Genomic DNA, 72,089 nt, shown 5'->3' with positions numbered 1-72,089 from the left:
TCCACCAGGATACTTACTAAATTCCTGTCCCTTAACTCTCCTTCTGGACGGGAGCCTCTGTTGAAAGCTGCCTTCAGTCCACCATCTTGTCTCACAGAATATGTTTCAAACTTCCAAAAATTGATAATGTAAAAGCCTAACACAAATGGGCAAACGTTTTGGACAGACACATCATAAAAGAATATGTGAATGGTCAGTAAACACATGAAAAATATGGTAAGTACATAAGGGAAATGCAAATTAAAATTACAAAGGAGTACAACTGTATAGCCATTGGAATAGCTAAAATTAAAACCACCAAAACAATGGAATTGACCACACATTGCTAATAGGAAGTAAAAAAGTACAACCATTTTTGAAAACTGGTAATTTATCCTAAAGTTAAACAAACACACAACCTGTGCCCTAGAAATCCTACACCTAGGTATTTACCCCTAAATGAAAACATGTCCACACAAAGTTGTGTAATGAAATATCCACAGCAACTTAACTCAAAATCATAAAACATTGGAATCAATCCAAATGTATTTCAACAAAAGCATAGGTAAGTGAACTGTGGTATATACATACAATGAAATACTACTGAGCAATGCAATGGAATAAACTACAAATGTATGCAATCACATGAATAAATCTAAATAATATTATATTTATATCATGCAACACAAAAAGTTCAACAAATCTATGGGTAGAAAATCAGAATAATGGTTGATCCTGCATGAAGAAAGGTTGACTGAGAAGGAGGATGAGAAAACTTTGCAGAACAGTGTTTTGCATCTTGCTTGGAATATTAATAATATGAGCATATACATTTGTCAGAATTCATTCATTGATACATTCAAGATCCGTGGTTTTTACTTTATGGAATTATACTCCAATAAAATAAAGTAAAAAAGGAAGCCCTCAAACCCCTAATGTATGATATAAACATTTATATAATTATTCTTGTCTGTGTGCACATAAAGAAACTAGTTTGCTTGACCATGTCGGAATTTACTCTTCTGAATTGGATTTGAATGGATTTTTCTCAATGCCTTATAAATAACATCATTCACAGGAGACAGAAACCCAATGCCTTGTTAGCCAACAATCTTAACATGTCACATGTAGTTGGATTCATAAGCCCACCTTCCTGAAGAAGATGGAGGGCTTAGAAATGTGGGGCAAGTCCCCAAATCCTACATTTGGAAGCCTGGATGCTGTGGGATTATGGGAGGCAGACAGTAGAGGGTTGTATGTCTCCCTATTAATCTAAAAAATAATCTGAATTCTAAGTCAAGGCATATTAAAACCATACAAGATCTTATGCCCTCTAATTGAATAGGTGGAAAACTTGACACCCAGAGAGGTCACATATTTGCTCAAAACACCCAGCTAGTTAGTGGTAATCAGATGCTGAAGTTCAAATATCCTTATTCCCAGCACCATGTGAAGTCAGTATGGCCGGCTGCCTCTTACAGCTGTAAATACTCACCATTTTCAAAGCAATAGTGAATGGACAGGCCATTTGGGGCATTCAGTCTAAACATTGACTTTTGAGTCTTCTCAACCCCTTTAAGTCTTTCTTGAAAAGGAAGAATGAGTAACTAACTGTGCTCGCCTGAGCCCATAATCCTCTAGGGCTGGCTCATGACTGAGAAGGAATTTTATTGCAAGGTAATTGTATTTCGGTTTCTTACAGCAACTTCTCCATAGAGGTTTAAGATCCGAGAGGGGAGGGCAATGAATGCAATGCATCACTGAATTGAACCAGTATGCATTCCATAAGGAAAACACAAACATTCATTTGCCTTTAGTTTAAATGTAAAACACTGAACCTGCTCTTTTTCTTCAAATTTAAGAATCATTTATATTTTCAAGATTCAAGAAAAATTTTACACCTTAATTATAACCTCATTATGTGCATTATATTATATATTATAATTTTTTAAATCCTACAGATATTGTTTATATCCCAGATTTCCTTTGAAGACTGGGTTTGCAGCCTAATATTGTGTTTATATTTTAGCACAATCTGATTTTCCTCATAGTAGTGAAGGCCATGGGAGGGGGGGGTGTTGTGTGTGTGAAAGCAGTAGACAGCCCTGCAGAGGCCTTCTCTTGTCTTTACACCCATGCCCTGTCCTATCCCTCAGCTACTCTGGACTGTTATTGAAAGAAATGTTCCCAGTTAGAATTGCAGTTCCCAGAGCCTCTTTACTGATTCTCCTGAAAGCAGGTGTTGTGAAGAGGCTATGGGAACAGGTGGTACCTTGGCAGGGAGTGGCAAGGAGGGAATGATGATTAAGAAGCATAGGCCAGGTAGCAGTCAACAAAGCTGCTGAAAACGCAACATGGGAAGTCTAGGGGAAAAGAAAACCATGAATTCAAGTATTTAAAATGTTTCTGGAAAGCACCATTTTTGGAAAATTTCCAAGATATATTAATTGGGCAACAGCTAGTTAGCTTTTTTGGGAAATGAATTGAAGTTGAATGAGTTCCATTATACTTTATAATAAATAAACTTGTCTTTAAGGATGCTAATATTTGCCTTTCATTCTAATTGTTATTTTTTAATAAAAATGAATGCATTCACATTTTCCTTTTTTTTTCTTTTCATTGCTATGCCAAGATTTTTGATATACCACAAAATTTGGTTTCAAATTTCTGTTATAACTGCATATGAACAACCTTAAGTGCTCTGGTGCCAATCTGTTAAGAGCCTTTATTGACTTTAATGTTAACCTAGATTTCTACATGTAGAACTGGATGACATGAGGTAGGTACTCCAAAGGGCAGTCATTTGATTGATTTCATAGTGCTGCTGTGACAGTGTGGAAGCACTTTGGGGCATTTTCAGAGGCAGCATGGAGGCCAGGAGCCAGAACGAAGTGTACTGGCATAAATCCTCAATGAAAATTTATTAAGATCAGCAGCTACATGTTCTGATGGTAGCTTTTTGCTCTAAGTTAGAATTAATATGAATTACATTATTGATGTAGTAGGATCTTTTCTTTGTTGTTAAGGCAAAAGACAGTCCCTCCCCCCATACAACTTATACATCTTGCTAGTCACCAGAAATGGTATCACAATACTTACACATTCCTCTAACATATGACTAGTCTGTTCTAGTTTGGGGACCATGACTTGACTGACAGAAAAGTTTTGGATAAGGGCCAATATCAGATTGTGGTGAGTCATTTGACCTCTACTTGTGTGGCCAGTTTAAAGGTGCCAATAGTCAATTCATAATCACATCCAACAACAAAAGCAGTACCTTTCAGGTAGAGTCCCTAAGAGCTTATGGTGAAAATGGGCACAGAGGACCCTCAAGACTAGAAGATGCTTATAGACCTGGCTTATTGTACCCTCAATGAATCCCCAACAATAAAAAAAAAAAGAAGATGCTTATAGAAGGCAAGACTCTGTTAGGCCACTGATAAAAAAAGCACTCTTCGGGTGGCGCCTGTGGCTCAGTGAGTAGGGCACCGGCCCCATATGCTGAGGGTGGCGGGTTCAAACCCAGCCCCGGCCAAACTGCAACAAAAAATAGCTGGGCGTTGTGGCGGGCGCCTGTAGTCCCAGCTGCTTGGGAGGCTGAGGCAAGAGAATCGCGTAAGCCCAAGAGTTAGAGGTTGCTGTGAGCCATGTGACGCCATGGCACTCTACCCGAGGGAAGTATAGTGAGACTGTGCCTCTACAAAAAAAAAAAAAAAGGCACTCTTGTTTTGCATAGCTTTTCAAAAGTTAGTGTTTGCAAGATTTTATCCAGAGTTTCATTACCCTAGATATTCTTGAGTGCTTATTTTGAGCATTTGGGTATACTTCCCACAATGCCCTCTGCCCCCAAACAGCTGTTCTTCAAAAGAAAGAACAAGAGTTGATACTTTGATTTTCAGCCTGGATATAAAGAAAATTTAAATCGTCTTTTAAAATAAAAACACAAAAATATTCTGAATAGAGGAAATGAAGTAATTTTACTCTGGTTTGTGTGACAGAAAAAAATCAATATTGTTGTATTTTTACTGTCTTTACAGGTAAGCTATAAACTGCTTTGTAAGTAAAGTTAGTTGCTAACTCCCAGTTAAAAATATGATCTGAGGTACAAAATAAGGTCTTCTGATGTCATATTAATTGTGTCAAAAGGAAACATCACACACACACACACACCAAAAAAAAAACAAAAAAAAAAAACTGTTCTAAAGCAGTGTTTTTCAAATTCTGAGGCGAGAAACATTAGTGAGCCACTATTGCTGTTGTTATGGTCACTCAGGATTCAGGTTCTAAGATAACCCATCTAAGGTACTTGAATTTTAAATAAATATAGCAGAGTACAAGACTTTGACATCTCTTTACAGGGTTGCCCTCAAAAATATTGCAACCTGCCTTCTGATTCTAATTCTAATTCTAATTCTAATACTGGATGCAGTCTGCCAGAGAACATCTCTGTAGCTTTTCTATGTTGGGTGTCTTATTTTGTTTACCAAAGTCACCATCCCCTGCCCAGAAGTATTTGAGAGCTACTAATCTGAAGAATAAGCTGGGGCTAAATGTATTAAAATCTATCTCTCTACTCTCTACTTTTGCCCTTTATCTAAGCTAATGACTCTCTTCAAGGATCCTAGCCAATTTCTTCTGTTTCCTCCATTTGAGTTCAAGAAAAAAAAAGTGTCTACTAAGTGCTTTATTTTCAATTTTATTTTTATTTTTCTTAATTTTTAATTTTTTTTAATCATACTGTTGGCATTTTTTTTATTGTTAAATCATACCTGTGTACATTAGTGCAATCAAGGGGTACAATGTGATGGTTTCATATACAATCTGAAATATTCTCATCAAACTGTTCAACGTAGCCTTCATAGCATTTTCTTAGTTATTTTATGTACGCATTTGTATTGTGCCTTTAGTAAGTTTCGCCTGTACCCATTCTAAGATGCACTGTAGGTGTGGCCCCACCCATTACCCTCCCTCCACCGTAACCTCCCCCCCTTCGCCTTCCTAGACCCTTTCCTTATAGTGTTGTGCTATAGTTGGGTTATAGCCTTCATGTGAAAGCTATAATTTAGCTTCATAGTAGGGCTGAGTACATTGGATACTTTTTCTTCCAATCCTGAGATACTTTGCTAAGAAGAATATGTTCCAGCTCCATCAATGTAAACAGGAAAGAGGTAAAGTCTCCATCTTATTTAAGGCTGCATAATATTCCATGGTATACATGTACCACAATTTGCTGTCCATTTGTGGGTCAATGGGCACTTGGGCTTCTTCCATGACTTAGCAATTATGAATTGGGCTGCAATAAACATTCTGGTACAGATGTCTTTCTTATATTGTGATTTTTGGTCTTCTGGGTATAAAGCTAGTAAAAGAATTATAGAATCGAATGGCAGGTCTATTTTTAGGTCTCTAAGTATTCTCCAAACATTCCCACCAGCAGTGTAGAAGTGTGCCCTTTTCTCCACATCCACACCAACATCTCTGGTTTTGGGATTTTGTTATGTGGGCTACTCTTACTGGGGTTAGGTGATATCTCAAAGTAGTTTTGATTTGCATTTCTCTAATGATTGAGGATGATGATATTTTTTTCATGTGTTTGTAGATCGTGCGTCTGTCTTCTTTAGAAAAGTTTCTCTTCAAGTCCCTTGCTCACCCTGAGATGGGATCACTTGTTCTTTTGTTGCTAATACATTTGAGTTCTCTGTGGATTCTGGTTATTAGACCTTTATCAGAGGTATAACCTGCAAATATTTTCTCCCATTCTGAGGGCTGTCTGCTTGCTTTACTTAATATGTTCTTGGCTGTGCAGAGCTTTTTATTTTCATCAGGTCCCAGTAGTGTATTTTTGATACTGCTTTAATTGCCTGGGGGTCCTCCTCATACAATATTCACCCAGGACGATTTCTTCAAAAGTTTTTCCTACACTTTGTTCAAGTATTTTTATAGTTCCATGTCTTAAGCTTAAATATTTTATCCAGTGAGAGTCTATCGTAATTTATGGTGAAAGGTGTGGGTCCAGTTTCAATCTTCTACAGGTTGCCAGCCAGTTCACCTAGCACTATTTGTGAAATAGGGAATCTTTTCCCCACTGAATGTTTTTAACTGGCTTGTCAAAGATCAAATAACAGTAAGTAGCTGGATTCATCTCTTGGTTCTCTATTCTGTTCCAGACATATGCGTATCTGTTTTTGTGCCAGTACCATGCTGTTTTGATCACTATCGATTTATAGTACAGTCCCAGGTCTGGTAGCATGATTCCTCCAGCTATGTTTTTATTTCTGAGTAATGTTTTGGCTATTCAGGGTTTTTTCTGATTCCATATAAAACAAAGTATTATTTTTTCAAGATCTTTACAATATGACAATGGAGATTTAAAAGGAATTGCATTAAAATTATATATTGCTTTGGGTAGTATAAACATTTTAACAATGTTGATTCTTCCCAGCTATGAGCATGGTATGTTTTTCCATTTGTTAACATCTTCAGCTATTTCTTTTCTTAAAGTTTCATAGTTCTCTTTGTAGAGATCTTTCACGTCCTTTGTTAGGTATACTCCCAAATATTTCATCTTCTTTGGCACTACTGTGAAAGGAATAGAGTCCTTGACTATTTTGTCAGCTTGGTTATTATTGGTATATATAAAGGCTACAGATTTATGGGTGTTGATTTTGTAGCCTGAGACATTGCTGTATTCCTTGATCACTTCTAAAAGTTTTGTAGTAGAATCCCTAGTGTTTTCCAGGTATACCATCATATCATCTGCGAAGAGTGAAAGTTTGATCTCTCTGACCCTATATGGATACCCTTGATCGCCTTTTCTTCCCTAATTGCAATGGCTAAAACTTCCATTACAATGTTAAAGAGCAATGCAGACAATGGGCAACTTTGCCTGGTTCCTGATCTAAGTGGAAATGATTTCAATTTATGTCCATTCAATATGATATTGGCTGTGGGTTTGCTGTCGATGGCCTCTATTAGTTTAAGAAATGTCCCTTCTATACCAATTTTCTTGAGTGTTCTGATCATGAAGGGATGCTGGATATTATCAAAAGCTTTTTCTGCATCAATTGAAAGAATCATATGGTCCTTATTTTTTAGTTTGTTTATGTGTTGAATTACATTTATAGATTTACAAATATTGAATGAGACTTGAGACCCTGGGATAAATCCCACTTGGTCATGGTGTATAATTTTTTTGATGTGTTGTTAGATTCTGTTTGTTAGGATCTTATTGAGTATTTTAACATCAGTATTCATTAGTGATTTTGGTCTATAATTTTCTTTTCTTGTTGGGTCTTTCCCTAGTTTGGGGATCGAGGTGATGTTTGCTTTGTAGAATATGTTGGGTAATATTCCTTCTTTTTCTATATTTTGGAAGAGCTTTAGTAATATAGGTACTAGTTATTCTTTAAAGGTTTGGTAGAATTCTGATGTAAAGCCATCTGAATTTTCTTTTTAGGGAGATTTTGTATAGTTGATGCTCTTCCAGAACTTGATGTAGGCCTGTTCGACATTTCCACTTCATTCTGGCTAAGTCTTGGTAGGTGGCATACTTCCAGGTATTGGTCGATTTCTTTCATATTTTCATATTTCTGAGAGTACAGTTTCTTGTAGTATTTGTTAAGAAATTTTTGAATTTCTGAGGGGTCTGTTGTTATTTCATCATTACCATTTAAAACCTATTGAGTCTGCACATAGGATTGCAATGCCTTCTTTTTTCTGCCTTCCATTTGTCTGGAGTATAGATGACCATCCCTTCACCTTGAGTCTATATTTGTCTTTTCATGTAAGATGTGATTCTTGTATACAGCAGATATCTGGCTTGAGTTTTTGTATCCAGTCAGCCAATCTGTGCCTCTTTAGAGGACAATTTAAAACATTCACATTAATAGAGAACATTGATAAGCCTTTGGAGAGTCCGGTGGACATGTTTAATCCTTTTGCGACTGTGGAAGTTGGAATTTGATCAAAATTTTCTGGGTGGGTTTACTTTTGTGGTGGAGGATTACGCTGGTCTTTAAGGAGGATAGGTCTGAGAATATCCTGGAGAGCTGGTTTAGTTGTGGCAAATTTCTTCAACATGTGAATGTCATTGAAGTATTGAATTTCTCCATTATAAATGAAACTCATTTTAACTGGGGACAGGATCCTGGGTTGAAAGTTATTTTGTTTTAGGAGATTAAAAGTCGATGACCATCCTCTTCTAGCTTGAAAGGTTTCAGCAGAGAGATCTGCAGTTATTCTAATATTCTTACCCTTGTAGATGATGGTTTTCTTTCGTCTGGCTGCTTTCAGAATTTTCTCCTTCATATTAACTTTAGTGAAATTGATTATGATGTGTGTGGGGGATGTCTTATTTGGGTTGAGTCATGCTGGAGTTCTGAAACTGTCTGTTATCTGAAATTGAGAATCTCTTGGCATGTCTGGAAAGTTCTCCTTCATACTCTCATGGAGAAGAGACTCTTTGCCTTTGTGAAGCCACTTCTTCGCTTTCCGGGATCCCTATAAGAAGAATATTGGTTTTCTTCAAATTATCCCAGAGCTCTCTGAGAGAGTGATCTGTTTTTGCCCTCCATTTCTCTTCCTCTTTGAGAGTTTGGGAGCATTCAAAAGCTTTGTCTTCAGTGTCAGAAATCCTTTCTTCTGCTTGCTCCATTCTGTTACTGAGGGATTCTACTGTGTTTCTCAGATCTTTGAGGGCTACAACTTCTTATCTCAAAATCTTTGGTCATTTGGTCTTTGAATTCATTGAATTCTTGAGATATCTTTTGGGTTACTGCTTGGAATTCTAATAGCAAATCTTATTTGCTATTCAGATTCTGAATTCAATTTCTGACATCTCAGCTATTTGTTTATGCATGGGATCTTGTGCTGTGTCTTCCCCATTGATCCTTGGGGGAGTTGATCTACTCTGATTATTCATCTTGCCAGAGTTTTTCTATTGATTTCACCTCATGATTGTTTTTCACCATTGCCTCTGGCTGTCCTCAGAGTTTGGGAGGTCTCTCTCCAAGATTAGACTCCAGCAGGATCACTCTATTGTTTCTGAATCTTTGTAGGGAGAGACCGTGTGTAGTTCCTCTGGGGCTACCCCAGCCAGGCAGTTCTGGTTGTGGAAGCAATTCCGGAGTGTGACACACCCAGCTCTAGCAACAAGGCGGGAGGTGGTGTGCATGGTTCTGGGAGTGTCTGGTGCCCAGTGACTTTGGCACAGAGAGCCAAAGGCTCCAGCAGTCTTTGGCCAGGAGATGGGCTCTGCACAGAGGCAGGGGAAACTCTGCAGGGCACATGGCTAAGAGTCTCTGGCCAGACGAGCAGGCCGATGTGGAGGCAGAGAGGGTACAGCAGGGAGGACACAGTTTTGCATGGCTCCCACAGTTTTTGTTCAGTGTATTTGGAGGCCTGATGGGCGTGGGTTGTAGGTCGGGGGTGTTGGCGCAGCTCTAATGAAAGTCCGGGCGGCACCAAGCCCAAGAGTTTGAGGTTGCTATGAGCTATGACACCACAGCATCCTACCCAGGGCAACAGCCCGAGGCTCCAGTGTGCCAAAACTGGTCTCACTCTGCCCCTGAGGGTTAAGGCTGTAAGCCAGCTCAGTCCCTGCCTTTAGGCTGCTCAGTCACTAGGTTCCTAGCTCCTGCCCAGTCCTTGCTTTGAGATCCTGAGGGCAGAGCTTGCTGGGGCAGTTCTCTCACAATGGCTCCCTGCAGCCCACAGCTGAACACTGTTAGCTCTGTCCGGTTCAGTGGTTCAGTCTGGGGCCCTAGACAATGCCCAAAGTTCTCTGTACTCCTGCTCAAGCTCTCCCCAAGGCAGTTCAACTGAGTGCCAGGTCCAAAAACACCAAAGCAGTTCATAGGTAAGGCCTTTCCGGTTTGCAGTCTCACTGCTTCTTGTACTTACAGCTTCCGACGGGATTAGGTCGATCAAACACACGCAACCACTTGCCAGTTTTCCACTGTTTTTGTCCTCCTCTTGGGGTCCATAAGTCCGTTGCTGACTCCCTGTATCCTCAAAGGGATGATTATAAGCAGATCCCACCAGCCAGAGATGCCTGGAGTCTTATCTTCCCAGGCTCACTGTGCCCAGTTGCAGGGAAGCTGTTACTCAGCCACCATCTTGCTCCACCTTCAAGTGTTTTATTTTTAAAGCTTGATCTAACAATTACTATCTTCTCATTAAACAAATATTGACCTTAATTAAGTTTCCACATATTCTTTTGTTGAGTATTTCAACATAACAGGAAAGGTTTTTTTCCAGAAACTTGATAGGACATCTTTGGATCCATTTTTTAAGTCATAGATTAAAATATTAAATACCACTTGAACATGCACATAGACATAAATAACTCAGCTCTGTATATCTCAGGAGCTTAGCAATGAAGCTCTGGCAGTCTCTGAAAGATGGCTTTATTTGTGCTAAGTAATAATCTTTGCTTTCATTTGACTACTCCTAAAACACTGAAAAAGATGTATCTTTGGAACATAACTTTATGATTTTCAAAGACAAGAATTTGTAAACAACATATTCCTTAAAATTTTCTTTTATCTCATTGACAAATTGATATAAAGTACAATTGGATGTTTGTTACATTAAGTAATCAGTAAGTCTGATAATTTTGTATTAATCTTTTGTTTTCCTGAGAAATATTGAAGTATAAAGAAATGACAATAGGAATCTAAACCCTGGGAAGGGTTTTGTGTGCCTCATAATATGCAGAACTAAAATTATGTGGCCTGGGTCTCTAAAAAATGCAATGGATTATTTGTCAAATTTGCTATACAGAAACCAGGATGATCAATTTTGAAACTACTTATTATTCAGCGTTCACACAGCTGTGTCATTTCCTGTTGGCTACAGAGTGAGGGCTAAGTCCACACAGCAACAGTAAATCATATTAGCAGTCAGCATTAATGAGGAAAAACAAGACCAAATACTTCAACCCAGACCGCAGCAGTCTTACCACCCAGCTTAGACAACTTGCTGCAATGTCCTTGACCAGCCAAATAGGAGTGATTTTAAGAGAAAATTTTTAAAAGATTCTCTTCCAAGAAAACAAATTCTTTCCAAATAAGTTCAATCTATTCAATTTCATGAAACTTCTTTATTCAATTCCTCTTTCTCAAAAAAACAAAAATTGTCTCCTACTTTGTTGATGTTATATAAGTTAGCTGCATGGTCACTCTCTTGACTAACACCCTCTACAGAGAGACAACTGTGAAATTACCACCTGTCAGTACAGAGCAATATACAAGTTCATGCTCTTACCCTTAATCTTGCACTGAATTTCATGTTTTGAAACTATTTACTATCCATGGTCTTATTAAATTCTCAAAGACAAGGCCCATGACTCATGTCTCTATTTTCTAACATGACATCTATGAAGCCATCCTCCCTTGTTTCTTGTTATGTCAGTTATCTCCCTGCTCTGTAGATGGTGCCTAGGAGACGGGAGACCTGTATTTTCTCCTCGTTGCACTTATTCCTTTAAACACTTCTACTGAAGTCTAAAGAGAGTCAGGCAACCATGAATAAACAATTATGCCTTACAATATTCCACTGTCAGCCAAGGTCCATACATACACAACACAGTGTGGAAAGGGAGGTATCTGTGATGTGTTTCCAAAGAAGAATGCTGGGAAGTATTAGGGCATGTGATTTTCTAAACAGACCTATTGTGCAACTTAAAGGAGTCAGATGTTATCAACCTCAAATAAGGATGAGACTAAGGAAAAGAATTCAGTCAGTGTTTGCCCAAAGTCACCATGTCGTTAGTTTAGCCTGGGCTAAAACCTCCCTGATTTGCAGTATAGTGCTTCTAGAAAGGACAGAGCTATTGTTTATCAGTCTTATACCACCCCTAGATAGGGACTCTCTCTCTAGCCCTGTCTTGAGGCCTAGAATCAACCCTTTTTGTGTCAAAGGAGATGAAATTTCTATGGGTGGGGGACCCACCTAATACATAAAGGGTTAAGCACAAAGAAAATAATTTCAAAGCTCAAACCTTTTCAGGCAACTGAATATGCTTTATTAACTAAATCATATAGAAATATTTGCTATTTGTCTTTTGTTCTCTTGATCTCAGGGGTAAATGAGAGAAAGGAAAGAGTAATAGGAAGACAAAGAAAGATGAACAAGAAAAATAACAAAAGGAAGGACATGAAGGACATACAATCCCCCATGTGAGGCTTCCCATTTTCACAATGAATGTGTTTCTCAGAAGAAAAATTTTCGTTGCAGTCTAAAAATCTATTCTTTTCCAGAGCTTTAGTTACACTTGGATTTCATATTCTCCTTGAAGACCAGCAGTTTCATCATGGTTTCACAGCGAATGAGTGACAGGTGCAGAACTAGAACTGGAGTGATCACATGATCGCACTGCTACCCCACTCCGAGCCCTCTGTGAGTGACTTTCCACTTCTCTGAAAATGAAATCCAAATTTTATGGCTAATTACACAGTCCCTGCCTGATTCCTTCTGCTCTCCCACCTACATTCTCCCTCCTTCCATGGCCATGGTCATTCTGGCCTTCCTTCTGTTTCTCAAACCTGCCAAGTTCTTTGCCCCCACATAGCCTTTCCACTGTCCATCCCTTTCCTGGAGAGTCCTTCTGCTGGGCTTCCTCATGGCTGATTAGTTCTTATTACAAAAGACTCAACCTCCTTTTAGAGAGGTCCGGCCAGGCCACTGCTAATACCCCATCTCCCAGGCTTTAGCAGGCCATGCTGCTTTCTCTTCATGGAGCTCAGGACATTCATTCTTTTTTATGTACTTGCTTCCTTATTCATCGTCTTATCTCCTGTCTGGAATGTATGTTCTGTGAGAGCAGCAGGCAGGTGTGGTTTGTTTATTGCTCTATCTTAAATTCCTAGTACAATGCCTGGATTAGAGTAGGTACTTCACAAATACTTGTTAGATGAATCAAAAAATATATTAAAATCCGCCATACACAGAGCACTGAGATTCAAAAAAGCAAAAGAGAAAATTTTTACCCTAGAGGCACTTCAAACTTGGCAACTTCAGGCAGTTGGTTTTTCTATTCTATTATACATCCATTAAATTTCACTCAGCAACCAGCAGATTCCTGGAGATCCAGGTCACCTGATTTCCAAAAATAGTCATCACTATGATTCCAGATTATTTCCTGGTGAAGTGATTAGCCTTCTGACTTAGCCTGGAAATGACCCCTTTTGCCCCTTTGTCCAGCCACAATCACTGATAGTATCCCTGTTTGCTCTCAAAAGTATTCCAGCTTAAATAAACTACAGTTATCTTCTTCACTGATTAGCCAATTTATAAATGCTCATAATTCTTGCTAGTTAGAGTGGTTTAACTCTGTAAGCTACATCAATATATGTCGCCAGAGATAAGTGGAAGGTCAAGTCATATCTCTGGAAAAGGGTAACTTCATAAATTTTAAAAACATGATCAAAGACAGGATAGACACAGTTCCAAATAGTGAATCCACTAATGAAACCAGCATTTCCCAAGATATGTTCACTAGTTCTGAGAAGCGCCAATAAGATTTACATACAAAATACAACATAGGTCAAGGGCTCTTTATTATGCCAGAAACTATTATGTAAAACTTACTTGTATTTCCTCAGAGTTACTGGCATGACTCCTATGGTAAAAATGATTAAATTGAGGCTCAGAGGTTAAATAATTCATCCAAGGTCACATAGCTAGGAAATGTGAAGTTTGGGATACCAAATATACCTCTTTGTGATCTCTTCCCCCAACTACTATGCCCACTCCTTCATAAACAAGTAATCAGACAAGTAAATAATTTGATAAAAGTTTCCTGTGCTTAAGAAGGCTTAGGAAATGCTAGGTTAAATTATGTTAGGTAAGCTATTTTTCTACAGGACTTTTTAGTGTCTGTAACATATCGAAGTCTTTGGTAGATCTTTGAGGGGTGATGTGGGCAGTGTCTCCCTCACTAATTGGAACATGGTACTCTTCGTGTGAGTACTAAAGCTCTGAAGAACAAACTTTGGCAAATGCTGCTCTAGGAACCTCAGCAAAGCCAGCTACCCGCTTCTGTGGTGGGTCAACCTTCCACCTGTGTAAACATAGACCCACACATCATCTGAGTCAGGGTTCTCCTCTGGGGGGGCTCCAGTTCTCCAAAAAATAGACCATCCATGGATCTCCGGGCATCATTGGTCCATTATTTACCTCAGTACTTTTAACCATTCTTCATAGTACCTTTTCACTCCTCATACTGAACTTTCTGTTTTGTTTTTTATTTTTTCTTTTTCCCACTTCACCTTCTTCTCATTTATAAGCCCAGAAGTCTCCACAGGGGGACTTATAAGTTGATTTTGGCCAATATCCTTACTACCATTTAATAAGTGAAACCTTCTCACCATTTGGAGTATGGGACATGAAGATGAGGAAAAAGACGTCTCATGAAAAACAAAAGAACAAATGTGTGAGCTATTTCTAGTCCTCTCTAAGACTCTTGCTGGGGAAAAGAGGAGGAGGGCTGCGGGGTGGATATGGAAGAGGAGTGATGAGAGGGTAGAGGGTTATACATGTATTTTCAGCTAAGAAAATGCCTGCTGAGTCCAGCCTGGGGTGCTCTGTTCCTGGGTGGTAGAGGCTAAAGATAAATGAATTAAAGGGCAGTGTCAGAATCCCCTCCCCCACTGTCCCACTCCTTATTGCAAGGGGGTGGGACAGGCAACTGGGCTGACATGTGTTTGGGGCCCCTAGCATAATGAGGTTGAGTATCCAATGGCCTTTTTCACCTAGTTATAAGAATTTTCCACTTCTCTTTCTTCTCTCTTCCTACATCCTCTACCAGCGGTTCTAAACCTGTGGGTCGAGACCCACAGGAACTGTATTAAAGGGCCGCGGCATTAGGAAGGTTGAGAACCACTGTCGGGTCTACCCACTCCTCAAAACCTTTATGTCTCTTCCTAAATAACTGAAACTGACAGGTTTCAGAAGCCAGTCTATTACTATGACCCCGGCATGTCAGTTCTTGCATCTGGAATAAGCTAGCTTAGCTATTGTTCCATGGCCTGTATACCTGATGCAAACCTTTTTATTTTCTTTTCTTTTTAATACAAGCATTTAACTCTTCCCCAACCAATATTTACTTCCTATGTTTTACAACTATGTTTTCACTTCGATGGAAAATGGTTTTGTTTTCAGAAATGGTCGTGCAGCTCTGTAAGCCCCTACTGAAATAGTTTTAAAGGAATTGTGATTTAAATTATGCATAGGCTTCAGTTTGCCACCTCCCCCTGGACTTGTGCAGAGCCACCCCTCACCCAAGCATCTGCGGGTTCTTTCTGTTGTCCCAGAGCACTGGTCTGAAATAGATCCCGCACGGGCACCCTAGAGGGCGCACTGCTTATATGTTCCGCAAGCAACCAGACAGCACAAGCTCCCAGGTTCCATAAAAGGGGAGGAGGCAGATCAGTTTACTTCTCTCATTGAGAAAGAAGAGGATTGGAAGGCCGGGAGTATAAAGCCGCGCAGAGAGCGTGAAACAAAGCAGTCAGAAAGGATTGGACTTGGGAGGCGCGGTGTGGAGTCAGGCATAAAACTTGTTGGAGAGGAGTAACGAGCCTGTTCCTCGCGCTCTCTCCTCTGCCTCTGCACTTCACCGGGTTCCCACCAGCCTTGCTCTATTTTTATACCTGCTTTTTATAGACAGAGGAATATATATATATATATATTTTCTTCTTCTTACGAGAAAATTCCTGTTCCAAGAGAAAATAAGGCAACATCAATGAAGGAGAGAAGAGCCAGCCAGAAATTATCCAGTAAATCTATCATGGATCCTAATCAGAATGTGAAATGCAAGATAGTAGTGGTGGGGGACAGTCAATGTGGCAAAACCGCGTTGCTGCACGTCTTCGCCAAGGACTGCTTCCCCGAGGTGAGTGCGGCCGACCCGTGGGATCCCCCATCTTGACTAGGACTTCTCCCTGTTTCTCTCCTTTCACCCTGACTTTCCTCTTGAAAGGCTTCTTTCTCACAGCTTCCACTTTGCCGGGGTTAGACTGCTTGGGAAGGGAAAGTGCGCCGGGAGCGTGAGGGACTGGGGCGCGCCTGCACGTCGGGCTAGTAGCGCCTGAAACTTGTTGGTCCCGGTGTGCAGAACCCGGCTTGGGAGATTTGGGTCAGCCGGTCTCCAAGCCGGCTGTGGTGAGTGGGGGGTGGGGATCAGACAAGGGTTTCAAAAAGGTCCAGGGTTAGCTTGTGGTCTAAATACGGGTGCGTGTTTTCTTTTCTAATTGGGGAGCGGGGTGGCGATTTTGTGATGGTCTTCAGTGAGGGTCGTGCATTTTAAGATAACCTCTTTGCCCTCTTTCCTTCCTCTTCTGTCCATTTTGTTTGTCCAGAATTACGTTCCTACAGTGTTTGAAAATTACACGGCCAGTTTTGAAATCGACACACAAAGAATAGAGTTGAGCCTGTGGGACACTTCGGGTAAGAGTGGTGGGACCGCGTGGCCCTTGGGGAGGGATTCCAGCCGCTGGGGGGTGCGCGGCGGACTCGGGAATCAGCTCGCCACTAGACCCCTGCACCCCTCTATTAACTTCGCCCCCCGCGGGGGATTTCCACGGTCTCTGCTGGGTGAAAATGTTACCCTTGTGGGTGGGGGTGGGGGTCGACAGTGGGGATGGGAAGATGGCAATGGGGAGAGGAGGGCGCTGTGTGCCCTCAGGGTGACCCCGCAGTTGGAGCCTCTTGTGGCTAGGTAGCTGAACGAGGTCTGTTCCCCGGGCGGTGCTCGAATCAGCAACGTGGCCCGATGCTGGGGCAGGGGAGGTGCACGCGCCGCAGCAGAACCACTCGGCTGGCGGCGAGCGCCCCTCCGGGATCCAACCTTCTGTTTGGCTGGGAGGCTGAGAGCGCGGTGGGGGAGGTGGGAGGCGGTAGAAAATCCCCAAAGATGCGCGGTTACACGCGGATTCCTTGCTCTGGGGAGAGTAACTGGGCTCAGACAGCCGCGGCGCCCGTGACGCTTGCTGCCAGGAATGCGCTGGCGGCGCGGGCAGCGAAGGGGCCGGGCAACCTCTGGGCCGCCTCTGTGCGCTGTGGGCTGCCCGCGGCGCCTCGGTACCCATCTGCATCGAGCCTTCTCCTCGCCCCAGCAGTGATCGCGGTGTTCCCCCGACCACGCCAGTCCGGTCTGACCCCTATTACATCCCTCTCCGCCTGCCTGCATGGCTGCGGGCAGCGCTATTCGCCTTTGACCTTCCCGTCTACTTGAATTATTGGCGCTGCGGTGGGTTATTATCAAGAGTCTGCGGTTCAAGGCCGGGTTATTGCCTTCCCATGAGCCCACCCACTACCTGGCGCGCTGTAGTTGGGAGAGCTAGGTATCCTGCGGGTAGGAAGGCATCCAGCCCCCCGCTGAGTTAGGAGGTTTAGGCTGGGTCAAAGACAGTGGGGGCGAGGCCCCCATTTAAGATCTGCGGCTGGGACCCAAGCACCCGCCTCCCTGGCCAGCGGTGCCTGGCAGAGTGTTATTTCCAGGAAGGGTGTAGCCTCTGGAGGAGCAGGAACCACCAGGAAGGCGGGTAAAGGCCCCTGTGCTTAGGGCTGGCAGTTTAGCAGGGAACAAGGCTGCTGGTGGACCGAGCCAAATCCCGGGTGAAACTGGTGAGGAGGAACACACAAGTGCCAACACGCAGGTTTTGCTGTCAGGCGGAGGGCCTCCGAGGTGGAGCCTGGCTCAGCTGGGAGTGGCCTCGTGAAGGTGCTTCTGTGAGCTTCTTCCTACCCTAGGCTTGAACCTCTGGAGCCCCCAGGGATGCGGGGGATCTGAGAGGGAGGGGAGGGAACCAGACTGACAGGGTCGCCGGAGGCAGTCCTTACACAAAGCGGAGCGAGCAGTCTCACGCGAGCGCCTCTTTCGGTCGGTGTCAGATGTTCCCACTGCGGCAGAGAGAAGGGCAGGTTTTTTTTCCCGCCGGAGAGTCAGGCCTTCCTCCAGCCGCTCCAAGGGCAGCAGAATCCGGACCTCGCCCTGGCGGTGTTTTGTGTTGGCGTTGTAGGCGCTGTCTGGAAACTGTAGAGAAAGTGATAGTAGACAGAATTCAAATAGTGCCTTATTTCAGTAGCTCCTCAGAATTATCGCACAGCCTAGGTACTTCATGGGCTCTAATTCTCAGCAATATCACGGTAGGTATTTGTTATGGCTAGTGGACAGCACAGCTGCTGGGTATCAATAATAAACACCAATACTTCCTCTCAGCCCTGCCCCCTCCTAGTTTGGACCTGATGCATGGTGAAAATTATTTGGGCATGGGGTGGGGCAAGGGGTTTGATCCACTCATTAATACAGAGCTGTGTTTAGATCTTAGCTCCCGGTTACCACGGATTGCTGTGTGCAAATCCCTTACCTCCCTGGGTCTCATTTTCATCATCTGTAAAAGAGGACCCTGAGCTAGATAATGTGCAGGACCTCTCCCAGCTGTGTGCTTCTTGGCTTTAGTACACCGGGCAGGCAGGTCTTTTTGTTTCCCTGGATGTTGGTTGGCTACAGCTGTTAGTCCTAGGGGATCTGGCATCCCATGCTGGGGGTTTCACAGCCTAGAAGCAAGCCAGGCTCTGAGCAGAGCCAGGCTTCCCGGTGGATTTAGGAATGAGACTCATTTGGCTGGGGGGAGGGGGGTGTGAAGGGGAGAATGGATGGGCTTATAGGAATGTTGGGCTATACAGTCACTGCCTCAAGCTTCAAGAGTCACAGGACCACCAAGGGAGATTTCAGATTAGGCTGAATTGACTTTTTTGGAAAGAAAAGGCATATTGTTTCCCAGGGTTTCCTTTGTTTTCTAAAGCTTAGAAAATAAAACAAACAAAATGTGGGCAGTATATGGTTGCAAGCTGTCCTTCCAATGTGCAGATAAGTATCACTTCACCGTATTTTCATGTATTTCATCAAAACTCTACAGTTCAGTATCTGCACACAGTAGTCACCCAATAAAATCCGATGAATGAACAAATGAGTAAGCTATGCATAGTTTCCAAGGAGATAAGGTTCCCTGACATTTATTAACACTGAATTACCTGTGCACAAAGAATGGCAATTTATAAACATTGCCTTTCATCGAGTTAAATATAATCATCTGAAATGAAGTTTGTAGCGAAATAATCACTTGTATTTTTATGTAATGAAGCAAAAACCCATGCATGCTTAACTAAAATACATATAAAGGTTTAAAAACTGTGATTAGGAAAATTTCATACAGCAAAATTATGCAGTGATGAAATCTTAGTTAGAATTTAGATTTATACAAATGGAAAAAGAGGCATGAGAGAATTATTTAGAATTCCATTATATTGTTCGTGAGGGGAAATGTTAGTTAATTAAACTCAGTTACCAAGCACTGCTTAAATTCTAATAGCCTGTTTTCAGCAAAGGTTATTTGTCGTGAGTAAAATATAACTAGCAGGAACCATTCCCTCAGCAACTGATTATGTCAAGTATCTTTAACATTTTCCCATTTCATTCCAAGCTTTTTGTGGCAAACTTCTGAACAAGATTATTTTTTGATAAATGTTTGACATTTTCTTTGTCCACTAAGACATTTGTTAAGTTCAGGTTGTGAAAATAACTGTATATGCCTTATACCTCTCCATACATTTATTTTTTTTTTCCAAAGGCGAGCAATTTAACTCTTGAGAGAAGATCCAAGCCAAGCTTATGAAGTCCTAAATGTCAGATGATTTTTTTTCCCCCTTAGAACTTTGTGAAAGAGATTTATATAGGGAAAGTTGGGTGTGCCTAACTTCTCTTACACAGGGAGAGAGATGGGCATAAACATTGTCCTTTGAATGGTTATTTCCTGGAACCCTCCCAGCAGAGGGTCAGGCATTTAGGAGACAGAAGCAGTTCTTCTCTTCTGTGGCCTCTTTATACTTGGGTGGCTTTTCATAAGGGGTCTTGCTTTCCCCCCATCAGTCCTATGCTCATTTCTGGACAAAACTGCCAATTTGGATGTGGGGAGGAACATTAAATGGTGAAATTGGGGTGTGGAATCTCTTTCCACCCTTTGTGGTGCAGTGACTTAACATTTTTCTTTCTCCCTCCTTCTCTTCCTTCCTTCCTTCTCCATCCACCACAAGTAGGCCCTCTATTAGACCTTGAAGATGCAGTGTGAATTAAAAGATGTTCCTGCCCCTAAAAAGTATGAAGTTTGGGTGGGGCAGGGAGGAAACCATCTATTGTTGCTCTTTGCCAACTCACGATGAACACTATTTTGTCACGCTCTTGAATCCAAATGCCCTGTTATATCTAGTTGAAATGTATTTCCCTTGTCATGGATGGCTAGATACTCTGGAGGTAAGAAACAGCTCCCTCCACCCCATTATACGCACCATTAAAGCAACCAGAAATGGTAATTTGCCAGTTGACTCTTAGAGCTAAAGTATTCAGCCCCTAAAAGTAAGCAAAACCTTTTTAAAACGCCATCTGAATTGTCTGCAAGAGGGGATTTTTAAAGCCAGTCTTCACATACAGGTGCATAATTTCTTCATTGTACTGAGAACTATTCCCTTTTCATTATAAAATGAGCATTTTTACTAATAGTTACAGAAAAACGGTCCTTATCCTTTTCCAGTTCACTCAAGTTTTCTGCAAAACAGTGTGCAATGGTTTCAACATTTTAAAGTGATACGTGAGACCAAAGTAATTCTAATATCTTGTGCTTCAAAATCTGCCACATTTGCCAAGCCTAGAAGCAATTTGTAGCATGAAGCCAAATGCCTCCTAAGAATAGAAACTTAGTCATTTAAGGATCACCAAATCTTTTCCTAAGAGATTTGATTACTGTGTAATTTTAGCTCGTGATTTAGGGAGTAACAATCATTCATGCCAGCTTTTAACCTAGACAAGCTAATGCATATTTTATTTAAAGCATATTATTACTTTAAAAAAATTTAGTCCGGCTGCTAAAATTCCCCACAATAACTATGCTATTGCTTCAGGAACACTCTTTTGAATCTTGTCATAATACAAGCTTCTTTTAAGCCCTGAAGGTTAAAGTTAGCACTTTCTCTATAAGTTTTTAGCATTAGTAACAGAGAATGTAGTATACTATACTTAAGAGGGAGGAAAGAAAAGTATTAATTACCTCATGGTCTTCCTTGAAGAACAAGCTTCTTTATAAACAGAAATCTATTCAAAGGGTTATATTTATAGCTTATATGTCAAGTTTGAAGAATGATCTTGGTGACAAGCACTCTAATGAAATATTTCTTAATAGGGATGGAAATGGTTCAGCAGCATTGGAGATTAGTACATAATTAATCCAGAAAAGCAGCTTAAAAAGAGATCACTGGTCCTTTTTTTCCTTTCTTTTTTTTTTTTTAATTTGTGTGTGTGTGTGATTTAACACATCTACACAAGTCATACAGGAATGATTATAAAACCAATAAACATAGGGCATTCTATATCCACTCTGTGGTATGCTGGGGGTGGGTGGTTACAAAGCTGTTCTCAAGTTAAACTCACAGTCCAGTTAGAGAGACAAGACAAAAATAGCAAAAAAGATAGGTGACAATAACATTAAAAATACTCAGGCTTTCCCAAAGGCTGACATTACATTTCTTATGTAAGAAATCGAATGAGGAGCCCATGTTAAATGTCAGGAGTTTATATGGGAGGAGATACCCATAGACTGGGATGGGAACAGGCTAAGGAGTTCTTCCACTGGCATCCTTATGAGAATACCCTTAGGACAAAGAGGGGACTTGGAAACATTCCTTCATCTCTGGTGCCAAAATACCTATTTATGGGCAGCCTGGAGGTTCTGAAGCTGGAACAAAACGATTCAAAGGTAGTTGAAGGCCACAGGAGTAGCCTAAGCCCCCTGATTTCATGACACATTGCTCATTCAAGTCCACCACAATTCCTTTCCTTCGCAAAAGGCAACTCAGTTCTTAAGAAGTCTTCAACATCCCTCACACTTGGAAACATGTTTACATTTAGCAGATGTTGGGGAAAACAAGATTCTGAAAGCTGGAATTATAACTTAACCTTTGTAGAGAAAGAGAGAGGGTAACAATTTACAAAGGAGCTAAAAAAGCATGAGCATTTGTGATTTGATCATCAAGGCTAAACCCGCAGAAAACTGGGTATTTGGGAAAGTTGTAATGATCCCTTGGAGCTTAATAGTTGCCAAACCAGGTTCAACTCTTAACTTGCATTTTCACTCTGATAGTCTGAAAGAAATGCCAGGTAAGGAAAACAATAGTTTGAATGGTGGTTTCTAATAAGCAGTACATAAAGCTGTATTTGGAGATTTGTCCACCATGCAACAATTTCCATTTAAACTATGGAACCTTCCAAGAAAGGGAAAAGGAAGTCTAAATTCTCCTAAGTCTACATCTCTATCTAGATTTTTTTTATTAAGCTCAATTTTGTGTTGGTTTTTTTAAGCTCAATTTTGTGTTGTTGTTCTTCCCCCCCCCACCCCCCAATCTGGTTTCTTGCTAAATTGCACATTTCAATGAGGCATCCAGATTGGTCATTCTGATGCCACCTGAAATAACCAGATGTTTCCTCATTAATCCAATTCTTTTGCATGTAAATATGACACCAAGGACCAATTGTTTCTCCACTTAGCTCATGGTGCCTGCTGGGCTGTGCCAAATGAATTACTTGTGCCTTAGTCATTTTCTGAGGTTCTTTAAATGCCTTCTCTGTTACTACATATTGGCAACTTTCTCGGGGTCCCCTTTGGTAAAACAGACATTTTATTGACATGGAATTTAGGCTGCCTCAAAAGTTTGACCAGGTGTTGTGCACATTGGTTTTGGAAAATGAGTCTGATGACACAGTTTGTGGAAAGGTGAATTTACTCATGGGACTCTACTTTGAGAAATCTGACTCTTAAGTATCATGCAACATAAAAACTTCAATCTGTTACTGAATGATAATTAATTTATAAAATATGACACACATACTTTTAACCTTAAAGCTCTTGACTTACCACAGTTCTCCTGTCAGTAAGATATTTTGATTCTTACATATTTTGTCTCTCAATAAGATAAGGAGTTTCAAGGTACAGATTTATTTAAAGGCCAAACACAGCAATGTTAATTCTACCTGTCTGACTTGCTATCCAACTCTGTATTTGCAATGCCGCCAGAAATAGAAAATATTAATTCTGTTTTTATGGCAACAACACAGAGATACTCAAATTTTTATAATATTTGTTCATAATTTCAATTAATCTGAATCTGGAGAAGAAACAAAATATTCTTCCTGGGAATCTTTTTTTATGTTTATAGGCATGGTATTTGTAGTACAGACTACTTGAAAAAGGAGTTAAACAGAATGTTATACTAAGCCAGATATGAAAGTTCAGCCGAGATTGAATTCATATTCTTGAGACTGGTGCTAATTTAAAGCTTTCACTCTGATTAGAGATGGCACATAAAGGACCACAATCTTGTAATAATTAGGCAGATCATATTTGGTTCAAATGTCCTCCTGGTGGTCACTAAAAATACCAAAGCTTATATATTTTTCTCTGCCAAAATATGCAGTGTTCCTAACTTATCATTCTTAAGAAAAGAACGGGGAAAGAGGAGATTTTCAAATTAAGGTTCAAGTATAAGTCATATTTATGAAATATTCAACAAACGGTTTTTTGTTCTTAAACTCCTCTCTAAAACCTGACAGTGTTTGAACTGGTTTTGCAAAGGTTTCATAGTTTCCCTTTTGGGCATATATCTTCTTGCATGTACGTTTAATTATATACATATATGGTGTGCTGTATTTTTGCGGAAGGGTGACTTCAGCAGGTAGGTATGTGTCTGAAGAATTAGTTTCTGGGTGAGGCACATTGCAACTATTCTTGGGCTGGAAATTTTTGCTCTCACCCAGAATTAATGATCTTGAAGACAAGGATGGGTTAGACTTGATGATTCAAAAGCCTTTTAGAACTTTGCTGATAGGCCAAACAGCGCAACTCAGAGAACCCCAAATGTGCACTTAGCAAAGTCCTTCAACTATATTTGGGGTACGGGAAGGAAACACACATTTTGCATATGTAATATGTTCATTTCTTCACTATATGGAGTTTCCCAAAGTTAGTTTCCTTAAAAAGGATCTTGAAACAGTGCTGTAAACTTAAGTTTCATATAGTGTCAGAGAAATGCAAGAAAATCTGAGAATTACCATGTGCATGAAGCCCATTCCACAAGGTGAGGGAGGAGTTTCATTTGCCTAGCAAACCTAAATTTTAGTGCACTTTAACTGTAGTATATTAGATGGCAGACTGCATGCTGCCTGTACCCTGCCCTGTGCTACAGGCCAGTGAAAGTGTAACACTTTCTTACATAGTAAAACATATTCAACTCTCTTGTGTTTGGCTCTATCTACTACAGCTGCCCCCTTGGAAGCTTTTCATGTGTATCTTTAAAAAGTCTGTAGAAGTTGATTTTTCACTGTTTGGCTTCACAGGATGTTGTAAGACTTTTCTGGGGGGATGGAAGTGTCAGGGCCACGTTCCACTTTATCCACTTACTTTGGGCTCCTTCCTTTAGTGAGATCGCCTCTCTCTCACAGCACCATTCCCGGAATTCCTCTTTGTTTTCCCTTAACTTGTGAGATATCCCACACATGCCCTCTCCAGCTTCACTTGCCTTATTTCCTTTGTGTGGTCACTTGGGCTTTATGGGGAAGAATAGGAAAGAATTCAGAGTACTTAAACACAGAATAAACACTGTTACACAGGATTTTTTTTTTCCTGAAGGTCCTGCTTAGCTGATGAATTGTTACCTCTTTCCTGGTAGGGGGACAGTTCTGTGTCAGAACTTGTTTTCTACCATGAAAAAAGTAGAGAGAATAGATTTTTGTATCTCAACAAAATATTAACCTTAACCTATCAAGAGATGTAATGACTAATGGTCTTGTTATTTTTAATAGGAAATTAGTCTTGTCATTGGCGGCCAGATAAATTATGTTTATAAGTAATAAATTTGGGGATTGGTTTTAATAGCACCATTGGACACTCACTCTTGTGCATCTGAAATCAGGGCTGTTCATTAGCAAAAGTAATAGGACGGGATCAAAGTGTCATTCCTAATTAGATCTTGTTAAAGCTCTTAAAAATTCTCACTCTCTCTCTAAGCATGGTGGTTTATTCCTGGTGAACCTTTACACTACATATGTATTTTCACTCAGACTGTTAGCCAGATAAAAACAAATGCAGAAACCATCCTTCATGAGAATCTGGTTTAACTTGAGAAATCTGTTTCCCATTAAAATCAGACCATAGTCTAAATTGTGCAGCTATTTGGATAGACTCACTAAGCTCAGAAGCCCGCCCACTTGATTTTAGAAGTAGGAGTCTCAGGCGGGTGACAGAGGGGCTGAACGAAAAGCCAGATTCCCATTGTGGCCATATAATGGGTGGGGGTGGGGAAATGGCCCTAAAAGGGAGGGGTAATCTTTGCAACCAGGTGGTGCCCTGAATGTTGAAACCTTTCCTCCTGGGGATTTTCCTGGCAGTCCCAATATTAACTAAACTGTTGTAGCCTGTTTGTATTTATTCCACTGGGGGAGATGGTCTCCACTGTCATACAAAGTAGTCTTAGATCCTAAATGAGAGATGGCTGATGAGGGCTCTCTCATCACACAGCATCCTATCTGAAAGCAGTGAGGCCCCTGGAGATGCCAGTTCTCCGAAGTTCAGGTCTACGTCAGCCTGGAAGGCCTCCCCAGTGCCAGAGTCATCTTCCCTAATGTGAGTGATTTGAGGGAAGGTCTCTGAAGCCTGGTGAGGTTTCTGACAGGTGGCCGCTTTGATTTTCTGGGCCTGGGGTCAGGTACATCTCTTACTAACTTTGAAGAGCAGAGAAAACCCTCATGCATATGCCATTGTTTGGATTGTCTCTCTGTGATCCGAATTCTCTGACTGCCTGTTTGGAAAGAGATACCTGAATGTATACAGCAAGAGTTGTGTCAGACGTGCATACTTACAGTACTCATAGGAAATACCAAACTATCCATAAATAGTATTCACTGATTGCATTTCTGATACCTCTCAAAAATGTTTTAGGTGAGTGAACTATGTGAATTATTCTATTGCTTTAAGTGGCTGAAAAGCAGCCACAGCTTGTCATTTTCAGAGACAGCCTCCTTCTAATATAGTTTAAAATTTAAAATGACTTGACTTTTTAAACTCTAACTGCTTTAAGGTTTGAGGAAATATCTTTCAGTTGTCAGCCTCTGCTACATCAGGGTCCTGATCCCAGATGTGGGTAGGAAGCAGCTTCAGCTCCTGAACAATTCTGACTTAATTGTCTTCACATATTCACACTTTTCTTCTGGATTCTTGGAACATTTTTTTCATCCAGCTTAGCAAACACGCCTGGCTTGAAGTTGTCATTCTCCATCTCTCAAGTAGCTAGTGAAAAGCCACAGTATTGCCTCGGGTCCCACAGATGCTAGGGACCCAGTACATACGGTGAAGAGGGACGGAAGATCCCTAACTTTATCTGTGTCTTCCAGATTCCAAACCTGGCTCCTGAAAAATTTCGCTTTGATAGAAATGTAAAAGGTGATTTTTTTTTTTTAATCTTCTTTTTTGTCCCTCTCTTCTCCTGTCTTTGACTATCGAAGTTTTGATTTATCAGGGGAAACTATGTCCTGTTTTTCTTCTAGAAATAGAAAACTGATGTCAGAATGAATAAAAGAATGAAATAAAAAGTTTTAAAAAGACTTTGAGAGTTTAGATTTCTTTCTGTACACTGGATTCAAACATATGTGTGTATATGTTTACATAGTAAAATGATTTTCATGTTATGCTTCTGAAGTGTCTATATACAGAAAATGAGGTCTTAAAAAAAGTAGAAATTAACAAGCTGTCTTGGGTTTTTTAGTCATACCACCTGGTAATTATTGGCTTCATCTAATTGCCCATCCTTTAGCATTCTGAAAGGACTAGAAGAAACTTCCTAAACAACTAGAGGGTTCTATGGTTAAATTAATTGGCTGGTGATGAACCTTTAGGGTGCCTGAGATTTAACTCAGGCTACGATTATCAGATCGTGCCTCAGGATCACTCCCAGAGATGGAACTGTAGAAAAAAACAGTGACAAGATCCAGTATGACATTTGTTATATTCTTGGTGGTAAGAGGAAGAGTCTCTATAGGGGATTACTTTTAGTAAACAAGCTCAAAGGTCAATGGCTTATCCAAACTTGTAACTTGGAGATAGGCTGGCACTGATGTGGTTTACTGTGATTCTCTTTGCGTAGTTGAACCTACCTTCTACCACGATCATGCTACTATCAGGCTGATCTTGAGTTTTGGTTACTTTTCCAAGAAGAACCTCAATTTATGGTCCTTGCTCCCACTCAGCCTTTAACAATAGTCACAATACAGCAATGATAACCAGAGTTAATATTTATTGATCTCTTTTTTTTTTTTTTTTTTTTTGTAGAGACAGAGTGTCACTGTACCGCCCTCGGGTAGAGTGGCCGTGGCGTCACACGGCTCACAGCAACTTCTAACTCTTGGGCTTACGCGATTCTCTTGCCTCAGCCTCCCGAGCAGCTGGGACTAAGGGCGCCCGCCACAACGCCCGGCTATTTTTTTGTTGCACTTTGGCTGGGGCTGGGTTTGAACCCGCCACCCTCGGCATATGGGGCTGGCGCCCTACTCACTGAGCCACAGGCGCCGCCCTATTGATCTCTTTCTAAATGCCACGTACCGCCTAGGTCGATTTCATCCCAGGTAGATAAGTGGTCAGCATCTTCATTGTGTGAGTGAGAGATCTGATGCAGGGAGTCCTGAAGCTACCCTGCCCCCTCCTTCAGTGGTAGAGGCAGATTTGCACTCAAGGCCACCTGGCCCCAGGCACATCCCCCCTTCACCGACCCAGGTGCTTTTCAGGCCCTCACCTCTGAACCCTGCAGATTTTACTTTAACATCCTGGCCCTCCTCCTGAATCAAGGTCAGACACTGTGAGGCTGCCACTCAGTCATCTCCTGGTCGAAGTGAACACATTACTAATCAGGCTTTTTGTGTGTTTGTTTGCATTCTTTTTCAAGAATTCAGGGGAACAAGGGTGGGGCCATGATGTGACAGTCAAGGGATTTGGCTCAAAAGAGTAGAGCTAGAGCATGACCAGGAGGACTTTCATCTGAAAACTTGTGTGTCTGTTTCCTCGCAGGTTCTCCTTACTATGACAATGTCCGTCCCCTCTCTTACCCAGACTCGGATGCTGTGCTGATCTGCTTTGACATCAGTAGACCAGAGACTCTGGACAGTGTCCTGAAAAAGGTAAGTGCTGGGGAATGATGACACCATTCAGTATGGGACTATAAATAAATGGAAACATGGTTGGCCAAGGAGCTCAAAGACTCTAGTTACCTCCTTGCCTTATATTTTTAATTAAAAAACCGAAAGGACACTCTCACACCTACACAGGGTTTCCTCATGTATGTCACTATTTTTAATATGAACCTGCTTGAAATTTTATTTCATGAAGCTGTGAAATAAAATACCCTTTAAGAGGCTCGACATGTGCCCCTTGAGAGGAAATGTGCAGCTATAAGCAGCTGGATTTGGCACAGCCACATTCGTGCCTCCTGTTTACTCACCAGATTGTGCATTAGCTTATAGGTTTACATTTGCCCTTAATTCAGATATTGAAATGAGTGCAATAACAGCTATTTCAATAAAGAGGCTGTGTTTTAGTTATGAAGTTCCCTATCAGAAACAGCAATGAAACTGGCATAAGGAGCAAGAGGAGGGGTATCTCTCCAGACCTCGTGAATTGTGGTCAAGTAGATGTCGAAGACTAACGGAGACATTCGTTGTGAACATGTTATAGATAATAGCACATGAAGCCTGGTTTCTGGAGGCAGAGGTGAGTCAGGTGCTGAAGGTGGAGAAAAGACCTGAGGATCAAGCTCTGGATAGAAGGGACCAGGGAGCATCAAGGAAGGGGACCTGTACCAGGAAGGATTACAGGTCCCAGGGAGGTCAGTGGGAGGGGAGGGTGTTCCTTGGCCTCCAGCAGCCTGGGGCTCAGCCTCCAGGTAGCTACAGGAGGCATATGCTATGCCATGGGTCAGCATTTATTAGCCACCAGCTGTTTTCTCAGCCTTGGCCTGAGTGCTGTGGGTTCCAGAAGCAGACTCTCTCCTCCATCACTGGCAGTATCAGCTGAGTGGGGATCCGTGTGGCCCAGTCAGAGTGTGGTGGGGTTTGAGAAAGAGAAACACCCATGTTGTTGACATGGGTTGGTTTTAGTTTTTTGTGTGTTTTTTTTTTTTTTTTGGTTGTTTGGTTTTAATTTTTAGTGGAATTTGTATTTGTGTACTTTTATTCCCCTATTTTATTTGATTGCTTGGCTTATATGTGTAACATTGTGAAATTAGGGTTTGAAGCATAATCACCCCCTTTCTCTACTAAACATTATAAACAGTTCAAGGAAGTATGACTTTAATAGATCAAAGGCTCTTTTTCACTTTTTAACTCCTTTGTGTTAGATTTGTATATCTAACACAAATAATGCTAAGGCTTGTCAAATTCAGGCAGGAAAACACCTTTCCTGTCTTTAATGCTTATAAACAATTGCTAGACATGCAGAGGGAGGCCAAAGTCATTACACAGCTGAGGAACAAAATAGCAGCATGTCTAGTTCTGTCTGTAGATGAAAGAGGTTGCTTATTTACTGGAGTTTTTACTTGATGTAGTATCAGGTTATACATAATTTATGATGAAAAGCCTTTCTCCTGTTTTATTTTGCTCTTGTCTTCCAAGACCAAATGCATAGTGACTTTGGCCCTATAGATATTAATGAGCGTGTTTTACATTCCTGGGAGGTTTAAGGCTCATGATAACCCCTGCTGTGGTTCGTCTTCATTAATTGAATTCCTTAAGTCCTTGAATATCAAAGAGGTTAGAGTAACTTGAAGTGGGAGGAATTTCTTAATCTTTTTCTCAGTTCACCTTTTAGTTCTAACTCTAGTGTCTTTTGGTATTTGGTAGATTTGCTCCAACGTAATTCTGGAAGGAAGGAATCATTGGAAAAATTAGGCCCTTCCTTCCAGAATTATGTTGAAGTATTACTCCCTTCAATCCGCTGATGTACTTTGAACTAGAGTTCATTGCTCAAAGCATACCTCTAGCTCTGGAAAATCTCCTCTAGTGGTGTTTTAAATGACCTTATCTAGGTATTCACCCCCCACTGTTCTGTGAATTCCTTTTTGGAAGACACAGCTAACTATGCCTTAATCATCTTTGTCACCGCCACAATACTTAGTAGAGCACTTAATGCATACTTATGAGTGTGGGTGGGAAGAATCAGGCTTCACTCCCCCATCACAGACTCTCTCAGCCCTGCCCTGCAAGACCCAGAGCTCTCCTGAGAACGCCCTGCACCCCTGACTCCCATCCTGTTGGAGAGCTTAAGCTGGAGGAAGTGAATCCACAAGTCACCCCCTTTCCCTTAAAGAGGGCCATTGGAATTCACTGCCAGGAACAACTAGCCAAATTGGACTAGATTTAAATATTTAACAGTTTGTGTAACTTAAAAACTAACTCAATGGTATTTGAGCTATAGGACTAAAATACCTGCCTGAAAGCCTAGGAAATGGTTCTTTGCACAGTCATGGTCTGTGCTGATTCCATCACATGAATGGTGGAATGATTGATACTTCCTTCAAGGCAGGGTGTTCTGTTTTATTACCTGTACCTTGGGTACCTAAATAGTGCCGCCAGACAATGGCAGCAGGCTTCTGTTTTTCTTGATGGAATTGGTGAACACAGAGACATCCTCAAGTTGGCCCTGCCTTATTCCCAGCCTGCTAGCTGGGGAGTGTCAGCTCAGCATATCTGAAGATGTAGTCAGTCCCTCGTTTGGATATATAATTATTCTTAAGGCACTTTTATCTTTTTAGAGATACCCCAGTAATTAAGAAATTGTTGAAGCTACCTTCAGACAACATTCAACAAGTCACTCATAGTGGGGACAGATGAGTCACAGATAAGGAGAATAGATAATAATATACATAAGCATTTGCTAGTGGGGCTGGTTCAAAACTAGTAAAACTTAAGATCTACTCAGGAGATAAATGTAGGTTTTCCTTTTCATCAGACGTGACATTTTCTTTTTAAGGTCCCTTTTAGGAATTTATTTTCCATGTTTGCCAGTGGAGAAATGGTTTTCATTTTGTAGGTAGCAGTGCTTTGTTAATTGTTTGTCTTTTTTTCTCTTCCTAGTGGAAAGGTGAAATCCAGGAGTTTTGTCCTAATACCAAAATGCTGTTGGTTGGCTGCAAATCTGATCTTCGGACAGATGTTAGTACATTAGTTGAGCTCTCAAATCACAGGCAGACCCCGGTGTCGTATGACCAGGTATGTATGTAATGTGTGAGAAAATGAAAGAAATGGCATATCACTCAAAATAAATACAGTGAAAAAGTAGCTGCTTTTCTAAAGACTCAGCCATTGTGAAATGTGAAATGCTTTGTCACCGATCGCATAATCACATGATATTTGAGTACATAAACAGGTGATCATATGCTAACCTTGCATATCTTCGAAACTCCCAGTAGATTTAAAGTAAAATAGATTTAAGAGAGAAAGTCAAAATCAGTAAGACTCTTTTAAGAGAGGTAATCTTATTTTACACTCAGCATAATAAAAAGGCAAATGCACCATAAAACCATCTTCCAGAGGTTTGTCATTTCAACAGGCATTTCCCTCAAGTAGAATATATTTCAGAAGTTAATTCTCTTAAAACCTACAACCAGATTCTAAAGAGAGTTCATGTTGAAATAGCTAGAACTTGATTTAGAATTCATTTTTTTCTTTTAAGTACAGCAGTCTTCTTTGGTTTGCATTTCTAATTAATAAAAGTTTGGTTATTTAAATAAGCCATTTCTATTGATGCACACATGCTTATCATTGTGTAAACTGGCAGCATTTCCATGCTTAGAAATCACACATTTTGTGTTTCATAAAGTAATAGATGCCATCATAGGCTTATTCTTTCCCTCAACTTATTATGGCTCTAAGATACAATCATGTAAATTTCAAAATTGATTTTAAATTTCATTCATTGCCCAATTTTTGTACAACCTGTTCACAAGTCTTGAATGCCATTTACACTCAAAGAAAGAAATTAAGTGCCCCATGAGGTGCTGGAACAAGCTGTGGAGGCCACATCACCCCTGGCAGAGCTGGGGTGGAAAATGCCCAGTTTATGTTCATGATCACATTTTCCAGTAGTAAGTAAGGTTCTCTCAGTAATTCTATGCTTGCTGTGAAGCAGGAAGACCTAAGTAACCGGTTCACTCTTGGTTATGGTCGATAGTGGAGATGAATCACATCCTAAGCTCCTCTCCTAATTCTTTGGATCCCTTCATATTATTTGATGACCAGGGTCATCGTTTATTAATGAGCCAGTGACCTTAGGTCAGCCCTTATCATCTACGGGGAGCTCTAGCAGTATCAATGAGTAAATGATAATTGAGTATCTTAGGACTGGGTCCTGACTAAAAAATATTTATGAAGTAATACATAAGGCAGGTCAATTTTTTTTTTAAAGTGTTTTGTTTTGCAATGAAGGAATGAAAATCCAGTCAACATATCAGAAAATGTTTTGCAATGCAGTCTTATTTTGTGGTATAGAAGATACTTTATAACTCTCCCCCAAAGTCTTATTGCTGACTAAAATCCCTTCTTTTATTTCTCAGGGGGCAAATATGGCCAAACAGATTGGAGCAGCTACTTACATCGAATGCTCAGCTTTACAGTCAGAAAATAGTGTCAGAGACATTTTTCACGTTGCCACCTTGGCATGTGTAAATAAGACAAATAAAAACGTTAAGCGGAACAAATCACAAAGGGCCACAAAGCGGATTTCACACATGCCTAGCAGACCAGAACTCTCGGCAGTTGCTACGGACTTACGAAAGGACAAAGCCAAGAGCTGCACTGTGATGTGAATCTTTCGTTATCTTTAATGAGGACAAGGGAATCTGGTGTAAAAAACAACAGCCAAGCAAAAAGGTGAAGTCTGAATGAAGTACACAGCCAAAGTCACGTACACCCCAGACTTAGGAAGCATTTGAAAGGATGCTCATCTTTTTGGAATCCTGTACTTAGGTTTGGCACGTAGACCAAGTTGTGAGAAGTGAATACATGGAAAAATTTTGAGGTCGACTTGAAAAATATGCCAAAAAGAGAGAGAGAAATAAATGAGCTAGAGGAAGATGAGGAGGACTGCAAGTACCTCCAAGAAGAAAAACTGTACTCTGAGTGGTGCTTGCGTTTTTGTTTTTAGGGTGTTTTTTTTTTTTTTTTGGTTTGTTGTTGTTGTTACAATCTATTCACGGATCGCTACTTTGATTTAATTTCTGAATGTTTTAATCTCCTTTGCAAAAAGAATATATTAATATACCATCCTCATTGGGAACTGGCACTGTGACCTTAGCATTTAGTTTTCTAGAGGATGTGATCTAATTTCTTTCTAGCTCATCATTAAAATGGAAATTGTATCAGGACCCACGGGGATATCCAGAGGAAAACTTTGTGAGGCTTCGGAAACCTGGCTTTCTTGAAGATAGCTAAACAAGATGGTTCTAAAGAAAGGCTTTTGCAGTCTCGCGAGATTTGTAGACCAGCACTGCAAAGATCACATAGATCAAATAGAAAAAATATTGATTTTTTTATTCAGTCTGATGGTTCTGTTCATCATTGTGATTGTCATTAAAAAGTGGTAAATTGCTCAATGTAATATTTTTGTGTGCTGTTTAGAAAAGAAAGTATGTGATATTTTTTGCCATCGTTGATAAAAAATGCAAAGTCAAATGAACGGTGTCTTGGTTTGATGTCATAGAATGATCCAAGGAGAGAAAAAAAATAATGTAGGTACTATTTTCGCCAGAAGAGGTAATGAATGAAGGAATAGTAGCAGAAAGCACAGTTTGTGAGTAAAGTTGTCTGGAATTAAGTTACCAAAAATGCGAAACAAAAGGATTGTTATAGGGGCTGAAGCTCCCAAACCGGCAGCACCTACTGATGTGTTGGTTTATTTCACTTTCTTTAAATGAACATTAATCAGAGGAAGTCCCACTTAGACAAGCTTTAGAGAATCCACAGTGGAAACTTAAATAATTGCAGTCCTAACACAGTACTAGGACATTTCTAGAGAATGATTGCCAAACCTCACTTAACCAGATCCAGCCAAGGACCATGTCAACACTTGATCGCTGTTGTTACATAAAATAATCAGCATTTAAAATAGTTTACAGATTTCTTTTGACCGGTTCCTTTCAGATTCTTACAGAGAAGAAACTAGATCTGACCTGTTTATTGTTGGCGCTTGTTGAAAACGAGCTTTCTTTCCAAGATAATGCTTCATTTTTGAAGTGTTAAAGCTGTGCTCCCATTAAATTGTGGCAGAAGGAGAGATTAAGGTAATTACAACACTCAGTTCTATGTCTTATAAGCACTTTGTTTTTGTCTCTGCAAGAAAATACCATTCCAGCCATTTCCCATGAAATACAGACATTTTACCAACATAATATGCTTTTATTGACGCAGCATTATGCTTTGGGCAGTATTACAAAATCGCTGGCAAGTGCTTTCTGTATTTAAATATTGTAAAAAGAAAATAAGTTATAACTGTTATAAAGCAAAACTTTTGTTGCATTTTTTTTAAAATGTTGAAGTCACTTTGTATGTTTTGTCAATGTTTTCGCAGTATTTATTAAAACATACTTTTTTTCCTTCAAATAAAAAAGTAACCATGTCTTTGTCTAAATGTGATCTGTCTTCTATTATCTACTTCCTGATGTAGCTGTTTAGCTTTGTTCCTTAGTAGAGATGATTACAGAGTCTGGCCTAAGATTTCCTGAACTAGTAGGCTTTGGAATTTTTTGACTATTCACAGTAGTAATAGTTTCCAAGGGAAAGGTAAATCTGTGTGTATAAAAGATTTTTATGATGATTTCCATTCACAAGAAGAAAATGGAGCATAATTAGACTAAGTGACTTGAGTATATACAAATAAAAGGCCTGATATTATATAGAATCACACTGTAGAAAGTAAGGAAATTCACTGAAGCCATGTGATGCAGTCCTAAGTCACAGATTTAATTCTAATGTGACCCTCGTTTGCTTCTCTGCCCCAGAGTCTTAAGCCTTGGTCCCTAATCCAGCCATCCAACTTGCAAGGCAAGTTCTTGTTCACAGAAGCCAACTGTGTGGATGGCCCAGAACCCAGCGATTGCAGTTTTATATGGAAGTAACAAGCAAAACAAAAATAGTCTTGCTTATGATAGTTGCATCTTTAAGTAACATAGGACAAGGCAATACATATAGGCTTCCCCAGTGACCTGAAAGATGTAAAGTAAGCAAGGAATAGCTTAGGTTAGAGACAGGCCTGCATTCCTATAAAACCAGCTGATTCTTAGTCTTCACCCAAAATACATACATAAAAATTTTACATAAATGCCTAAAGATACTCCATTTGGGATTTTAAAACAGTGATTCTTTCAACATAGCTAAGTCTCCTCATATAAAAACTGCATCTGCGTGGCTTTTTTTTTTTTTTTTTCTTAATGGCTTTAGAAATCTTTGAGGTATAGTTACTTGCTTGGACATAATTCTTGAAAACAAAAATCAAAGAGAAGACCAAAGGATTAAGCGTAAGTGAACAAATTAAAGAGAGTTGATACTGTAGGCTAGCTTTATTACAAAGGTTTAGAAGCAAAGAGATTTACTGAAAATGTAACTCACTCTTATTACCAAATACCAAAGGAAATAAAAGTACTTTCCAAATCCTTGGTGTTGAGTAACTTCTAAGAATAATGTCTAAGTCAGGCTTGCTAGAAACTCATTTCTCAACAATCACTGGCACAGAAAAAAATAGAAAGCTGAGGTTTGCTGACCCTGATAGTATTTTATAGGTTGTACAGTAATGTTCCCCTCTGGTCAATTGTTCTTTTCCAGCAGCTTTAATTTGTTGAAGTGAAAGAAAAAGGTTCGTCTTCACCTTGGGCATGTGTGTCTTCGCTTCTCCGGCTTTCTGCCTTAGCAAACATTTCTTGTAAGTGTACTGTGAACATTCCTTTCCATTGATTAATGATCATGATTAATGCCTTTTTAAATAGTAAAAGGTGGTTTTCAAAGTCTGAATAAGAGTTTGACTGTGTCTCTCTCACCCTTATTAATCTTTTCCAGGAATGCTTGCTTAGAAGACTGCAGTCTTCTAGGTTATGTGTCTTCAGTGCAAACTTAGAACCCAGGGGATTATTTTTATTAGAAGGAAATTTTTGTAAATGGCCCCATCCTGTAAGACTCCTGAAACTCTTAAAGCTGCCTATCTTCTTTTTGATGGATTGTTTGGACATCACTATTCTGTCTTAAACCTCATTCCTTTTATTTTTGTCATTTTTCCCATCACCAAATATTTACTGAATGCCTACTACATGCCCAGCACTTTTCTAGGTTTAGCACATAATCATGAATGAAATACAAGCTCTGACTCAGGAGGGAGATAGTCACAAACAAACCAGAAAGCATCAAATCTGGTTGTGATATTTACTGATACTAACTGAAGCATAGAAACAGGGTTGGTAGTTATATTCCAATATGCAGCCAGGCACTCCAATGCAATAGTCACATATGATGTACCACATACCTTTAACGTTATATGGTGATGGTGCAAAATTTTGGAGAGCATCCTAATAATTGGGGCCCATTTATGGCGACTGTGATAGGGCAATATGAATAACAAAGTGGGCAGTCATTGTGATGTCTGCATAATCAACATAGGTTTTTATAGCTGGTTAAAGTCCAATAGGAGAAAATATTCCTTCATAACTGAAATGAAAACAGTCCCCAAATAGTTATCAGTTCATTATAAAATATGATGACATTGCTGTAGTTTTGTACTTTCTCCTGTGAAATCTTCAACTGCTAAGAGTATTGGAAAAAAGAAATCAAATAGTGTTTGAAATTAATGAAGTAAAATTTAGTTATAAAAAATAAAATTAATTCTTAGAAGATGATTAAAAAAAACAAAGCAAGAACACTTTGGTTGAAGATAGAGAACTCACTATTTATCTAATGCTTTTTTTTTTTTTTTTTTTTTGCAGTTTTTGGCCAGGGCTGGGTTTGAACCCACCACCTCTGGTATATGGAGCCCGTGCCCTACTTCTTTGAGTCACAGGCACTGCCCACCTAACAGAGTTTTTAAAAGTATTTGTTAACAGTAAATTCTAAGGCTTTTTGTCTCTGTCCCCTGGGAACACAGGAAACAAGTTCTAGTGAACCATAAGATAAAAATTTGCTGAAGTGGCAAGGTCTATTCACTCTTTGAAATTTTACTTGTGGATTTTGTTTATTCTGAAGGAAACTATACTACCTTTTCTCCATGAACATGGAAGTAATGATGGTAAACTTCTATTTTAAAACAATTACATGAAAAAAGACATTCCACAATAAGAAACAAAACCTTAGTCAACATATGATCAACCCCACTGTCAATAGCTAATGCGAAAATTACAAAAAATGATATCCTAGGCACTGTTTTAATGGTTCATATAATTCATATTCCTCACCATAAACACACACAGTAAGTTAAACATCATCAAATTCCCTACTTTACAGATAGGAAATCAGATATCTTCTCTCAAGTCACATGGAAGAGCCTAGATTGGAAGTCGGGCAGTGCAATCCCACGCTCCTCGCCACAACACCATCTTGTCATGGACTAATGGTTCCTGTTCACACTGTGTTGTCCCAGATGCATGGAAGCTGAACACAGTGGCCAGACAGCCACTGTCTGTTACACCCACAGGAACCCCCAGGTCTTCACCTTCCATGATTCTCACTTTTTCCTGGCTCCTGCCACTCCCTGTCCCCCATTTCTCATCTGCCTTCACCTCTATGTGGGCTCTACTTCTTGGGTGGTGGGAGTATTATGAGGGGACAATGAAAGGCCCTACGATGTTTGAAACACATGGTCTAATCCACCGTTCAAAGTACTTTTTTTCTCATGGCCATTCCAGAAAAAGAGTTCCACAGATGCTCTGAAGGTGGACTAGGCACTGGTGTTGGTGCATAACTTCCCAAGGGGAGGATTTGGAAGGTGAACATAGTGATTTTCAGCAATGAGGTATGTAACACTTTTGCTAGGATGAGTTTCTGAACTTAATTGTCAGAACTCGTAAATTGTGTAGAAGACAGTGATGTGATAAATCGCTAGTGAGAGGAGACTCAGTCCTTCTTTACATTTCCCAAAGGTGATCGTGGCTTGGTAAAAACTTCAGGTTCTTCTCAGGTCAGGCACTTAGTTCTTTCCTCTTTTCTTGCCACTTGTTCATACACTTGGCTACATGAATTCCCTTTCTGCTTTTTCCTTCCCTTGCACATAATAACCATGAACATGACCTATAAAATGATGGCATAATGAATAAATAGATGCAAGCAGACACAAAGTATTGTGGGGTGGGGGGCTGAATAGGGGCTCCCAAGCATGTCCACCTCCTAATCCCTGATATTATGAATGTTGCCTCTTTCTATAGCAAAAGGACTTTGCAAATATGACCAAGTTAAAGATCTTGAGATGGAGAGATTATTTTGTATTATCCAGGGAGGGCCATGTCATCACAAACCTTATAAAAGTTACATGGGAGGAGCCAGAGTCAGACAGTAGCAATGTGACAACAGAGTCTCAGGCAGAAGGACAGAAAGTTGGAAGATGCTATGATGCTGGCTTTGGAGACAGAAGACAGAGGCCAGGAGCCAAAGGCTGTAGTTGGCCTCGGAGAGTTGGAAAGGCCAAGGAAAGGGATTCTCCTCTTAGAACCTCTAGAACAGCAGTTCTCAACCCACAGGAACTGTATTAAAGGGCTGCGGCATTAGGAAGTTTGAGAAGTGGCTCTAGAAGGTCTGAAGCCTTGCAGACCTACTTTAGATGTCTCACATGGAGAGCTGTGGGAGTAAACCACTAAGTTTAGGAACAATAGGAAACTGACAGAGGCATGCCAAACAAAACTCTTTCCTTCTGTCACCCCTAACTCTGAATTTTTTATATTCTGAGGGGACAGCCTCTGCTCACAGAGTTACTATCACAGTTGCAGACTACTTCTTTATAAATGGATGGCCCACCTGTCACTCCTAGCAAGGGTCAGAAAACTCCACTTTCTATTTATCAGTGTCCCAAATGCTCCTGAACTCATGTCACTGTGTCAGCCCGTGGTCTGTCTCCTCAGCACCACTGGGATAGATGATACTTATGGCCCATGTCCTGACAGCCATAGAGTATTTGAGGGAAAATAGCCAGTGTTCTGGGATAAAATAAGACTATGAAAATTTTCATTCAGTGTTTACTGTGTGCATGACTATAATAATTACTATCTGGAATTTGGAGAAGTAAAAGCTCTAACTCCAGATTCAGGTAATATAGATGAAGTTTAACTTGTGTTTAGATAGATGTTCAAAGTATCACCAGGTTATGAATAATCAGGAAGAAAATGGGCAATCAGAGGAAAACAAATGTATAAGTATGGTGGGGTAAATTTTAGCTTTCTTAGAAGTGTAGAAATTTTATAGGTGAAAAGGATGTCAAATTGACTACTCAGGGGTTCCGTAATCTCTTTTCTTGAAGTTATTTTCCTTTAGAAAATATAATGAAAGCTATGAACTATTTTTCTCAAAAAATGCACAAATACATGGTTTTTTATAGCCATAATATTTTACACATAATTTCAGGAAGTTCACAGACTTCTCTTGATAGTTATCCATGAATCTATGGAATTCCACATTAGGAATGTCTTTGTCCAAATTCTCTATTTTACAAAGAAGGGCATGGAAACCCAGTTGCATTCAAGGATTTGTCCAAGGTCACTAAGCTAATGGCAGAGACTAAACATAGGTCTTTGGGTTCCTGAATCTCTGTTTTCCCAGACTTAGGCCAGCAAGCAGGCTATTGCATGAGGGGGGCCCATGACTGCATGTTTGTCATTCGATGGGACTGGAATGTGTGGTTTCCTTCAAATCCAAATGTGGCACTTCTGGCAAATGTGGTGGATTTTTTCTGAGTAGAAAATAATACAATGGAAATAGTTGTTGGGTGATGCCTTTTACTTGTGTGGACCCAGTTATTTGTGTAGCCAACAAATACATTCCGTGCGTCACACACTGTATTCTGTTCTGAGCAGAGAGAGATGAATTAGACCTTGTCCTTGTCCTTATGGATGCCTATGTCATAGGTAAGAAAGACAAATACAAATAAAATCACAATTCAGAGAGATAAGTAATGCTGGGGAATATAAACAGACAGTCCTCTCCTCCCTCCGGTGTTATTATCACTGTTGCTGTTCTCTGCTCATGTCCAAAATGTCAAAGACAGATTCTTAGAAGGATTAAAGGACGAATAAGATGAGATCAGATTGCATTTGGCTGATATTTTTCTTCTCTCTATAATTCTATGGAGAATAATGAATAGTTCAATTCTCTCTATGAAAAAAAAAGTGTTTCTTTGTCCTCCAAATGCAAACTCATACTTTTCCTGGGACTCAGAGAGAGAAGGTTCAGGTGTTCTGGTGCCATAATCAGAAGCTGGAGGTGAATACTATACAGAAGTATAGTATTCAATACAATAGTATTGTATATATTGTATACAATATTGTATATATTCAATACAATAGTATAGTATTCAATACAATACAGAAGTATTGTGAATACTTCTCACAATCAGCAATGAGAGGAAGAACGTGCTTTTTCAACAAGACGTAAACACGATAGTGTGCCTGTGTATTGGTGGGGGATACTGATGCATAATATGTGGTAAGACCAACAACCCTCAAGAGCAAAATAGCAAGAATAGAATTCACAAGTTCAAAGCTAAATTCTTAATTCAGTAACGAGGGACCATGTGAATAAGATCTTTCTTCCCTCCTCATACCCACATTTTTCTGTGGAAGACTTTGCTAATGCTCACCCCAGGATCTGTTAAATCTACTCAGGCAAGAGTCAGTCATCCTCTCTGCAGCTTTGGATGGAAGATGGCGGGAAATCCCTTTAATGTTGCCTTAATTATAAAGAAATAAGTTTCTGGAGAACAAGGGATAGTTTCAAAGCAAGGTTCAGATCTATTGAAGTCAGTCTTCCAGATGCACAGGTCTGGATGTGGTTGGCAAAGCAAGGTCCTGAAGTAAAGCTGTCAACCAAAAGAGAAACCAAAACCTTGTCCCTTTCTTTCTTTTTTCTTTTTTTTTGTAGAGACAGTTTCTCACTTTATCGCCCTCGGTAGAGTGCCATGGCATCACACACAGCTCACAGCAACCTCCAACTCCTGGGCTGAAGCGATTCTCCTGCCTCAGCCTCCTGAGTAGCTGGGACTACAGGCGCCCGCCACAATGCCCGGCTATTTTTTGGTTTGCAATTCAGCTGGGGCCGGGTTTGAACCCGCCACCCTTGGTATATGGGGCCGGCGCCTTACCGACTGAGCCACAGGCACGGCCCAACCTTGTCCCTTTCATATCATGGCTTCTTCTTCCATTCTTGGAGGTCCTGCCAAGGTGGGAAGAAAATAGCTCTCTGGTTAGAATGTTGCAACACTTTCCTTGGTAACACTTCAGATCACTCAAGAGAAAAATTGGGTTGGATTTCCAGTTCTCTGATGAGACAAAACTGGTTGAGTAAAGGCAGAGGAATGATGGCAGTTTGTGGAAGACCACAGGCGGAATAGTAAATGATAAGTTTCCAAACAGTAGACTCCAGACGAGTCTATTTTTTATATGTGTTACTCTCTTCAGTACTTCCCACAATTAGATACTGAGAAAATCTTTTTGATGATAATTTAAATATAGTTTTATTCTAATCAAAGCATCGTAGAATTATCAATGGTTTCTGGTAAAACTGAAATAGGAGAAAGAATCATTTCAGTCCATTCTTATTTCTGCTGTTTTTAGTTTAATGGAGAGCAAAGGATGTGATAAAAGACAAAGGCATGGAAAGACTACAACCCCTGGTACCTTTCTGGGTAAAATAACAGAAATTGACTTAAAATTGTGGCTTCACATTTCTCCCACAATCACGCTCAAAGATATTTACATGGTTTCTGAGGTCCAGCCACAGCTCTCCTTGTCCGCCAGCTGAGCCTCATCTCTCACCACATTCTGCCTCTTCCCACCCACTGGTTCCCTCCCCTTCCTTGTGGTCTCTGTGCTAGCCTTAAACATCTTTCAATTCCTCTAAATATATGACTCTCACAGTCCTTGCGACCACAGTCTCTCCAAACGAAGCCTCCAAATGGATCATAATCTGATCCCAAAGCTTATAGACAAATATTCCATAAAGTAAGTAAACTATTTATATATATATAGTAGTACGTGTGTGTTTCTTCCTCCCAAATAAACAGTACAGTACTAATGCGTGTTATTCCACATTCCTTCGCTTACATGAAAATTAAGAAGGCAGAGACAAAGTGGGACCCTGCCACTGCGCTCTCTCTTCTGCCCTTCTGCCACAACACTCTTCTTCCTTCCCATGGGTGGTCATGGCTACCTGGAAAAAGCATTCTGATCTTTCAGATTTCAATTTAGATATCATTAACTCTGATCTTTTCCCATTGACCCTACAAACTGCATTAGATGTTCCTATTATCTAGGTCTTGTGACTTCTCCTATCACAGGTTGCATCATAACATAAAGGGACTACATCTGCCTCATTCTTTATTATAACCAAGTCTCTGGCCTGGTTTCTGGTAAATACTAGGCTTTCAATAAATACATATGCTTATTAAGTGAACTATACAGCTAGTATTCCTCTTTCATTTCCCCTGTACCCCTCTCCAGCAGAAAGGAAGAGGTCAAACCATAGCTATGCTCATCTAAAGTTAAGAGATGGAAATCAGTAAGAACAGGTGCCAGTTGAACAGAGATTTGGGGAGGGAGAGTATGGAAAATTATAAAAATAGAATATAGAACATAATTGACAGTATTTGAGAAAATAAAGGAGAACATAGGGCACTTTAAATATGACTCAGAGTGAATACACCAAAAAAGTAAGCAATTGTGTTTTAAAAATCACATCTAACCATGGGGTAGGGAGTTACAGTAAGGAAGAAAGTCACTCTTCAGAAAAGCAAGACCTAAATTTTTAAAGGTACTTATGCGGCAAGGTGTGACATAGAAAGCAGACCTCCCAAACAAAAGAGGTATTGGAAAGCTCTCGAGCGGATTTCATCATCAGAATAAGCTTAAGACAAATGAGAATACTCTAAATGTGAAAGAATACTTATTTCTTCTTTCAAGTAATCCACGTGGTTTCAGGGTAAGGAAATGAAGTAACCAGGCTTATCTTTCGAAGTGACTCACAGAAATTTGCCTTATTGCCTGCTTGTCATTATTCAACTATGAGAGGCTACTTCCATTTTGTTTAGGAAATCAATAAGAGGCTAACAGAAAATGTAATTATAGGCCAGATTGTCAAGGTAGCTTACACCTGTAATCCAATCACTCTGGGAGGCCGATGCAGGTAGATTGCCTGAGCTCAGGAGTGGAGACCAGTCTGAGCAAGAGTGAGACCCCCATCTCTACTAATAATAGAAAAACAGAGGCAAGAGGCAAGAGGATTGCTTGAGCCCAAGAGTTGGAGATTGCTGTGAGCTATGATGACGCCATGGCACTCTACCCAGGGCAACAGCTTGAGACTCTGTCTCAAAAACAAAAAAGGAAAATATGAATCTGATCATAATAAAACACAATTTTTTTCTAAAGAAGAACTTGCCAATTGGGAAGAATAAGTATCTAAAAGGCCATTGAGGGAAATGTTGGGAGATGATGAAGGCTTCCCAAAGCAAGGTCTCTTTTAGCCCATGGGTGAAGCTGTACTTTTGTTTGGGAAAGTTCTCCCATTTTTCCCATGAGAAAATACTATCAGGGATTTTTTGTTTTGTTTTCTTGCTTACTTGCTTCTTCCACAATGTGTGTAACATCTCCAGCTGCCATCAAGATAGTTCAGGAGACAAATGGAAGTGTTCAGGAGCTGCAGACATCACAAAAGTTTTTTTCTGTGTTTGTTCCCAAAAGAGATTTAACTTTCTTTGTCCTCCCATCTCCACCTACAACCTCAGTCAGAGGTTGCAGTCATGTTTGCAGACAAACATGCCTCAAACAAGTCCTTCTGAAACCACAGGGACCACATCCTTAAGTAACAGATAATTACACAGTAGTGACTTTTCTTCTGGCTAGGTTCTCTATAATTTTTTATCCTTCCTGCTTTTCTCTCACTGTCTCATGGCCTTGTCTTTTTAAACCAAAGTAGCCGCTTCTGTTACTATGTATAACCCACCATAGTTTTACATCTCCTGATAGCAATCTCACAGTGCCTTAGTGTACTGCTGAGGCTAAAGATCATGGGTTCCTCTTTACAAATTAAAAGAATTGAAAATATTTTTGAAAGAAGAACACAACTCTTTAAATCTGAATTCCTTTGTGAGGACTTCCAAAATGTGTTACATGCATTGGTATCATGGCCGCTAAATTGTAAGACCCATAAGCATAGGTGTTATATCCAAGCACCTAATATAGACTCTAGTGTATAATGATTATCCAATATGAATTTGCTAAACAAGCAATAAAAAAATTATTACACTTAAAACCATGGGCTTTCAGCTTGGCACCCCATAGCTCAGTGGTTAGGGCACCGACCATATGCACTGGGGCTGGTGGATTTGAGCCCAGCCAGGGCCTGCTAAACAACAATGACAACAATAATGAAAATATAGCTGGGTGTTGTGGTGGGTGCCTGTAATCCCAGCTACTTGGGAGGCTGAGGCAAGAGAATCATTTAAGCATTGAGGTTGCTGTGATGCCACAGCACTCTACTGAGGGCAACATAGTGAGACTCTGTCTCAAATAAATAAATAAATAAAACCATGGACTTGCTTTATACAAAGCATGTTTTAGCAAAGACATACTCTTGGATAAAATTAAAAATGGATGCACTTAAGTTCTATATGAATAAGAATCATTGGATTATACTTCACTCTGGAATAGGATAGTATTTTAGGGATGGAGAAAGAATCCTAAGGATTTTTGGTGCTTTATCTCCTCATAGTAACCAAGGTAGCACAACGTGGCAAAAACAAACAAACAAATAAAAAATTCCAAATCCCACACAAACAAAATAACTTCTCCCAACAATATAAGCAATTTATGTGAAAACTTATAAGGGATTTAAATTGTTATTAAAATTACTAAAGTTAGGGTGGCGCCTGTGGCTCAAGGAGTAGGGCGCCGGTCCCATATGCCGGAGGTGGCAGGTTCAAATCTAGACCCGGCCAAAAACCACAAAAAAAAAAAAAAAAAATTACTAAAGTTATTCCTAAAATGAAAGCCTAGACTACTGACCGACAGTGCCTGAGAGTGAGAACTGTGTCCTTATCTCATCTTACTGGGTCATATTCTTTGTATTTCTTTTATAGCATCTTTCATTAACATTGACTAAATATTGGTTTATTGGTTGATGATAAATAATGCAGAGGAATTTCTCTGAGTCAACTTACTCACTTTTCCTCTTCTACTTCCTTGACCTTTCTTCTTTTATGAGCAAGTTGATTTGGTGGAAATCATTAGATGATATTTCCCTTGCAGGGGAATGGCTTGACACGTACGGGCTTATTAAAGACTCAAGCAGAATCTTCCATGGTGGGAATTGTTTGCTAATACATTAATATAAAATACCACCAAAGTAAGTCCTGACTTTTTTCTTCTTTTCATGTATCCCTATCTTTGTATAGAACAAGGCAATAAAATTAGGCCAGAGGTAATATTTGCATGAAACTTAAGTTCTCTGTTTAAATTGATAGGACTGTCTCCTATGTTTGACAATTCTGGTGATTCCTTTATATTCACAACACGCAGTCTTTGTAAATCTTCCCGTGATGGCTGAGTTTTACCAAAATATAGCATCTGAGTTAAAACCTAACCTTCTTAGATCAGCTTTGTTGTAGATGTTGTTCTGTTTTAGAAGACCTAGTTATGTGTCTCTACTACAAGTCTGTGGGTTAACAGTTTTGAGAATTGATGATGCTCAGTTTAAGATTTAAAACTGCTCGGTGATGTTAGTGAAAATAAGTTTTAGCTTTTATTAGGCTGTCATTTGTGGAATGACTATGATTCAGGTGAACTGTTGAGACAAGACATCCTAGCCATGAAGCTTGCTCAGTAGGCATGAGCTCCATAAATGAATTAATTACATAGATAATCAATGAATGTATTCTTCATTTAGAAAATAAGACATAGACAATGAAGTCTTCTGTAACGCCAGCCTCATGCAATACCCACCCTCTTGTTCTCCCCTCCCCTTCAGCCAGGCCCAGGATTTCAGCTTTGCCTTTTTTTTTTTACATTTTACTTTGCTCATTCACCAGCCTGACTACCTATATCCTTCATTTTTTATGACCTTTATTTACCCATTCAATTTTGGTATGTGGCAGTGAATCAGGAACCAGATGACAGAATCATTTACTGTTAGTACGAAGGTCCTGTAGAGTACATCCACACAATTATCCCATAAACCCCCTTCATCAACACGGCTACCACCACCATCATCATCATCAGGGTACAATGACTTAACTGCTCCTATCCCCATCGGCATGCATCTCTTCAGTTCCCCCTTTCTATTGAAGGGCTTTCCTTATAAGATATGGAAGATAAGAAGTGCTTCCCAAATAAGAAGATTAAAATAAAAATAAAAAATAGAAGAATAATAATGGAACTATTTTTATGAAAGTTCAGTTCTCTAAAGGTGAATTCCTTTGTGAGGTCTTCTAAAATATTATTTATTCATTTATAACTTGCCATATTCCAGAAAGGATTAGAGATGACTCATAAGACATGTACAAAATAAGATAATAAAATAAATATATGAGGAAAATGGGGAAAGGAAAATAAATCAAATCAAGGACTGTATCACACAGATCTGCAATTGCTTTAAAATAAGCCACAATTTTGGCTTTGATTTTCTAAGTAAATCAAACAAAGAAGGGAGCCTTCAAATAGCTATGGGCCACAGAGGCCATTTTAAAAGAATAATACAACTTTGAGTACAGTTCCCATTTCAATAGAATCAATTTGAATAAATACCTCTGTAATTCAGGGAAAAGAAAAGGAACAGCTTAAGTTCAAACTTTCGTTGAAATTTTGTTTTAAAATACAAAAATTCTCCAAAATTCCCTCCCCTAATAAATGATTCTTTAAAATGAAATTGCCTTGAATACAATGATTATTTATCATCTAGTCAACTTTCATAGATTGACATTTATATATCTGAAACCGAGTTATATAAACTGCAGCCCCTGCCCTTTAGCCCCTTCCTATTCTAACTGGGAAGACAGATGTCCATACACAATTCTAACAGTGCAAGAACATGCTAATCCAAGCATGCACAGAGTCACTCAATGGGTGAATACACATTGGATTGTAAAAATAACAGACACAGGTTCATACCCTGGCTCACCCACTTATTTCTTCATTGCTAGATTTATCTGAGACTCAATTGCTTCTTATAAGAGGTGAATATGATAATACCTACAACATAGATTTGCTAGGGACATCTTAATTTCTTTTAAACCTTAGCATGACTAGTATTATCTCAAGAAAACTCTTCTTCACCTATGGGACAATCTCATTTCCCATCAAACATACTCATTGCACCTTGAGCCATTTCTTCTTAGCACTCACTGCAGCTGTAACCTTATATTTCTGTCTGTGTCCCAAAAATCCACCCTGGAACCTAGTAGATGCTCAATAGATTTTGGTTGAATAAATAAATAGTTGAGTGAATGAATGTGTGAATGAATGCATGACACAGCACATACCTAGCTCAGTGTCTGGCCTTTTGATGATGTCACACCCTTCACTAGGAAAATTCCTCACTGCTCCCGTAGAAAGATACTATCATTAGCTCTTCAGTTGAGTCTCTAGGAATTCATGATAAAATGTTGGTAAATATGGGCAGGGTGCTGTGGCTTATGCCTATAATCCTAGCACTCTGAGAGGCCAAGGCAGGTGGATTGCTTGAGCTCAGGAGTTTGAGACCAGCCTGAGCAAGAGAGAGAATCTGACTCTATCAAAAATAGAAAAAAATAGCCAGGCACTGTGGAGGGTGCCTATACTTCCAGCTACTCAGGACACTGAAGGAAGAGGACAGTTCAAACCCAAGAGTTTGAGGTTGCTGTGAGCTCTGCTGCCATGGCACTCTACCCAGGGCAACAGAATGAGACTCTGTCTCAAAAATAAATAAATAAACAAACAAACAAATAAAGGCTTTTATTAAAAAATGTTGAAAATAGTTATGGTTGTAACAGACTAATTTTTGTCTCACTCTATGTCTTGTAGGGCTAATATGGGTGAGAAATCTATTTTGCTTTTCTCTAGTGAAGAAAACAGCTTCAGCTCTTAGTACTAGGCTTAGATAACCACATTAGAAAAAGCTTCAAAAATTAAATGCTGAATCACGTTTAATGTTTAATATTTATTCCACTATCTGTGTTGCAGCAATGAGAGAATCTTTCTCTTAGATCCTTTAACACAGCAGTGTATCAACTTATCTGTTTATTCTCTGTAGGTTGAATAAATAACACAAAATAGGAAGACATATCTAATTAGAGTAGTTTTCATTTCACAGTGATGGAGGAAATATCTAAGTATATAAAGCAAAATTTTTGCTTATTCTTTATATTTGTAGGTAATTACCTAATTAAATGCCCAGCTTAACCTGTAAGGTCAATAAAAGCAAGAACTATGATTTTTCTTATTCCTTAATCCTAACACAGTGTTTGCCATCTCACATACACTTGGTAAATAGTTCTTTAGTGAAAGAATGTAGGACTGAATGACTGAATGATTGAACCAATGAAAATGGGTAAAGCAAATGCTGTCTTCCATCTGGGGAGAAAAGCTAGTCTCACCAATTGATATCAGCATCACCTACCCATTCTTTGAAAACCCTCATTTTCAGTCACTACTTTGAATTTTATACCACTAAACTTTGTGGTATAAACTTTGACAATGTCCTCCACCCAAAAGATGATCAGGAACACACCTATAATCAAACAAAGCTGAGTTTATTTCTCATTGCAATGATAGAACGACAGAGTATCTCAGTGAGAAAGGTGACAGGGATGACTAATCTAGGTTTTGGGTTTATATTATTTGGGGAAGAGTTCAAGGAAGAGGCAGGTTCATGCTAGATTGCTGTCAGCAAACAGGGTAATTCTATTATGGGGTATTTTAATACCTTTAAAGTAAAAAAAAAAAAAAAAGGAAAGAAAATGAAGAATAAAGATATACTAAAGCTATCTTTTTTTTTTTTTTTAAGACAGACTCTCACTCTGTCACCCTCGGTAGAGTGCTATGGCATCACAGCTTACAGAAACCTCAAACTCTTGGGCTTAAGCAATTCTCTTGCCACAGCCTCCTGAGTAGCTAAGATTACAGGCACCTGCCACAAATCCTGGCTATTTTTTTTTTTTTTTTAGAGACAGGGTCTTTCTCTTGCTCAGGCTGATCTTGAACTCATGAGCTCAGGCAATCCATCTGCCTTGGCCTCCCAAAAGATGCCATTGTTATATAAGCAAGTCATCATATTAGTTGGGCAAGTGGCTGTCTGGTACTTTGTGATTTGGACGAGGTTGATTTTGTTAGTGTTCAGACATGGTTTTTGCCTTGATCTAGCATGAGCTCAGAGTGGCCTTGTCTGATGTTGATGTTCTGTAAAATTGTCCTGTTAGAACAATAAGACCTGGTGGTGTGTGCCAGGCCAGTTCCTGGATGCCAGAGGTGAGTTTTTCTTTCCCACTGGAAAAGTGACATGAAAAACAAATAATATCATCTATTTCACTTGGTCAAATTGATTTTTTAGTTTCTTAGTAGAGCCTAATAATTAAAAAATTAATCCAAGAAAGGGTTTTCATAATTAACATCATACTCAATGGTAAAATACTAGTTTTCCCTTAACAGAAGAAATAAGACAAGAATTCACACTTTTGTTGTTTCTATTCAGCACAGAAGTTCTAGTCAGATCAACTAAGCATGAAAAAGAAGTAAAAGCCCCAGGCAATTGAAGCAGTATCAAAAATACACTACTGGGACCTGATCAAACTGAAAAGCTTCTGCACAGCCAAGAACATTGTAAGTAAAACAAGCAGACAGCCTTCAGAATGGGAGAAAATATTTGTAGGTTATACCTCCGATAAAGGTCTAATAACCAGAATCCACAGAGAACTCAAACGTATTAGCAAGAAAAGAACACGTGACCCCATCTCAGGGTGGGCAAGGGATTTGAAGAGAAACTTCTCTAAAGAAGACAGACACACGATCTACAAACACATGAAAAAAAGCTCATCATCCTTAATCATCAGAGAAATGCAAATCAAAATGACTTTGAGATATCACCTAACCCCAGTAAGAGTAGCCCACATAACAAAATCCCAAACCAGAGATGTTGGCGTGGATGTGGAGAAAAGGGCACACTTCTACACTGCTGGTGGGAATGCACACTAATAAGTTCCTTCTGGAAGGATGTTTGGAGAATACTTAGAGACCTAAAGATAGACCTGCCATTCGATCCTGTAATTCCTTTACTAGGTTTATACCCAGAAGACCAAAAATCACAATAAAACAAGACATCCATACCAGAATGTTTATTGCAGCCCAATTCATAATTGCTAAGTCATGGAAGAAGCCCAAGTGCCCATGGACCCATGAATGGACTAGCAAATTATGGTACATGTATACCATGGAATATTATGCAGCCTTAAAGAAAGATGGAGACTTTACCTCTTTCATGTTTACATGGATGGAATTGGAACATATTCTTCTCAGCAAAGTATCTCAGGAATGGAAGAAAAAGTATCCAATGTACTCAGCTCTACTATGAAGCTAAATTATAGCTTTCACATGAAGGCTATAACTCAACTATAGCACAAGAAAATGGGGAAAGGTCAAGGAAGGGGAAGGGAGGGAGGAGGTTTTGGTGGAGGGAGGGTAATGGGTGGGGCCACACCTACCGTGCATCTTAGAATGGGTACAGGCGAAACTTACTAAATGCAGAATACAAATGCCTGCATACAGTAACTAAGAAAATGCCATGAAGGCTACGTTGAACAGTTTGATGAGAATATTTCAGATTGTATATGAATCCAGCACATTGTACCCCTTGATTGCACTAATGTACACAGCTATGATTTAACAATAAAAATAAATAAATTAAAAAAAAAAGAAAAGAAAAAGAAGTAAAAGATAGCCAAACTGAAAAGAAATAAGTAACATTACTTCTGCTCCTAGATGACATAGTCTTATAGTACATAGAAAACTCTAAAGTTTGGGCGGCACCTGTAGCTCAATCAGTAGGGCGCCGGCCCCATATACCGAGGGTGGTGGGTTCAAACCCGGCCCCGGCTGAACTGCAACAAAAAAATAGCCGGGTGTTGTGGTGGGCACCTGTAGTCCCAGCTACTCGGGAGGCTGAGGCAAGAGAATCGCTTAAGCCCAGGAGTTGGAGGTTGCTGTGAGCTGTGTGATGCCATGGCACTCTACCGAGGGCCATAAAGTGAAACTTTGTCTCTACAAAAAAAGAAAAAAGAAAACTCTAAAGATTGCAGGCACACTGGCACACAGACACACACAAACTTCAAGAGCCAATAAATTAATTCAGCAAAGTTGCAGGATACACAGTCAATGTGCAAAAGCCACTGCATTTCTATTGATTAATGAACAATCTGAAAATGAAATTAACAATCCCATTTGCAATAGCATCGCAAAGAATAAAATATTTAGGAATACATTTAACCAAGGAGATGAAAGACTAATACACAGCAAACTACAAAAATTGTTGAAAAATATTAAAGAAGAAATAAATAGGGTGGCGCCTGTGGCTCAGTGAGTAGGGCGCCGGCCCCATATACCGAGGGTGGCGGGTTCAAACCCACACCCAGCTGAACTGCAACCAAAAAATAGCTGGGCGTTGTGGTGGGCACCTGTAGTCCCAGCTGCTTGGGAGGCTGAGGCAGGAGAATGGCTGAAGCCCAAGAGTTAGAGGTTGCTGGGAGTCCTGTGACATCATGGCACTGTACTGAGGGCAGTAAAGTGAGACTCTGTCTCTACAAAAAAAAAAGACGAAGAAAAAAATAAATGAAAATACATCTATGTTCATAAATTGGAAGATAATATTAAGATGACCTTATTATACAAAGTAATCTTCATATCAATGAAGAAGTGTAAAAATAAATAAATGAAAATACATCTATGTTCATAAATTGGAAGATAATATTAAGATGACCTTATTATCCAAAGTAATCTTCATATTCAATGAAGAAGTGTAAAAATCCATTCTAAAATGCACATGGAATATCAAGGAACCATGAACAGCCAAACGATCTTGGAGAAAACAAATGGAAATTAAGTTGGAGGACTCACACTTCCTGATTTTAAAACTCACTTCAAAGCTATAATAATCAAAACAAAAATATGCTCAGATATATAAACCAATGGAGTAGCATAGAAAACCCTGAAATAAGCCCTTGTTTTTATGAACAACTAGTTTATGACATGAATGCCAAGACTGTTCAACAGGGAAAAGACAGTCTTTTCAACACATGGCACTAGGAAAACTAAATATTCACATGTAAAAGAAAGAAGTTGGACCTGTATTTTACACCATATACAAAAGTTCCAAAGACTTAAACGTAAGAGGGGTTAAACTATAAAAACCTTAGAAAAAAACATCGGAAAACATTTTTATGACATTTGGTTGGACAATGATTTCTTGGATATAATAATAAAAGAGAAGAAATAAAAGAAAAATAGAAAAACTGAATGTCAATCAAAATTTAAAAATTTTGTATATCAAAGGATACTATCAAAAGAGTGAAAAGACAGGGCGGCGCCTGTGGCTCAGTGAGTAGGGCGCTGGCTCCATATACCGAGGGTGATGGGTTCAAATCCGACCCTGGCCAAACTGCAACAAAAAATAGCCCAGCATTGTGGTGGGCGCCTGTAGTCCCAGCTACTTGGGAGGCTGAGGCAAGAGAATCACCTAAGCCCAAGAGTTGGAGGTTACTGTGAGCTGTGATGCCACAGCACTCTACCAAGGGTGGCAAAGTGAAACACCGTCTCTAAAAAAAAAAAAAAAAAAGAGTGAAAAGACAACCCACCGAATGGGAGAAAATATTTCCCAAGCATATATCTAAGATATGAAAATGCAGAATATTTAAATAACGGACAAGTCATTTCAAGAACAGGCAAAAAAACTCAAAAAGACATTTTTCTAGAAAAGATAGGTGAACAGCAAATAGCATATAAAAAGATTTTGACATCAATAGCCATTAGGGAAATGCAAATCATTGGATGGTGTGAAGTGCACCTATAATCCCAGGCTGAGGCAGGAAGATAACATGAGCCCAGGAGTCTGTGACTAGTCTGGGCAACATAGCGAGACCCTGACTCACAAAAGCAAGCAAGCAAGCAAACATACGAACACAAAAAGATGCTATGTCACACTCATTAAGATAGCTATTATTAAAAGAGAAAGAAGTGGAAGGAGAGGGGGAAGAGGAATAAGAAATGAAAAGAAAAAGAAAGAAAGAGAGAAAGGTATAAAGAAAGAGAAAGAGAGAAAGAAAGAGAGAGAGGAAGGCAGGCAGGGAGAGAGGGAGGGAAAGAAAGAAAGAGAAGAAAGGAAGTAGCAGGTGTTGGTGAGGATACAGCGAAATTATGTGCCACCTTTCTGATGGAAACATAAAAGGATGAAGGCACTGTGGAAATTAGTTTGGTGATTCCTCACAATGTTATGTATAGAATTAATATACAAGCCAACAATTCCACTTCCAATTACCTACCTAAAATAACTGAAAGCAGAGACTCCAATAGATAACTGGTATGCCAACATTCATAAAAGCATTATTCACAAGAGTCAAAAGGTGGAAACAATCCCCCAAATGTCCATCAACAGATGAACAGAAACAAAACATGGTAGGTACCCACAATGGAATAGTATGCAGCCCCAAGAAGAAATGAAGTTCTGATTTATGCCATAATATGACGATTCTGAAAAATATCATTCTAATTGTAATAAGCCACACACAAAAGGACACATACTGTCTGGTTCTCCTTGTATGCCGTACGTGCAGAAAGAAGACAAGAGGTTACCTGGGGCTGCTGGGAATGGGGAGTTACTGCTTAATGGGCATAGAATTTCTATTTGGGATGATGTAAAAGTTCTAGACATGGGTAGATGTAATGATTGTACAACCTTGTGAACCACTGAATTGTACATTTTAAAATGACTGAAATAATAAACTGTAGGTTTTGTATATTTACCATAATAAAGAAAAAGTCACATTGTTTTCATAGGGTAGGAAAGGCATACATTTTGGAACAGGAGATGGGTGGCATAAAGAGGTGCCTTATTCCAGGACTGGTCATGTATGCAGGGAACCAGGGTATCTCAAGCACAGGCCACACAGAGAGGAAGAAGAGAGATTATACAGACCACCACTTTGCATTTTGAATTGATAAGGCTAAATTTTAGAAATCAGATTTTATAAAATTATAACACACTGAAAGTTGAAATGTCTGTTTTTATGTGACGTATACAACATGATTGCTAAATACAGTGTCAAAATATGTATATACATTTTAAGAAAGGAAAATACTGAATTAAAATTATAGTACTCAATGTATACCAAAATAACATTTATTATCTTGTAGAGTGCATCTCCTATGTCTTGTAACTGCTGAAGTCAAAACCCGACTTGAGTGTTACAATTTTAATACAGCTTCTTCCTTTCTTAAAATGTGTGTTTCTTTCGGCACCCTCTGTGTGTAGGAAAGTAGTATAAATGACTACACAAAACGCTCTAGGCAGTTCCAGATTTATATCCAAAAATTTTCACTTCTTATTTAAAATATCACTTTAAAGCTAATTACACTTTTAGTAACTCCTATTGTTCTCTGATTAGATAAAAAATGAATATCCTGAAAAATTCTTTTATTCTTAGAGTAGAACGTCCTATACTTATGTATATTTTAAACCTTTCTTTATAAAAGATTAATTGACTAACCCAAAGATGCTGCCTCTATTCTGCACATGTATATATTTTTTTATCTTCTATCACATCCTGTCAGAGACGTTAGTCATTTTGGGCTGGTTCCCAGAACCTCTGACAGGCTTTCATCTTCAGAAACACAATTGTTTCCTGTATGGGTAATCTCTCCGGAACAAAAACCCCACTATTCCACTGATTTGGAGATGAAACCTGAAGCATAGTTTATGCACGCCTTTTTGCTGAAGACACGATTATCCCTGTAGCTTCTTACACATGAAAGATTCTGATTTTGCCATCAGCCTCTTCAAAGCGCATATTGCCAGGAAGAATTCTAAGTACCCCATTAGTTTTATTTTAGTCTCTGAAGTTTCTTTTATTCACATGTGTGGTCTTCTCCCGTCTTCAATTTTAGTACAATATTTATGGTTCACACTTGAGGGAAAACACACACGTCGACGCCCACATTGAGCGTATGCCACTGAGATTGATTCAGGAAGCATACCACTGAAAATAAAACGCTACTCAGAGATGGTGCTCAGCTTTTAATTTTTTATTTACTTTTTTTTTTTTTTTTGAAATGCAGTCCCCTTCAGTCACCCTGAGTAAAGTGCTGTAGCATCATCATAGCTCACAACAACCTCAAACTCCTGGGCTCAAGCAATCTTCTTGCCTCAGCCTCCTGGAGTAGCTGGGACTATAGGTGCCCACCACAATGCCTGGCTGGTTTTTCTGTTTTTAGTAGAGACAGGGTCCTGCTTCTGTTCAGACTGTTCTCAAACTCCTGAACTTAAGTGATCCTCCCACCTAGGCCTCCCCAGCATGCTAGGATTACAGGTGTGAGCCACTATGCCCAGTCCTGTTGTTCAGCTTTTATCTACACAGCTACAATCAAGCAGAAGTTTGTTAACTGTTTAATTAAAATATTTCTCAGCTTGGCTCTCCATATTAGATTACAAAGTATAGACAATTGCTAATCCTTGACTTCACTATGTGTTAGGTAATTTTGTCAGATTTAGCACAAATGTGCTGTTGCTCCCTAAATTTCTTTTAGCATCCATTTGTCCTGGTAGCATACAAAGGATGCCCTGGTTAGGGTTAAGATAATTACTGCATAAATAAAATGCTCCCTATAGAAATAATACATTTTCCTGCTATTCTTTGAACCTATATAATTCACATTCAATTCATTATCTGGCTCATTTCAATTGCTGACCATGTTTAAAACACACCTGTAATAATAAAAGCAAGTCATTTGTGAAGTAAAGATTAATTAAATAGTTCAACTGTTTCTTTGGTAGTAATTTTTTTTATTATTCCAAGTAATTTAAATCAAAATTCACATTGCAAATCTGTACATATAGAAAGGACATGAAATTTAAAAGTTGAATTCAAAAAATTAGATGTAAACATTGATAGGGATACCTTGGTGGGCAAATTGTTTATTGAACTGCTTCATATTTTAATATTGCTCTCAGTCGCTTTTTGTGTTTTTATTAGGCAATTTATGTGTCCTTGTTAGAAATTCAAATGAGCAAAAATAATGCTAGAAACTCCAAAATAAAACCATGAATTTCAAAAATATGTAGTATATCAATAGTGGTAGTTAGAGACCATTTTCATCTATTTTTTTTTTCCTTTTGATTGGTTTACATATGCTTATTCAAACCAAAGAGGATAAAAAGAAAAAAAAAAGAATAATTCTTACTGGGTTAAGTGTTTGAAGCAAATATAATCTTTGCCTTTACAATTTCCTCTGAAAAGCATGGGACTCATTTGAGCAGGATTAAAAAGGAGCCAGCCTGGTAAGACTTGATGTTTGCTTTTAGGTTGTCTAGAGATGTGTTTCACCAAAACACATATTGATGTTGTCCCTTCTTCCAATAGGACAGTATATATTCCTGTGACATCATGAGAAATATATGTTGGTCTTTGCCCCCAAATCCTAGCGCAGAGCTTCTGAAATCCTTGGAATCTCTGGAATGATAGGGGTCAGAGAAGTGTTTTTATCATCGTAATAAGCTCTGTCAATCACACATGACTTTATGCTAATAAGGTGGCTCTACGAAAATGAGGGCTGGTTGGCAGAGGAATCAATCGTGTGAGTAGAAAGTTGGAACTTTCAGCTCCACCCACTGACTGTCAAGAATGGGAGGGGTTTGAGATGAACTTAATCACCTTCAGCCAGTTACGTAATCAGTTATGCTTATGTAAAGAAGCTTCCCTAAAAGCCCTGAACAATATGCTTTAAAGAGCTTCTGGGTTAATGAACTCATTAACTTGCTGGGGGTGATACACCCCGTGAGAGTAGGGAGCTCCTCAAACCCCCATCCGCTCACCTTGCTTATGCAGCTCTTCTATTTGGATCCTTCTTTTTTTTTTTATTGTTGGAGATTCATTGAGGGTACAATAAGCCAGGTTACACTGATTGCAGTTGTTAGGTAAAGTCCCTCTTGCAATCATGTCTTGCCCCCATAAAGTGTGACACACACCAAGGCCCCCCCCTCCGTCCCTCTTTCTGCTCCCCCCCCATAACCTTAATTGTCATTAATTGTCCTCATATCAAAATAAGCTGGTAATAGTAAGTAGAGTGCTTTCCTGAGTTCTCTAACACATTCTAGCCAATTATGAGACCTTAGGAGGAGGTCATGGGTACCTCTGAGTTATAGCCATCACCAGAAGTATAAGTCAAAACCTGCAATTGTGACTGGCATAGGAAATGAGAGGAAGTTTTGTGGGACCAAGCTCTTACCTGTGGGCTAACTCTGGGTAGTGTCAGAAAAAAAATTTAGGACACCACTTGGTGTCAACAGGGAATTAGAGAATGTTCTGGTGTGTAAAACTCATGTACCTGGTCCTGGTATCAAAAAGAAAGAGGTTTTTTTGTTGTTATTTTTAACACCCTATCTGTTCTCTATTCTTTCTTTCTTTTCTGGTTTCCTTTCTTGGTTTCTTTCTTTTTTCTATTTTGTTGTTGTTGTTGTTGTTGGTTAAAATATCTCCAAAGTTTTACATAAATTATGATGTGAAGTTTCATAACCTAGGGTCATCAACTTCAATCTAATAGTTGGTAGGGTGGCGCCTGTGGCTCAAAGGGGTAGGGCACTGGCCCCATATATTGGAGGTGGTGGGTTCAAACCCAGCCCCAGCCAAAAACTGCAAAAGATAAAAAAAAAGAGGCTGGTAAATTATTTCAAACTCTACTTTAGTGAAAGTAAGTCTTCACAGTATTCAGTAATTATAGCTCAACTATGTGATTTATTGGTAGTCCAGTATATTCCAAGAAGATCTAAAGATCATTATCAAACTTCTCAATATCTTTCTCTAAAGAACCTGAGAAGACAAAGAAGAAACTGAAAACTTGCAACATCAAAAACCGTAACTAACAGATGACTCACTACTAAAATCCTAGATAATTGATGTTAATTATAAGGAAGTCAGATTAAGGGGAAAATTCCCCAGGCTTCAATTCATAGTAATGGAGGCAAACAGTTACGTAGCATTACTATGTGCTTGGCACTGTTCTAAGGGGTTCACTTGTACTAATCATTGAATTTGTACAACAAACACATAAAAAAAATTGCTATCATTTTGTCTAGTTTTTAGTTGAGAAGAAGAGGCACAGAGAAGTTAAGCTGATTTGCGTACTTGCTAGTAAATGGTAGTGTTGACGCTTAAAACAAGAAAACCTATACTTCTAATCATTATAGAATATCACTTTTTGGTATATCGCAGTTTTGTTTCATTAAAAAGGGGTCTCCAGAAAAAAAAAGTAGGCAAATACTTTCTTAATCTATCTTCATTATGACAAGACCTAGAACCTGTCATGAGGAAGAATGGGGCAGCCATCACTATCCATCCCTGGGTGCTTTCCCGTGGTGGATCCACCTCACTGTCAGCACAGGCAAAGAGCACACCCCCCAGAGAATAACAGAGAAGAAAGAGGGGAGAGGTACCTGCAGGCTGGTTACAGTGGGACTGCTCAGATTTCACCTGGGTCCAGGAGAAATAAATATAGAAAACTAGAGCCTGAGGGGTGGGGGTGGGGGTATCTCCTGAGAAGACAGAAGCGAATAGCAACAAAAAGTTTCAGAATGAAGGCTTGCCTTTGAAAATGATCACCTACGGCCTTAAGAAAAAAATTTCAGTAAACATTGTCAACCTAACAAAATAGCAAGGAAAGATGTCTTGTAAAAAGCAAGAATTGGCAGTTTTAAAAAGAAAACAGGTTGAGATTAAAAGGCTTCTAACTGAAGTGAAAAAGAAACTGGATAAGCAGGAAATGAAAGGATATTAAAGAATGTCATAGTTGAATTAATATCTATACTAAAGGCATCAAAGAGCCACTACCCACATACAAAATTGAGAAAGTTTCATGGATGAAGAGAAGGCTAAAAACATAAGGAAAATGAGAGAGAGGGAGGGAAAAAAAAGATTATATTAGTTCCTGAATAAAGGTTCTGGCAGGACACAGATTATCTAGTAGAGTAACTGAGGGTTGAGTACAAGTAGGGTTAAGGGAAACCAAAGAAAGAGTGAAGCATCTAGAACTGGCAATAGTGAAGATGAGTTAATTATTCCCGGGGCAGAAGAAATTAGGGCCAGCAAGTACTGAAACGTGAAAAAAGCAGTAGCAGATTTTCTCCAGAAGCTGTTGTTGGAGGCAGAATAATTCAAGTACTGGTAAACCTTGTGACAGCAAGGAGGGAACTGAGGGAATAGAGTCAGATTGAGGGGAAACTTCCCCAGGCTGCAACTCACAGTAATAGAGGCAAACAAACTACATGATATCATTTTAAAACTTTCCCCCTCCTCTAATGTCCTACAGATGTCTCTCATTGGCCAAACACATCTGAAAATTTCCAGGAAAACCAGTCCTACAGTCATAAAGGCCAGACTCCCAAGGCATAGAACCCAGTGTGAAGGAAGGGAGAAATGATCTGTGGGAGAAATGTGTAACATTCAACTCAATATATGATGTGAAAGGAGAAACACAGAAGACTAACCTATGGGTAATTATGTGTCAAAAGAACAGATGGAGATATCATAGATGAAAACTTTCTTAAGCAAAGTGCACGTGGAAGGGAATCACCGTGCTCTGGGCAATGCCAATGAAAAGGATTTATATCCCAGAAAGACAGTTTTTCACAAATAGAACAAACATTAAACTGTTTGAATCTGCCTTACAGAATCCCAAAACAAAATAAAAACAATACTAGAGTTATATCTATAGGATTTTGAAGGGATACTGAATTCACTCAAGTTGTCATTTATATGTAATGAAGTCAGAAATACTCAAATATTAGTAGTCAAAAAAAACCCCACATATATATTTTCTTAAAAACATTTCTTAGGCTCGGCGACTGTAGTACAGTGGTTATAGCACCACCCACATACACCAAGGCTGGTGGGTTCGAACCCGGCCCAAGCCTGCTAAAATAACAATGGAAACTGCAACCAAAAAAAAAATAGGTGGGCATTGTGGCAGACTCCTGCAGTCCCAGCTCCCTGAGAGGCTGAGGTAAAAGAATCACTTAAGCCCAAAAGCTGGAGGTTGCTGTGAGCTGTGACGCCATGCACTCTACAGAGGGCGATATAGTGAGATTCTGTTTCAAAAAATAAATAAATAAATAAAAACATTTCTTAAATTTATACTTTGAGATAGAAAATAAGATGAAGAGCTAGATAGATAGCTGGTTGTCAACATTAAAGCAATTTAAACACACATACACATAGCTAGAAGTTTAGTTACAAAACATAATACAAATGTCAAAATATTCTTGTAAAAGAACTGTAAAATTTTTTTAAAAATCCAAAGTAACACTAATATATGTCACAAATTAAGATTATATAAACAGGAAAAGAGAATAGAAAAACTGTGTGCTAAGTTTGTCACTTCATATATGGGAATATATGCCTCACTTTGACAGTATGTCTTTATAATAATAATAATATAGTAGCAATAATAATAATAATAATATAGTAGCAATAATAATAATATCCTTTTATTGAGTGCTTAATATATGCCAGGAACTGCTGTGAACAATTTATGTAGTAAAGTAATTTCAAACTTAAAATAATTGTATTAAGTAGGTTCTATTGCTGTCCTCATTTTACAGATGACAAAACTGGGATTCAATAAATTGCCTCAAATTAATCTGCTGGTTATTTAAGCCTGTCTTTTTAATTGCTATTTTATACTATGGCATATGTTCCATAGTAGGAAACCATGGCATGTCTAAAAATAGAATATCTTCTGTGATAATGTTATACAAGCATATTTGTTGATAGATAATTTATTTTTAATTGTGTGTAAAAATATTTACATTGTATTCATAGTAGACTTTTTTTTTTTTTTGCCTTCAGAACATTTACATAACAGGGCTGTCTAAAATGTTAAATGATTAAAATGGGTTAAGCCATGTCTCAAACTTTCTTTTTATTTTTTTTTGTAGAGGCAGAGTCTCACTGTACCACCCTCGGGTAGAGTGCCGTGGCGTCACACAGCTCACAGCAACCTCTAACTCTTGGGCTTAGGCGATTCTCCTGCCTCAGCCTCCCGAGCAGCTGGGACTACAGGCGCCCGCCACAATGCCCGGCTTTTTTTTTGTTGCAGTTTGGCCGGGGCTGGGTTTGAACCCGCTACCCTCGGCATATGGGGCCGGCGCCCTACTCACTGAGCCACAGGCGCCGCCCTCAAACTTTCAACCTTTCAATTATAAGGGCCAATAAATTCCTTCTTTTAAGCTGTGTAGCACTGTTAGTCCTGTCACTTGTGACTGAGGGACATATTTTTAAAGGAAAATGAAATTTGCCAAACTATATGATATCATTTTAAAAAACTAATGTATACATGCATATATACCTAGTGACTTAAGTCCATAACTGCTCTTGATCATTGCTAATAGCAGTTATATTTGAATATGATTAAGTGACTTTATTAAAATCTGTGTTGCTAATGTTTCTGTCCATGAATACAGTCTTATTGTGTAATAATGGGAAAAAATACTAATTTTTTAAACAATAGGAAGATGAATACCCTTAGATATTATTTCTCTTAAGTTTTTTATACTACTTGTAATTGAGCACTTTAGTGCTCTTTTCTCTCGTATTTGCCAAATGCATGCATGTATGAATAAATAAATGAGATTCTGAAGGTATGTCTGGACGGCCATCTAACCCCTTACAAAGATACAGTGAAGAAGCACAAACAGGCAAAATGAAATCTTAAGATACAAGTCTTGCCAGTTTTATTTAGTATAGGAGTGAAAAACACTTTCTTTAAATTCTACAGCATGCATCATTCCAATTAAAATTAAAAACAAAAACAAAAAGGCCGGGCGTGATGGCTCACTCCTGTAATCCTAGAACTCTGGGAGGTCGAGGTGGGTGGATTGCTTGCGTTCAGGAGTTTGAGACCAGCCTGAGCAAGAGCCATACCCTGTCTCTAATAAAAACAAAAAACTGTTGTGGCGGGCGCCTGTAGTCCCAGCTGCTCAGGAGGCTAAGGCAAGAGAATCCCATAAGCCCAAGAGTTAGAGGTTGCTAGGTTGCTGTGAGCCGTGTGAAGCCACGGCACTCTACCCGAAGGCGGTACAGTGAGACTCTGTCTCTACAAAAAAAAAAAACCTGAGGTAAGTGCATCGCTTGAGCCTAAGAGTTTGAGGTTGCTGTGAACTATGATGCGATAGCATTCTACTGAGGTCGACAAAGTGAGACTCTATCTCAAAAAAACAAAAAACAAAAAAACTCCACGAAATTAGTGTGTACAGACATGCATTGCTTAACAATAGGAACATGTTCTGAGAAACTTTTCATTAGACAATTTCATCATTGAGTAAACATCCAAGAGTGCACTTACACAAACCCGGATGGCACAGCCTCGGGCATGTGGGACAGCCTAGGCTACAGACTGGTATAGCATGTTGCTGTATTGAGTAGTGTGGGCAACCGTAACACAGTGGTATTTGTACAGCTAAAGATATCAAAACATGCTTTGTGCTCTGGCTATGTCTCATAATATATTATGAACATATTATTTGTACTTAGAACTGCCTGACTCTCAGGCAATTTTGGCACTGCACTACCCTGCCTTCTTCCCAGGCCACAAGGGCTTTTGCAGTACATTTGAAAAATGCCAGTCTGGGCAGTCAGGAGTTTTTTCATTTCTTTCCTTTAAGCCAGGTAGTGTTTGGATTTCCTTGTCATCAGCAAGAACCACAGGCAAGACCTTAGATTAAGGAATCTCAGCTCTGGGACCAGGCTGACTTCCTCTGAGTTTCACTCTTCAAGTCCCTGCAATACATCAAATGAACCCAATAGAGATACTGGCACAGAACAGCACTGAAGTTGAATTAATAGTAATAATTTTTGCTCTATAAATAAGAAAATAAACAAAATGCTGATTTAGAATTAGGCCTTATATTTCCTATCACATGATAGAAAATGCAAAAATAAGACAGTTTTCCCTCTCACATTAAGTTAACTTTATTTTCTCCCATCCTAAATTGTCTTTAAATATTGCAAACCGATAGTCAAACTTACTCTAAGTTAATTTCTTAGAGTTAAGATAGCCTTTTGCATATAATAAATAAATGCTAAGATCTTTGTGTAAACCAATAAATAACAGGTACACATTATACTCAAAATTGGGACAAAGTTGTTATTATAAAGTGATCAGGGAGGCATAGTTACGGAGACATTTTATTTACAAATAATGCACCAGAAAGAGAAGATCAGCCATTCCCAACTCTGTGATTTCAGAAGGATATCATAATTAAAGTTAGGAAGGAAAGTCATGATCCTAAAGTAAGTGCTTATATTTAAAAACAAACAAACAAAAGAAACAATAAGATTGTACCTAAAGCTAACAGATTACATAATATTGTTGTCTTTCTGTGTGTGTGTTTACAGGCCTTGCCTTCCTGGTGAAGGGATAATTTACTTGAATGCAGGGCTGAGGATATTTCCTTTCTGAGGAGTCAGGTTTCTCTTTCCAGATGGTTTCTCCTCCCTTACCTCAAAAACAACAGAAAAAAAACATGCTTTTATGGCTATCGATTTTGATTAATGGGTACTGTCATGAGAAACCATTTTCTTCCTCTTGGAATGAACACCAACCATAGTGATAAGAAAAAAGTTTGAGTTTAAAACCTTCGCCTACCATTAGCCAATTGCCTTGAGAAGGACTGTGCCTACGAGTCCTTTTCATTGTTTGAGGGTGATAGCCTCAATGGTAGAATTTTAATTTTGACAGTCTTTTAATTTCTTCTCCATTATATGGCAGAATACAATGGGTGATGAAGAGAAAGCTTGTGACTCAACCCTAATTTCAAGTCAGAAATAAAATTAATGCCTCCAGGGTCAGGGTCTAGCCTGGTGGATGCCCCATGGGCTTCCAAGGGCTGAGAGGAGGGAATTAGCAGAGGGAAATCAGCTCTGTGAGCCAGCTGGGCTTCCCCGGTTGCCCCTCCCCGGCTCCGCTAACCCCACTGCATCCCTGAGCCTGCTGTTATTTGCTATCAAGCAGAGCCAGAGGAAATTGATGGAGACAGTGCCAATATCAGTGCCCCAGAGGGTTCCCCCTTTGCCAACATTAGTTATAAAGAAGCTGGTCTCATTCACTGTGGAAGCTATTGATTTTTTCCCCTCCCTTAGGCCAGCCCTTCATTATGCTCCTTCCAGGGTCTGAGGGCTGTATCTTTCACCAGAGTGTTTCTTTTAGAACATTCATTTACCGAGTCAAAGAAGAACTCTCCTGGGTATCCTGTTATCTTGCCAGTCCTGACCTGAAATGCAGCTGGAAGATGTAAGCAGCTTTGTACCTAACAAATCTGACCTTCATAATTTAGTATTTCCTGGTGTGGTTCTTATTCAAAAAGACATGAAGAAAATCAAGAGATAGTGTTCGTTCATTGCCCACTTCTGGTTTATCCCCTTCTGGTTATATGTAAATGATATTTACTGTTTCTATTTTCTTCTTCGTGGACATACTTTGGAATTGGTGGTTTCTGTCTTGAATGATGTATTTATGTATTTATTATGTATGATTCACATGTTTATTTATGCAATTTGCTCATTCATGCAATTCACTCATTCATTCATTCATTTATTTGATACTTCTTAACTAAGAGGCCAGGCTCCGTGTTAAATAATGGGGCATTCATATGAAACAGAAAAGACCCATTCACCGTCCTCATGACCCCTACAGAACAGCGAAGCAGATATTAAGTAAATAAATGCAAATACTTGGGGTGCCCTAAAACGGTATAACAACTTAGGGGTTTTCAGAAGAAAAGTGACATTTAAGTTGACACAGCTGGAAGCTGGAGAACTTGACCTCACAGGTCTTCCATACAGAGACTGGGAGGAGTGGGCACAAGATTGTAGGCAGGAGATGAATTCAGATGCTATAGCTTAAATCTACAGGAGAGATGGAGCACTTCATGATTCAAAAAGGACTTCTGGAAGTTATTGTTGATGTTCTTATTTCATTTTATCAGCATAACAAAAATCTAATATGGTTTTATTTGAAGGGATGCATAAATATTCTTTATTTCAAAGTAATAATTCCTGCTTAAGTTTTAAAAATCAGATTATATAGCCAATAAAGTAAAATATAGAAGAAAAAGATATAGTATCTCAATTACCCACAGACCCTTTTCTTTTCAGTCTCTTGTTTTTCTTTTTTGTTTGTTTGTTTTGTTTTGAGACAGAGTCATAGCTCACAGCAACCTCAAACTTTTGGGCTCAAATGAATCTGTTGCCTCAGCCTCTCAATATCTGGGACTACAGGTGCGTACCACAATGCCCAGCTATTTTTAGAGACAAGGTCTCTTTCTGACTCAGGCTGGTCTCCAACTTGTGAGCTCAGGAAATCCACCCACTTCAGCCTCCAAGAGTGCTAGGATTACAGGCATGAGCCACCATGCCTGTCCCTTAGTCTTCTGTTAATAGAGAAAATTATCTGTCTTCACCTATATAAATGCATATACATATTGAAAAAAGAAATGAACTCTTATTTTTAATGTCTGAGTAATATTCCATAAAATATAAAGTACAATATTTTAATGATTTTACATTATTTTTACTTATTTTAGGGTTCTTTTTCATGTAGGTTTTTAATTTATTCAAAATTATCTTTGTACATTGTTTGAAGTGAGATCACAATTTATTTTTCCCTAAATAATTTCATTTTCCAAAGTCTGTTTATTGAATAATTCATCTTTTCCTTATCATTATTAAAAGTACCAAATTCTCTCATAGACATAAAGACCTTTTTGCAATCTATTTTCTATTTTGGCAATCTATTTACCTATTATTACGGCCACACCACCCACTCTTATTAAAGTTGTGTAGTGCTCTGACGGTTTATAAGCAAGTGAGCCCAAGACTGGTGGTTAGAAGTACAGTTACTGGAGTCAGGCCAAATATGACTCCAATCCCTGGAGAATAATCATTTATTCACCCTGGATGACATTGATTAGCAGCATATTCTTAGGTCAACATGAGACCATCATTAGTATATTTTAGTTCAGTGTATGGGTAAAACTAGGGGTTGACTTTCAGTGACCAATGTATATTAAAAAATGTATTCCTAAACCAAAAATATTGAAATTTTTTAAAACATCATTCTTCTAAAAATTGTCTACTTTCTTATTCATAATTGACTTAGAGGCAATGATGGCTTTAAAGAAGTTAAAATAAAGAAATTTCTCCATGGGCACGGTCCATCTCTGCTGTGAAACAGCTCTACTGCTTAAGACCCTGGGCCTAAAATGCAAATGTCTTGTGATGGTGCTTTTGGTTGGCAGCACAGACTTTGGGCAGCTCTTGTATAGGGAAGAGGAGCAGGGATAAAACACAATTTTTTAAAGAATGCTATAAGAACAGTAATATCCATGATAGTTCAGAGCTGCCAACCACAGGGGAGGGAGTTCAGAAAGTAGAGTCTATTCTTCTTCCTCCATCACTTGGAGAAATTTCAGATGGCCATGGGGATACTCTGAACTAGTCAGCTGGAAAAAGGCCATGAGTAAAATCTCTTGAATATGTCAAAAGGAGACATTTGAAAATATTAATATTGTGTGGCTGGAAATACGTGAGCAGGCAAAATAGATGGCAAAACTTGATGCATAGCTCTGAGAAGCCTGAACATGGGGCTGCTTGGAAAAAAAGTACCTTGAGGTATGACTTAAACTGACACAGGGGATATCGACGGCACTTATAAGCCAGATCTAGTTAATGTTTGGGGGCAATTGGAACTGAGAGGCCCAAGAGAAAGATGTTTAGGAATAAAAAATCATAAAGTGGTCCTACTGGTTCAGCTATAAACTGTTTAACAAGCAAAGTTATAATTTACACTAGAAATAGTAGATACCCCTCCGTATAACACCACCCAATTTATTGGACACTGAATTTCTTTCAATAGCCCCTAGAGCCACCTTAATTTACACAAGTAAATGAAAAAGAAAATTTTACAGGAGCCTCTACAGACATTTAAAGAAAGAAAACTGAGTCAGATAAGAACCTGAGCTGGCCATTCTCTCTCATTCTGTTTCACTCTTCTCTCTCTGTCTCTCCACTGCCCCTCTCTCTAACACACACACACAGACACCCCTCACGCAGGAGTCCATTCAGCAATTGTTAATTCTGCCAGTGTTAACAGAGGACTAAGAAGGCACAGAACTAGTTACTCTCCCTTTTTCCTTTCCTTCATTTCCATACCACTCCTATTAAAACCTCCCTTTTCAACCTGTGCCCAGCTGTTCACCCCACCATTTCTGCTGTCACCATCTTTGTCTAGGCCTTGGTAACTATAATAGCAGACTAATTAGTTTTTATCAATTTTTCTTTTTCCAATCCATCAACTTCTCCACCAACAGATTTATCTTTTTCTATGGTAATCACTACCCCAACTTCAAAAATGCCCTTTCATTTTTTTTTGTTTAACAAAGACCAAATTCTTTGTCTTGGCCCTTCACAATCTATTTCCAAACTACCACTCCACTTTATGTCACAGATTGTCACTGACTACCATACCCCAAACTTGCTATTGACACAAACGGCCCTCCCCATTGTTCCTCACAGTCTCCACGATGTCTGCTTTAGCCAGTGGGGTCCTCATTTACTTTTCAAAAATCTAAGCTCTTTCCTTCGTGGTCTAATTTCTATTGTATCTCTTTCCTGTTACGGTCCTTAAGTTCTGCAGAGTCAACGGCCACTTTTCGCTCTGAACCATTTTAGGAACCATAAGTTGAGCTGCTGGATAGTTCTAATTCTTGAGATTTTTGAGATGTCAGGAGGTGGTGGGAGCAGAGAAGCTAACCTTTAAAGTTGCAGGTGGCTTTCCGTCTCTAGGGGTGGAGACTCCAACTCAGTTTTGTGGAAGATTGTTTAGGGATGCAGTAATCATTAGTTTTAGTCAAATATTTCTAGCCCTTTGCCTTGAAGGCATACAGTGGGACTGGACTTTCTTTGCTCTCTTAGAGTTAGGCATGGCCACATGGCTCGCGTGGGAAAATGAATGGGAATGTAAGTGACACATGACACTTCTGGTGGAAACAGTGAGAGTGAATGTGTGAATACTCCAAATTCTTTCCTTTAAGTACATGATAATCATTGTAACCTTAATCTGGCTTTAGAGAATGGTATAGATAAAAGCCCCCAAATCATCAAATTACCTCTCCTCAGATAGCTCCTAAAATTATGATGAACATATAGCTAACCCAGGATTAATAAGGGAGCATGAACAAGAAATTAATCTTTGATTTTTACCTACTAATATTTGAGGATTGTTACTCTTGCATGATCTAGCCTACCCTAAATGACACATTTGATTTAAGAAACTCTCCAAAATGCACTTTCAATTTTACAAATATAATAGGTGGCCATCCATTATTTGACGGAAACTATGAAAGCACTATTAGCTTCAATGAAGGAGTTAAATTACTGATAAGAGGTTGAGCTGACTGAGTTTACTGAGGCATTATATGAGAAGATCAAGAGTGAGGAACCTCAGTGCCAGCTTTTCAGGGTCATTCCAGGACTCTGGAAATGTATAGTGTTGTTTTGAAGATCAAGTAAAACAGACGTGGCATATTCTTGGGAAGAAGAGGCTTCTTCCCTCATTTCCACAGCAACTGGAACTGCTCTGACTCATGAGAGGGAAGGATTTTTGGAACATCAAAAATCTCTGGCTATCTCCTGAACAGCCTGAGCAGTAGGCAAGCGGATATGTGTTACTTAACACTTTGGAAAGCAGTAAGGTTAGCAGAGGGAGCTGGTGCCACAGAGAAGAATCATGGCAGTAAGAACTGACGATGGTGGACAGACTTTTATGTGAGTAAAACTGAAATAACTCTTGGGATTCTGAAAAATAATTTGAGGATATTATGGTATTGGCATTTTTGTCAATGTTATTTGAACCATAAAGTTGACCTCATTTATACCAGATGGGCCCTGTTTGTATGGAACAAAATAATGATTTGTAAAGTTTATCATTCTTATTAGTTGGTTTATAATTATAGTTTTTAACTCTAAATGAAAGTCTTATCTTTGTAAGTATATTGTTAACTCCTTGAGGACAAAGGTAATTTTTTTTTTTTAAGTATATAATGGACATTTAAAACATGTTTGTGGCAGAAGTTTATTTTGAGGGGAAATCATTTTATTTTCATTTGGGGTAGAATTTAATATATCCTCAGTAAATTAAATTTCGAATTTCAACAAATTTGGAGAAAATTTTGTCTAGTAGTTTCACAATGTGCTTGATAAGATTTCAATGGCCTTATATTCTTCTGTGCAAGCCAGTATACTTTTATCTGCTCTATGTAGTGTTTCCACGGTCAGTTTTGAAGAATGAGACTGCTGATAACATAAAACTGACCTTGTCCTATGACTAGATTGATATAGCTCGATTGCTTTATTTTATAAAAGCTAAACCAAGTCGAGAAACTTTAAATGGGTTGTTCAAAGACACATATCTGGAGAGTCCAAAAGCCAAAGATTCAGGTCTCCTGACAGTCACTGTGGTGTCGTTGTTCTTGATGATTTTTATTCATTATTTTAAAAATGCATTACTCATTTTATCACAAGAACATTTGCACTAGAATGTTTAAAGCAGCTCAATTTACAATTGCAAAGGTGTGAAAAAAAATCCAAGTGCCCATTAACCCATGGTTGGATTAATAAACTGTGGTATATGTATACCATGATACTACTCAGCCATAAAAAAAGGTGGAGACTTTACATCTTTTGTATTTACCTGAATGGAGTTGAAGAACATTCTCCTTAGTAAAGTTTCTCAAGAATGGAAAAGCAAGCACCCTGGGTACTCAATACTAATTTGAAACTAGCAGATGAACAACTATAGGCTCACAGGAGAGAAAACCACAAACTCAAGTGGGAGGGAGAGCTCAGTAAACTCCCACCTACTGGGGACAATGTAGGGATATATGGCACACTTCCTGGGGGACGGACTCAACTACAATTCGGACGCTACCTAACAAATGCAAACAATGTAACCCAATCACATGTACCCTTATATTTAATCCCCCCAAATCCTAGAAATGCATGACTCATTCATATTGCAATTTAATGAATATCCTTTTAATATATTTCTGCTTTCATCAAACACTTCAAAAACTACCTTTCAGAGAGGGTTAACAGAAGTGAGGAGGAACCATCTTGGTGTGGCTGGAAAAGTTCCTCACCTTAGATTTAGAAGTAATCTAATTTGTCCTTCATATTATTTATCGATCCCTTTCATAGGACTTCTACTGAGCAGAGGTCCTGCTATGTTGGGTGAGTAGGAAAACCAACTTCCCATCTTTGAACAACTCAGACTGTTCTCTAACTGGGTCTTTCATTGAGTTTAATTTAATTATCAATGTAACATTCTAATCATTTTTCTGAGGACATAAATACATATGCCAGAGCCCATATTTTTGTTTGACTTTATCTTGATAAAATTTTATATTAGTTACTATAATTTACAAATGGAATAGGTACCAAGTAGAATCTGCCACTTTTTTTACTTTTTTTTTTTGTTTTTTTTTTTGGCCGGGGCTAAGTTTAGAATCTGCCACTTTTACAGAGGGAACCAGCTCTCCAATTTCCCCACCATCCCCATCACTCCAGATTGCCCCACACTGGCCCTTCTTCTGTCATTTAATGACAACCTTCCTTAACACAAGGCTTTTAAGACAGCTCCATGCACCAGCCCATAAAGACATCATGTTTTTATCTTTAGCATTTAAACTCCATTGATTTAAGCAAATGTGCAGACTTGCAATTCCCTGAATGAGCATATAAAGTACATGAAGAATGGTAACTGCCTCTTTCTAATTCTACCCTTGTGGTTTATTAGAAATGAAAGAGAGAAAATGGGTCTAGTGAAACAGAAAAAAGAGGGAGAAGTCTGTGAGCTGTGAGGTTTAGTATAATCTGAATAATAGAAATCCATGGATACACATGTGTGAAGGAGGCAAGCCGAAGTGGAATTTCTTTGTGTATTGGGAGGCAGGTATTTATTACATGAGCTGGGAGGTGGAGTCAGACATAGCAAGTTCAGTTGCAAAGCAGAGGACAGTCGTTGTGTGGGCTGGACAGGATGGTTCAGCTTTTGAGACATGTCCAGATATGGAGATCTGCTCTGTTGGTGGCAATGGTGCCTCCAAATGCAGTTGGGCACTGCCTCTGTCAAGCCAGCTCTCACCTTATGGCAGCTCTCTGGGATGGCAGTCTGGAAACACCATATGGGATATAGCCTTTCCCACATAATCCCATGAACACTGTTTTACACTAACATATTATGAATATTTCATTTTTTGTCACAAATCCAGTTGCAAAGTACAAAATATTCCTTTTTTTTTTTCTCTGCTTTTTGGGTCTTTGGCTTAAATGGGTTTCATTCAGTTAAATAAATGCTTACTTATCACATTCAGGATGTTAGTAGAGAACTTAAAATTATTTGTCATTGTAATAATAATTAGGACTATGCTGCTCTCTCTGGCTAAGTATGTACAATAGCAAATC

General features: G+C 39.2%; 1 protein-coding gene across 1 annotated transcript; it reads left to right on the top strand.

The window, feature by feature from the left end:
• The first annotated feature begins 15,424 nt into the window (after positions 1-15,424).
• On the top strand, positions 15,425-34,748 carry RND3 (Rho family GTPase 3). The gene is made up of 5 exons (XM_053597467.1): positions 15,425-15,874; positions 16,341-16,428; positions 28,140-28,249; positions 31,199-31,333; positions 32,677-34,748. Exons 1-5 carry the CDS (start codon positions 15,725-15,727, stop codon positions 32,926-32,928), a joined length of 735 nt encoding a protein of 244 aa, XP_053453442.1. The 5' UTR covers positions 15,425-15,724; the 3' UTR covers positions 32,929-34,748.
• Positions 34,749-72,089: the final 37,341 nt, after the last annotated feature.

The sequence above is a fragment of the Nycticebus coucang genome, chromosome 7, assembly GCF_027406575.1.
Source record: "Nycticebus coucang isolate mNycCou1 chromosome 7, mNycCou1.pri, whole genome shotgun sequence".
NCBI lineage: Eukaryota > Metazoa > Chordata > Mammalia > Primates > Lorisidae > Nycticebus > Nycticebus coucang.
Note: the sequence above shows the minus strand (reverse complement) of the source record. Positions and strands in the feature narration are given on the sequence as shown.

Bases quoted from the DNA above. Each gene is read 5' to 3' on its own strand.
- RND3 (XM_053597467.1), top strand. From the start codon at position 15,725: ATGAAGGAGAGAAGAGCCAGCCAGAAATTATCCAGTAAATCTATCATG. The intron at 28,250-31,198 runs GTAAGTGCTGGG...TTCTCTTCCTAG, and splicing joins TGGACAGTGTCCTGAAAAAG to TGGAAAGGTGAAATCCAGGA. The intron at 31,334-32,676 runs GTATGTATGTAA...TTTATTTCTCAG, and splicing joins CCCCGGTGTCGTATGACCAG to GGGGCAAATATGGCCAAACA.